This window comes from Mesoplodon mirus (assembly GCF_964341445.2).
Source record: "Mesoplodon mirus genome assembly, chromosome: 14".
In the NCBI taxonomy this organism is placed as follows: domain Eukaryota; kingdom Metazoa; phylum Chordata; class Mammalia; order Artiodactyla; family Ziphiidae; genus Mesoplodon; species Mesoplodon mirus.
In genome coordinates, this window is record NC_138990.1 from 4,402,842 (window position 1) to 4,474,930 (window position 72,089).

The window sequence follows — 72,089 nt, forward strand, 5'->3', positions numbered from 1 at the left end:
TACTGGAATATAGTTGATTTACAATGTTGTGTTAGTTTCAGGTGTACAGCAAAGTGAATCAATTATACATATACATATATCCACTCTTTTATAGATTATTTTCCCATATAGATCATTACAGAATATTGAGTAGAGTTTCCTGTGCTACACAGTAGGTTCTTATTAGTTATCTATTTTATATAGAGGAGTGTGTATATGTCAATCCCAATCTCCCAATTTATCCGTCCCCCTCCTTATCCCCTGTTAACCATATGTTTGTTTTCTACATCTGTGACTGTACTTCTGTTTTGTAAATAAGTTCATTTGTACCCTATTTTAGATTCCACATACAAGTGATATCATATGATATTTGTCTTTCTATGTCTGATTTACTTCACTCAGTATGACAATCTCTAGGCCCATCCGTGTTGCTGCAAATGACATTGTTTTGTTCTTTTTTATAGCTGAGTAATATTTCATTGTATATGTGTACTACATCTTCTTTATCTATTCATCTGTCAATGGACATTTAGGTTGTTTCCATGTCTTGGCTATTGTAAATAGTTCTGCAATGAACATTGGGGTGCATGTATCTTTTTGAATTATGTTTTTTTCTGGGTATATGCTTAGAAGTGGGATTGCTGGGTCATATAATAGTTCTATTTTTAGTTTTTAAAGCAAAAAATAACCTCCATATTGTTCTCCATAGTGGCTGTACCAATTTACATTATCACCAACAGTGTAGGAGGGTTCCTTTTTCTCCATGCCCTCTCCAGCATTTATTGTTTGTAGATTTTTTGATGATAGCCCTTCTGACACATGGGAGGTGATACCTCATTGTAGTTTTGATTTGCATTTCTCTAATAATTAGTGATGTTGTGTGTCTTTTTATATAATTCTTGTCATCTGTATGTCTTCTTTAGAGAAATGTCTATTTAGATATTTTGCCCATTTTTTGATTATTGTATCTTATTTTAAGAAATTGCCACAGCTACCCCAACTTTCAGCATCCACCATCCTGATCATTAAGACTCGCTGAAGGCTCAGATTATGGTTAGCAATTTTTAGCAATAAAGTATTTTTAAATTAATGTATGTACATTTTTTAAACATAATACTATTCACACTTAATAGACTACAGTATAGTAAAAGCATAACTTTTACATGCACTGGGATACCAAAAAATTCATGTGACTCACTTTATTTTGATATTCACTTTATTACAGTGGTATGGAACTGAACCCACAACATCTCTGAGGTATGCCTGTAACGAAATGCCAGGATCTGCTTAACTTTCTCTGAATAGTGAATAGAGACAGGTTAAGAATTTAAAATGCCTTTGGGGAAGAGGAGGGGGGAAGGGATAAATTAGGTAGTTGCAATTAACATATACATACTATTATATATAAAATAGATAATCAACAAGGACCTACTGTATAGCACAGGGAACTCTACTCATTATTCTGTAATAACCTATATGGAAAAAGAATCTGAAAAAGAATAGATATACATATATGTATAACTGAATCACTTTGCTGTATACCTGAAATGAGCACAACATTGTAAATGAACTCTAATATAGAATTCTATAATCCAATATAGAATAAAAATTAAAAAAAGAAAAGAATTTAAAATGTCCTTAAGAAATCACCTACAAGGTGACTGAACTTACTCAAAGATATTGGTGAGTAGAAAACCTGGGGGTGGGGGTAGGGAAACAAAAAGCATCAAAAAAAATCAGTCATGTTAAAGGGAATAAGGGATTTGAATTTAATCAAAATAATTAATGGCCCTGGGCCTCTGGGAAGGTGATAGGCTCTGGCCTGTACATGCACAGTTCACTCCCCAATTATGGTGGTCTTGCCCGTGCACAGCCTTTGGGCCAGAGCTTGGTGTTTCACACCTGGCAGGCCCCTGGAGTGAGGCATCATCACACTGTGACTCTGAGTTAGGAGGTGATGTTGAGGAGTGTTAGACTGTGCCTGATAGGTGGCATGAGCCAGACTCCTTAGGACAGAGTCTGGGATGTGGAGCCTCTGGCACCCACAGCACCTAAGAGTTTCTTATCTCAGGACTCTCCTGCACCTGGAACTCCTAAGGGGGAAACAAAGGTAAGTGGCAAAATATATAAGTAAAAGCTATAATGATGAAATGTTGACATTTAACACATAAAGAAAAACAAAAACTTAGAGGAAATGAGCCTTTAAGGAAAAAAAGATACAATCAAATTAAGTCCATTAGAGGTTTGTTAAACTTGAACCTGACTTCTAATGAAGTTATAATCTCATCCTTTCATGGTTCAAGTTGTCATCTACATGTTGACACAGAATAATATTTTGATGCATGAAGCAGTGTGTTTTTGTTTTTGTTTTCTGTTTTCCTTTCCTCCTCATGCCCTTCCAGGAAGAGAGTGGCTCTGAGTGTGCTTCCTCCAGAGAGAGATGTTGTAGGCAGGCAGCAGAAATGCCTGCAAGTCTTTGTTTTTTCTGTTTCAAGAGCTTCAGGGAAGCTTAGAGAGTATTTTCAGTATATACAGAAACATCTGGGAGAACAAGTGGGAAGAAATGAGTGCTTATCTCCAACTTGGAAAAAAAAATGTCTCCTCAGCTAGATGGAGAAAAATAAAGGTAAGGGATGTCTGCAGTGAGAGAGCAGAAGACCCTACTTAAGGCAAAAGGGAATGGTACAATCCAAAAAGATAAAAATGTCTGCCTGATCTCTCCAGTCAAATGGTCCATGGACAATCTGGCAAAGATTCCTGGGTACCAGAATACTGCAGTAGCAGGCAAGTGTGTCTCATGCCACTGAAAAGTGACACTAGAAGGAGCTTCTGAATCTTAAGTTGCCATGTGAATAGAAGACAGCACGTGAATGTGGATTCTACAAGAACAGGAACTTTATCTTTCCTCTATTTCTACAGCTCCAGAAAATGTCATGTGCTCTAGAACATGTCAAGCACATAGTAGATGCTCAGATAATATTTACTGCATTATAAATGAATGAATAAGTATGGGTGAGAACTAGCCATGCCTCATGAAAACCCAGTGGAACATAGGCCAGCAGAAAGATAGACCTGGCAGCACATTGCTTCTGGCACATTTTCTTGAGGACTAGTTTCTCCCATCATCTTGTACTAACATTTGCTTTGATGTGCTAATACTATACACTCACAAAGGAACTTAGGTATATCTTCAAATAAACTGAAGGGAGGTGTGATGGAGATTAAGATCTTGCCACCCTTCCAGAATAGGATTTCATACTAGAAAGTAGCTCATTTACTCTTCGACAATTATTTATTAGCCCTTCTTATGTGCCAGACACTGTTCTAGGCACTAGGTATATGGCAGTAAACGCAGGTAGAGATATAGAAACAGAAAGCTACATTTCTCGTACAGAACTAATGTTTTAAGTAATTATTATAGGTCAGGTTCTATTATGTGTATTATAAGTAATAACTCAAGAGAATCATCAAGTAGATATTACGATAATAAATATTTTACAGATGAGAAAACTAAAACACAGAAAAATTAAGTATTTTGTGCAAGATCACAAAAACAGAAAGGGTAGACTTTTGATTTGAACCAAAGCATTCAGGCCCCAATTTCATGTTCATAACTGTGAGTCTGTGAGCTGAGATATATATTCTTTACATCCTGATGTAGAGAAAACAACCCTCAAAACCAGATCTCTACCCAAGACCTCTTGCTTGGGCTCCACATCCCTACATCCAGATGCTTACTGGATATCACCAAGTGGATTCCACAGAGGTACCTCAGACTCAATTTACATAAACAAACTGAATTCCTGGGTTTCCTGCTTCAAGAAAAGGCATCCCTCTCAATATTGTTGGCCAAAAAATCTGCTTTTCTTCCTTCCTTCCTTCACTCTCCCTAACCCACAGTGAAGCTTTCATCTAGTCAAACACCAGATCCTGTTGCTTCTCTCTTTCTAATATCTGCTCAGGCTCTTGCAGATTGGGCTGCTATAATTTCTTATTTGTATTATTTTAATAATACAATTATTAATGCCTTGTTCCTCCAACCCAAACTTCTGCAATATAGTCACAATCCAGTCAAACTGAGATTTATGAGACAAAAATCTGACTGTTTCACATTCATGTCACCATAGCTTAAGGATGAAACCCAATATTATTTTTGACTTACCACATAAAACCAGTCATGATATGAGTCCACTTTTTTGCTGTAGCTTCACTTTTCAGCCTTTTCCCCTTCAGTCCTACTGAACTTATTGGAATCCATCAGATGTACATTCTGCACCTTTGCAAATAATTTATCTTTTTTAAATTATCTTTTTAAAAAAAATCCTTCATAATTCCTTATTCATCAGCATAATCCAATTCCTTGTTATGATCTCAGTGTATATGCCATTTCCTCTGAGAAACCTTTTTTAAACTTTTCAAGTGCCCATTCTGTCCTTATTATTGTTTACTTCTCTGTCTTCTCCTCCAGATCACATTTTCCTTGTGGGTTAAGACTGTATCTTGGGAACTATGTGTACATCCTTATTTCCCTAGGAGAAGTGCAATTTAAAAAAAAAAGGTGTTGAGTGATTGAAAAATAATTACATTAATTAATTCCTACTAGGGAGTGAGTAAGCAATAAACAAATCCAAATATGGGAGAGAAAACATTTTTTAAAGTAATATCTGGTATAAGGGTACTGTGAAATTAAAACAAGGATATGATCATAAATCTTACTCTAACTGGATCAGATCAACAGCAATCTCACTTTCTATCAGCCAAAATACATAGCAGTAGCCACAGGTGCCTTTTCTTTGAAATCCAAAAGTAAGATCAGTTTTCATTGCACTAGTTCACTGCACTAACATTTATCAAAAATTGGGAAAATCAGCTTCTAAAGGAGCAAGCTAAGTGATCAGATTAAAAGAATTATAAACAAGCCTTGAAACAAAAGAACAGTTTATTTCAAAATATTCCTTAGTAGAGTGAGTCTGTCTAACTGAGATCCCTGGCTAAGATAATTTGATCTAAGTAGCTTATGCTGAAGGGGAAGTACTGCATAAGGAAACAGTACAAGACCTAATATCCTTTCAGGATAATAGAGATCTTTATGAGGACTCTGAAACTCTCTAGTCACATGACCTTAGCTAAGTCATTTTACCTTCCTCATCTTTAAGTTGGGAATAACAACATCTCCTTCTTTCAATTGCCTGGGATGTTGCGAAGCTCAATGGAGAGCAAGACAAATCCAAGCTGTGCCCATACATGTGATGACATGGTTTCTGCTGTTTAAAGACCTCACTGCCAAGCGGTCTCCAGAGAAGTGAAGGTTAAAGAAGTGGTTCTCAGTAGGAGTGTTACCACCCTGTAGAATTGAATGTTTTAGAGATCTGTGTATAAATTTTAATTGGCAATGATGAGAGGGGCTACTGAAGTTTAGATACCCATTGTGGACAGTGGACAGTGATGCGAGTCACCCTGCAATGAGCAGAAAATTCCAGCATAATGAAGAATTTTCTATTCTATGGTAAATTATAAATAATGAAAAACTCTCCAAACTATGGCAAGATTTAAAAATGTCTTGATATAAGTGAAAAATCTGTTTACAGTAGTACAATATCCTCTGCAAGTGTTTGTCCACTGCACAAGGATTCCTGACTATGAGGTCATGTAAGGTCATAATCCAGCCAAGCAATGTGCCCTGGGTCAGGGCTGTATCCAGAAGGAAGAGGTGTCTTAAAAATTCTCTAAAAGGTGCACACATTTGAATACATTGAATTTTCAGAAAGGCAACTACCATAGAAACCTAAGTAATATTGTACTTTGGTTTTTGAAACATTTAGCAAGATTTTTCACTATTTTAAAAAAAATCATGTTCCAATGATAATTATGATCATAGTATTTGAGACACCAAAACCTGAGTCACTTTATCTATCATCTGTTTATCTTGTGTATATGTATATACACACTCAACTGAACAAAATTTCTGATACTCAGTGATTGCCCAATAAGTTTTATTTTCTTATTTTTTCTTTTACAACCTCAAATATTTATTCAAAATAATAAAAAGACAAATGCTTTCCCACCTGATTGCCATAACTTAGAAGTAAATTTTTTTCTGCCAAATAAATGGAATATATTTCAGATAATACTGGGGTTGTGAGTGGATTTGAGGAAAATCAATATGATAACACATGCTATGCCATAGCCTTGGTAAAGAACATAACATATGTCCAGAGCTAAACATTCCATATTTATTATTCCAAAGGTGTTGCAAGTCTAGAGAAAGTAACTCGGCTTTTGTATTTTGAGAGAAACTATATTTATTATAAAAGATCACTAAAAAGAATTTCATGAGGCATCTTTAAAGTAACTACAACCCACTAATTTTGGGACAGTTCAAAACATTGGGAAGAGAAGATTCACACATCAATGAATTGTGACATAAAAGTTTTTGTTTCCTGTATATAATATACAGGGAAAAATTCCAATTAAATGAAGATTTAAATAAAATTACTAATGGATTAAAAGAAAAACTGTTTACATTATATTGTTAGAGACTACCTTTCTAGATTTATTGCAGAAAGACCACACACTTCTACCAGGAGGCACTCACAACCTAGTGGAGGAATCATTTGTTTACATAGAACATTGTGATATATTACCATGTAGGACATACAAATATAGTCATGCAGAACAATGGTTATCTAAATTCACCTGGGCAAGTCAGAGTGGAAACTCCAACTGGGTTTTAATGATGCTATAAGAGTTTTCTGGGGAGAGAGAGAGATAAAGAGGACTTCCTCAGCATAGCAAAGAGTTCAGGAAAATACTTGGAATCATGGCAAAGGTAACACCAAGATTAAAAATATCAGTTAATAATACATTCTGATAATATTAACAATTAAAAAAACAAACAAAAAACCCCCCAAAAAACAGCAATTACTTTCCACATTCATCAGGCACTCCCTAAGTTCTCTACATGTTGTGTGCTGGGGACTGAAGGCAAAATCCTACCTCACAGAAAGAAAGGATGAAAGAGAAATGGACTTTATTGAAGAAGCTCAAAAGCAGAGGTTTAGCAAAGTAGAACATTTAGCTCCCAGAGCTGGCATCCTGCTGAGGCCAGTGTTGCTGGATGTATTTTGGTGTATGCTCCAGAAGGGAGTCCTGGAAGCATACAAGAAGCCAAGTGTGTCTGGAATGGGGTGGGGTGTGGCCCACCTGTGCTGATATGGCACCTGATGACCCTGCATAAAAAGAACATTATGAGCTATGCTCACTGCTGGGGAAAGAGTGAGCTGTGAATCCCAGCTAACTTGGTGCCAGGCACTCTTGACTGAGCTGCTGACACCATACATCCTTTATTTCACTTAATGATTATAATAACCAATTCATAATTAAGAAAAAGTTTTGAGCTTCAGCTCTGCCGTTTGCCACCTTGAACAATTTATTAAGTTTAGGTCTCAGTTTTCTTATCTATGAAATAGGAATATTATTACACATAGCATTAGTTTGATTATATCAGATTAATATTAGATTGATTAGTATTGAAATAAGTATTATTTTTTTTTAAATTGAGATACTCTCTGTTACTTATGTTCCCTTCCTTCTCCCAAGGATATAGTGTACCTATGCATTTATCTTTTAATAGTGAGGATTGTCAGGTAAGATTTATGAGGAAATATGGCAAACAGAATTTAATCATAATACATAAATTTGGGGAGGATAAGGAAGGGGACATTTCTGTGTTTTGTTTGTCTTCAAAGGAGAACCTTGGAAAGAATTTATAAAGAATGAAATGACTGTGAATATTTTTCTAACCTCCAAGAGGTACAAATCTAATGGATATGTGTAGAACATTAGATAACTTTGAACTATTATGTGTGCAGCACAGTGAGATAATAAAGCTATGGTTTTAGAAGAAATGTAATGCTCAACAGAAAACCTGGCAGATGCTGAAGAGTATAATGTATGGATCTCCTAAAGCTGTTGATGGAAAATAAAGCAATAGTCTTGGAAAATGAGATAAAAGACCCATGCCTGTATGATGGTGCTAAGCAATGTGGCTATATATTTTTAAGGATTTGGATTCATTAGGGTTTTCATTGCAAAAAAAACAGACTTAAGATTTCTTAGAATTTTGTATTTGTTTTTGTTTTCCCAGTTAGTTAAACCTCTCTCTAAACTTAAGTAGGGTTATTCCAAGTAGCAAAACTGGCCTGGAAAATTTTTCCATCCAATAGGGAGAAAAAGTTTATGTCATGTAATGTGGAACAGCTTGAAATGTTGTCAAGGTTTCCTCTTGGAGTTTAATTATTTGTCTAAGTCCAACCCATATGACATTCTGCTACAAAGTAGGAAACAAGAGTTTCTCTGGAAATCCTGTTAAAGTCTCCTGGGTAGGCTTGAGCTATCATTAGATAAAATAGGTCAATGTTCACAAAATGGAGAAATAAAGCTCAGCTTCATGAGTTCACTTTATTATTCCCAAAAGAACTGCATACATTTTACACTGCTTTAAATTTATTTTTCTCCTATGAAAATGCAGCAGCATTAAAGTGTTGAAAAATGCAGGCTCAGAGGCTGCATTGTGAGTGTGATTAAGGTTTAATCTATTCATGGCTGCAAGTATAAAGAAAAATTCTTGAGGTAAAGCCAGTCTATATGTAATTGTTTTTTCTTCTCCATTTTTGTAAAATGAAGATTTTGTAATTATATGATAGTGTTTACTAGGCATTTCTAATTTGGTCATTCCCTTTGCCTTTGCTCCCTCTTTCTGCATTTTGCCTCTGCTCTCAGAAACTAACCGTGGTAGATATCATCTGAACAAAGAACCCACTATGAATAAATGCACCTTGACCACTTAGTCAAGCAGCCAACAGGTATTCTTGAACAAAGTTGCTGCAATATTCATTTATGGTAATAATGGGAATTTTAAAAAATGTATAACTTAAATTTATAACTTTACTCATATAAACTCAAACGTATACATATATATTTTAAAATATTGCTTGTATTAAATTTTGAATAAGCTTTGTGTTGTTTTAAAGTATTTTGAAAGCTGTAAAGGCTGAGCATTTTTCCATGACGCTCAATGTTTTATCAAAATAATAGAGCTTTCATTAATTTATTGTTTTTACTTTTTGTGGTATGCGGCCTCTCACTGTTGTGGCCTCTCCCATTGTGGAGCACAGGCTCTGGACGTGCAGGCTCAGTGGCCATGGCTCACGGGCTTAGCCGCTCCATGTCATGTGGGATCTTCCCGGACCGGGCACGAACCCGTGTCCCCTGCATCGGCAGGCGGACTCTCAACCACTGCACCACCAGGGAGGCCCTAATTTATTTTTAAATGTATTCATCTTAAAGGAGAACCATTGCAAACTAATGGTGTAAAGTAAAAGCCCACACAGCACCTCAGTCTCACCACACAGAAATAAAAACAGGTACACGCCTGGTTTGTATATATTCAGCCATTTATATGCACAGTTATATAGCTATATGGTTATAGAGATATACACACGTTTTACATTTCAAAAACGAGATCATGCAGTAAGATTCATGATATTTTCATTAAACAATATACAATGGTTAATATCCTATGGTTAAAACGTTCCTTCTAACTCTTGATTTGAATGACATCTCTGTATATCACATAGTTACTTTTATTAAACCATACATCTATTGTTAGATACTTTCCATTTCTTGTTACTTTAAATGAAACAATAATGAATATCCATACATTTGTATGTACAATACATGTATATATTTGTCTATATCTCTGATTATTTTCCAGTATATTTCTAAAGTAATTACTTAGATCAATAGCACAGTCTTTATTAAATTACTTTTACAAGATTTCTGATATCTGAGAGGGCACGTGTCCCTAACTCATTTTTCTCTCCAGAGAAAAGCTTATTCTACCGCTTGGTGCTTACAATACAGTGTAGAATTAGCTTATCAGCTTCCATGAAAACTTTTGATAGGTTGTGATTGAAATCACATTAAACTTGGAGAGAATAAATATCTATGACATACTGAGACTTCCCAAACTTTGGCAAAGTAAATATCTCCATGAGCTTAATGTTTTAAAATCTTTTAATAAGGTTTAATAACTTTCCATGTAAGTCTTGCACATATATTATAATATTTATTCCAAGGTGCCTTATAATTTTTAGAAGTATTAAATTTTTGTTGTATGTTGATAAACAAGTTTGCTGAATTTTATTTTTCATTCTAAAAATTCATACACATACTTTTAAGCTATTTGTACAGCAAATCATCATTTGCTATTAAATGAGTTTTTTTCTTCCATTTCATTTTACCTTTACTTTATCCTTTATTTTACTTTACTCTAAATCCTGTAGTATATTTTAAAATAAAATCACTTTTAGCAGGCGTCCTGTCTCATTCCTGATTTTAGCGGGAATTCTTGAACCTTTCACTTATAAGTATGGTGCTTTCTGCAGAACTTGATATTTATGCTTCCCTTCTCCAATGATTTATAATGTCAGTCCTGTCATATATAATTTCCATACATGTATGGGTCTGTTTCTCCTTTCAGAATTCTGTTCCACTGAACTATTTGTCTATCACTGTGACATACCAAACTGTTTGGTATTATAAGTCTATCATTAGTATTGCTATTGATAAGGTATACATTCTCAATGTATTCATCATCAAAATTATCTTAGCTCATCTGAGAACTCCCCTATTTCATATGGATTTTAAGATCACTATGCATTTTTCATGAAATTCCTTGTTTTGATAGTTTCTAAAATGGCAATGAAGTTTTTAGAAAAAATAGGAATAACTGACATAATTAAAACAGCAGTATTTCCTAAGATTACATTCCATTTATTTGAGTATATTTTGTGGGTTTCAGTAATATTTTGAAAATTGCACCTCATATACCTCATTTCTTTTTCTCTTCTAACTGCATTATTAAAACTTTGAGTTGAGAGCAGACATCTAATTTTGTTGCTGATCCTCTATAATAAGGTTTTCATCCTAAGTGGGATATTTGTTATTAGTTTGATGTTAGATTCATTTTCCTGCATTAAGAATATTGTTGCCAATTCTTAGAAGGAAAAAGAAGAGAAATTTAGAGAGAAAAATAATTTAGAGAGAAAAAGAAGAAGGAGATTAACTTAAATAATGCATTTTATCAATTCCTAAATAATGCGTTTTATCAATTCTAAGTTGTACACTTTCTGTTTGTTTCACTTTGTACCACCTTTAGAATTAGGATGCATGACATAATAGTTGTGATAAGCAAGCACTGTGTCCGCCTTTAAATCTTGAATTAGTGTTACATTTTACTGAATAAATTGATTTAATCAATTTAAATTTCCTGTGTTTTGATATCTTTTTTTTTTTTTTTTTTTTTTTTTTTTTGCGGTATGCGGGCCTCTCACTGTTGTGGCCTCCCCCGTTGCGGAGCACAGGCTCCGGATGCGCAGGCCCAGCGGCCATGGCTCACGGGCCCAGCCGCTCCGCGGCATATGGGATCCTCCCAGACCGGGGCACGAACCCGTATCCCCTGCATCGGCAGGCGGACTCTCAACCACTGCGCCACCAGGGAGGCCCTCTTGATATCTTTTAATGGTGGAGAATTATATTGATAATTTTTACCTATCCTTGTATTTCCAGAACAAATTTTACTTGTCATGATATACACAAACATAACACACTCACATTTGTGAATATACATAGGAGAATAATATTTATTATATATATTTTTATGTAGTTCTATAATTAACATTATATTTGTTATTTTGCACCTATATTCATACAGTTCAAGTCAGTTCTTTCTTATTCTAACCTTTTCCAGTTTGAGTGTTGTGATAGGCAAAATGATTGCTGTCCCTGAAGATGGCCATGTTTTAATCCCTGGAACATGTATGTATATTATGTTACACAGCATGAGAGAATTAAGGTTGCAGGTAGGATTAAATCAGTTGAATTTAAGATAGAGAAATTATCCTGAATTATCCAGGTAGGCCCAATGTAATCACAGTGTAGTTAAACCATGGAAGAGGGAACAGGAAAGGGAGACAGGAGTCAAGAAATGTGGGCAGTGTCTAGAAGATAAAAGAGGCAAGAAATGGATATTCCCCTAGCACCTCTAATAAAAGAATGTAGCCTTGCTAACATCTTGATTTTAGTCCAGTGAGACCCATTCCAAAAGTCTGACTTCCATAACTGTAATAGAGTAAATCTGTCTTGCTAGATACCACTAATTTCATAATAATTTGAAACTAATTATAAGAACAGTGTTAGGAAACTAATTCAGGTATAATCATTATATTAGTTTTTACAAAACTATGATATTGCATTGAACCTAAGATGTCATTCAGTTTAAGATGCACCATTATTTTGTTAGTATTAAAATTAAAACTATGTCAATTAAACTCTGACAGAAGACTCTCTTATCACATTAACCTTGAGATGCATCATAATTTCAAAAATGTTAACATACAAATAAAAGTGAATCTTAGAATATTTGCAATATATGCAATTATTGTGAAGCTTTCTTTCTTTTTTCTATTCCCTAAAGCATTTTGCATAAAAAGAGGTTATCGACTTCTTGAAGATTTGATAAACTAGGTTCTGAAACAAGTGGTGTCATTTGGAGGAGAGCATACATTTCTTTATGAATTAATCCTATCAAAGTTTTGATTTTTTTTTCATCAAGATCCTGGATATCCTTGTGTGTATGTAGCTATGAGAGTATTTTTACATATGTAGTAATGTTAATATTCATTTCATAATTTGTCATCTATATTCAAAAGAGAGGTTAATCTGTCTGAAGTTCCATATTTCTTAAACACAGCCTGTAAGACCTAGCATCTGATAGATCCAGATAGACTTTATCCAACTCTGCTTGGATTTTTCCAATGATAAATTATGGAAGTATATATGCAATTAGAGAGCTTAAGTTCAATTGGAGATTGCATAGGGAAGGAGAAAGATTGTGGTAGCTAAACTATTTATTTTCATTGATGTCATCAACTGTCTCATTTCACCTTGCCCAAAATTTAGCCCAATTTGGCAAACAACTAGAACAATATTTAATCTAGCTAATTCAATCTCTTCATTTGTTTAGTTGTATTATTTAACTAACACTTTCTTGCAAGAGAGGAACTAAAACATTTCTGAGCACTATCAAGGGCAAAAGATAAATTTAAATCTTATGACTTTAGAGTGAAATAGAAAGTTCATGGCCATAAGCACTGCTGCTTGGCCTTGAAATGAGAAGTGAGCTTAACATTCTAGAAGTGCTAGACCTGAAGATTGTCAAGGCAGGCATTGTGAAAATCTACCATCTAATGTAGTCTGAGCACCTAGGTTGGCATACATGAAATAAGAGGCCAAGACATTGCTGAAGCGTACGGATTTTTGTGGTTATATTTTAATTGATGGATTTTAAAAATGAAACAGTTCAATGAGGTTGAAACTCATTTCAGTAAATTTATGGGATAAGAGAAAGGAAAAGAGGCTATTTTATAAGAAATAGTCATACTGTGTAGATCCACATTTTGCTGAAGTGAAGCAGAAATGACATGGATATGGGAAAGAACAATGAGGCCAAGATGTTACTGAATTTTCAACCTGAGTAACGATAAGGTCAAGATGTGAATGAGTTACCAATGTGTTGCTGAGGAAATTATTAATAGAATGGAGAGGAAAACAGGAAGTTTATTATGGTTATTGACTAAATTTGTTGAGATCACCAGTTAGAATAAATAAAAGTTGGTCTAGGTTTGAAAAGAGGACAGAATGGTCAACGATAGTTATAGCTTAGTGTTCTGAATTGGCACTTCACACAAAAAGCAAGTTCTATCTTGGTCCTAGGGTATGAAGGACAGGAAATGAAAGAATCATCTCTATCTATTAGATAGTTCTGAGAAAAATATGTTATGAATTTTCGGATGTTTAGGTTCAGTTAATGCAGAGAGGTATTTCTCATAGATTCTAAAACAGTTTTTGAATGTAAGAGTTTCTCAACAATCTTTGTTAAATTAGTGAATGGTCAATGTATTCTGTAGACATTAGTTAGACATTATCCATATTAAATACCTCTAATTTCAGTTTCCCTCTTCACTGTATACATATTTCCATCAACAGGAAATACTGATTAATATAAAAGTTAGAATTTAGACTTTATAAATTTTAGAATAACTACACTCATTTTCATAATTTTACTGGTAGGTGATTATATCTTCACAGAGATCCTGATGGTACTGAGGTCCGTCATCTGTAAACATTATCAGGTTACCCTTTTTAGCCTTCTCATGAAGCTGAAAGTCTCATAGGATTATACTACCCTATATATTGTCTAATAAGCATTATTGTTCTTAGTCGAGAGACCAGGTCATTGTACTTATATTATCTTTCCCAATTTTCCTCTCTAGTAAAACCTAGAGAATTAATCATTCCAACCATTTGATAAAATATTTTCTTTGTATCTTTCATTCTTTGGCAAATAATAATTAGAAAACATCAAAAATTCAATGATTCTTTATTGTAAGCCCTTTAGACTAAGTTATTTTGAACAAACCACTTGAGTATTTGAATGGTCCATAAATTAATCTTAATAAATAGTATCCATTTTTAAGATAACTTAATGAAATTAAGCTATTGTTCAAAAATAATGCTTAAAGAATACCAGAAACATTTAGGGTTCAGATAGATGATCAAAATCTTATGAGAAAATAACTTTAGAATTTTAAAATGATCTTTAAAAGAGGCATTGCCTAGATAAAAACTGTGGGAATGAGTAGGTGAAAAGAATAGGGAATTTTTTTAACGCTCTGTAAAATATATTGTATGTGGTAAGGTATGACTCAAACTGAAGGATTCAGCTAATTACATTCATCATTTGCCAGCACAAATGTATTATTTTTTGTAATTTTCTTTACTATAAAGACTTTCAACTTTTCAAATAATTCTTATAAGTGCATTGAAACAAAGATTTGAAAATTGTAAAACTGGAAAAAAGATTAGTGTAATTAGTATCAAAGACACCTTATAATTTAGATAGTATAACGTAGCAATAGAGTTGGAATGTGAGTATAGGTATGAATAGTGATTCAAACCTTCATTGAGTAGATAACAATGGGTGAATCACATAATCTTGTTAGGGAGAGGTAAATTTCCTTCTCTACCCCTCTTGAATTCTTGTAGCTGGACAAAGAAAAAATATTGACATACAGGAATGTAACAGGAAAAGAAAGAAACAAGTTTAATTTGTATGCATGGAGGTCTCATAGAAATAGAAAGTAAGTGACCAAACCAGGCAGTTTTTATTCCTTTTAGACAAAGAAACAATAAATGTGTGAAGAATTGACAAAACAAAGAAATGTAGACTTTGGGTGCTTAACTAGTAAGAAATTTAATCAAAGTTTGGGCTTAGATAGTAAACTAGTAAAGAAGTGTCAAGGTTTGTAGATATAGGGTTCTTGGCCTTGAATATCCTATCTCTGGAAATTAGGATACCTTTCTACCTCCCAGTACAAGGAGGGCACATTTCACATGGGAGATTTAGTTTCTGTTTATGGGAGACAGAGAAGAGGGTGAAAGTGTCCCTCCTGCACAGACCATTTCTTAAGCAACATTAATTTAAAATAATTAATACACCATTGAGCCCTATTTTGGGACAGCCTGCTCAGGACCCCAACAGTTCCATATTCTGAAACTTCCCTGGAAGTTTCACATATTAAGAATTGAGCAGCCATATAAAGGAACAAAATTGGGTCATTTGTAGAGATGTGGATGGACCTGGAGTCTGTCATACAGAGTGACGTAAGTCACAAAGAGAAAAACAAATATATTAACACATATATGTGGAATCTAGAAAAATGGTACAGATGAACCTATTTGCAGGGCAGGAATAGAGATGCAGACGTAGAGAACAGACACGTGGACACAGAAAGGGAAGGGGAGGTTGGGACAAATTGGGAGATTAGGATCGACATATGTACACTACCATGTGTAAAATGGATAGCTAGTGGGAACCTGCTGCATAGTACAGGGAGCTCAGCTCGGTGCTCTGTGATGACCTAGAGGGGTGGGATGGCGGGGGTGGGAGGGAGGTCCAAGAGGGAGGGGATATATGTATACATATAGCTGATTCACTTCATTGTACAGCAGAAACTAACACAACATTGTAAAGCAACTATACTCCAATTAATAAAAAGAAAAAAGAGTTCAGCAGGCAGATTGCTTCATCTCGTTGAATCTGTCTCTTTCTCTTGACAATAGGTCAGTTCAGTTAAACTTGTTTTAGGAGGTGGTGATGCAGGTAGGCTCCCAAAGACAGGCCTACATTGCATAAGCAATCAGAGATTTACTAAGAGTCATGTCTATGGAAACAAAAGAAAAATAAATGTTAATAATTGGAGCAGATTATCAACCAGTTTCTGAGCCCAGGAGGCTGTCAAGTCAAGATTGCTAGATGTCAGGGTTGAAGCATCTTTGGCAGTTTGCAATGTCTCTGATGTTTGTCATCAGTGTTCAGGTAAACTTTCTGAGTGGCTCACATAGCAACAGGCATGGAGATTGTTTAAACATGAGCTATTGTGGTGATTTCTCTGAAGTTTATATTAAGATGTCTAGCTTTAGTTTGTAGTTTGTAGGACTTCAGGGAAAAGGGCAGTTTTATTTCTTAATGATTTGAAATCGAAAGGATGGGATAAAACTGAAAATGTTAGTTTGGACAGTTGTATCCAGATATTGAAGGAAAATAGAAAAGTTCAGGGTCCAGTCCAGTTTATAGGTAAATAACCAAAACCTCAAAGAAAATTAACAGAACTAGAATCTGGTATCCATAAGTGTGTTATTATAGTTCTGCTGAAACATAATTTTTCTTTCTACAATTACCCCTCAGTTTTACGAAAGATAGCCAAATTAAGACTAATTTGCACAAAATAAATCTAGATTTGATAAACTTGGCCTGATTATTTACACAAGTCCAGCAATAAAAGTAATTGAGCATATAGGCTCTTTTAAATATGCTTTGCTAAAACTTTATATAAGGACTCTCCAGGCTGGACTTTTAATAACCTTTTGAGGCTAAGAAGCCAAGCCAAAGATGTTTCATTGACTTTGCTTGCAATATCTATAGATTTGGATGAATTTCACTTTTCTTGAGGTCCTCAAAATATCCTGAGGTTCCAGGGCCTACCTAGAAGTGACTTTCCTCACTCATCTGGTAAGGCTGTTGGAAACCCGGTTAATAAGGTAGCAGGCTGCTTTTCCTTGAGGCTTTATTGGCTCCATAAAGTCAACCTTAGTTCCTTAAAGCAGTCTGGTCATGTCTGATTTTATGTATGTCTTTCTCAAATATGACATTCCAGTCAAAACTTTGGTAATATAGTCAATGTTTCCAGTTTTGTCCTGTTATAAGAAGAGATTCTTATTAAACTTATGCAAATAACTATACTGCCAAGAAAATATTAATGCTCACTGAAAATTTCTGAATTCAGAAGGGATCTGGTAGGGAGAAAAATAAATTTTTCAATTCTTCTTATAGCAGTAAAGTTTACCAAATTACTTTAATCACAGTTAGCATAGGAGAAACTAGAAAAGGTTCCTTCAAATCTGGAGAAACAAAACATTAAAAAAAAGCAATGTTTCAAATAAAAAATTATAATCATCTTCCACAGTTTATTCAGTCTCATGGAATTAAATATTTTTAAATTGAAGTGTAGTTGACTTACAATGTTATATTAATTTAACGTATACAACATAGTGATTCAGTATTTTTATAGGTTATACTCTCTTTAAAGTTATTACAAAACAGTGACTATATTTTCATGTTCTGTACAATATCTTTATTGCTTATCTATTTTAGGCATAGTAGTTTGTATATATTGATCCCATACCTCTATCTTGCTTCTCCCTCCTTCTCTTCCTTCACTGGTAACCAGTAGTTTGTTCTCTATATCTGTGAGTCTATTTCTGTTTCATTACTTAATTCATTTGTTTTATTGCTTAGTGCACCATATAAGTGATAACATAGAGTGTTTGTCTTTCTCTGTCTTACTTATTTCACTAAGCATTATACTCTCTAGGGCCATGCATGTTTTTACAAAAGGCAGAATTTCATTCTTCTTTATGGATGAGTATTAGTCCATTGTATATATTTATATATGTACAGCTTCTTTATCATTTTATCTGTTGATAAACACTTAGGTTGCTTCCATACCCTGGCTATTATAAATAATGCTGATATGAACATTGGGGTGCATATATCTTTTTGAATTTGTGTTTTTGTTTTCTTCCATAAGGAGGGGAAGTGTTGGATCATATGGTAGCTCTACTTTTAGTTTTTTGAGGTACATCCATACTGTTTTCCATAGAGGATGCACCAATTTATGTTCCCACCAAAACTGTACAAGTGTTTCCTTTTCTCCATATCCTCACCAACATATGTTACTTGTAGACTTCTTTTTTTTTTTTTTTTTTGCTGTATGCGGGCCTCTTACTGTTGTGGCCTCTCCCGTTGCGGAGCACAGGCTCCGGACGCACAGGCTCAGCAGCCATGGCTCACGGGCTCAGCCGCTCCGCAGCATATGGGATCCTCCCAGACCGGGGCACGAACCCATATCCCCTGCATCGGCAGGCGGACTCTCAACCACTGCGCCACCAGGGAGGCCCTAGACTTCTTGATAATAGCCATTCTGACATGTGTAAGGTGATATCTCATTGCAGTTTTTATTTGCATTTCTCTAATGATTAGCAATGTTGATCATATTTTCATATGCCTATTAGCCATCAGTACGCCTTCTTCAGAAAAATGTCCATTCAGGTCTTCAACCCATTTTTTATTTTTATTTTTATTTTTTTAATTTTATTTTTATTTATTTATTTATTTTTTTGCTGTACGCGGGCCTCTCACTGTTGTGGCCTCTCCCATTGCAGAGCACAGGCTCCAGATGCACAGGCTCAGTGGCCATGGCTCACGGGCCCAGCCGCTTTGTGGCATGTGGGATCTTCCCGGACTGGGGCACAAACCTGTGTCCCCTGCATCGGCAGGCAGACTCTCAACCACTGCGCCACCAGGGAAGCCCTCAACCCATTTTTTAATCAGGTGGCTTCTTTTTTGATATTAAGTTGTATCAACTGTTTATATATTTTGGATATTAACAACTTATTTGTAAAATCTTTTGAAAATATTTTCTTCTATTTAGTAGGTTGACTTTTTGTTTTGTTGATGGTTTACTTTGCTGTGCAAAAGTTTTCACAGCACCACTTACTGAAGAGTCTGTCTTTTCTCCATTGATTATTCTTTCCTACTTTGTCATTGATAAATAGAGCATAAGTTCATGGGTTTATTTCTGGTCTCTATATTCTATTCTATTGATCTATGTGTCTGGGTCTGTGCTAGTGCCATGTTGTTTTGATTACAGTAGCTTTGTAACATAGTCCGATGTCAGGTAGCAAGATTCCTCCAGTTTTGTTCTTCTTTATCAAAATGTTTTCACTATTCAGAGTTGTCTTTGTTTCCATACTAATTTTAGGATTATTTATTCTAGTTGTGTGCAAAAATGCCATGTGTATTTTGATAGGGATTGCATTAAATCTGTAGATTACTTTGGGTAGTAAGGCCTTTTTAATGATATTTCTTCTAATCCAAGAGCAATGGGTGTCTTCCCATTACTTTACATCATTTTTAAATTCCTTCATTGATGTTTTATAGTCTTTACAGTATAGATCTTTTACTTCCTTGGTTATTCTTTTTTATATTATTTTAAACATGATTGTTTTCTTGCTTACTCTTTCTGATAGTTCATTAGTAGTGTATAGAAAAAGCAACAGAAATCTCTCTATTGTTTCCTACAAATTTATTGAATTCATGTACTAGTTCTAATAGTTTTGGGGTGGAACCTTAGGTTTTTCTATGTGTAGTATCATGTTATCTGCAAATAGTGATGATTTTAATTATTTCTTTTTCTTGTCTGATCACTGTGGTAGGACTTCCAACAGTAAGTTAAATAGAAGTGTCAAGAGTGGGCATCCTTGTCTTGTTCCTGATTTTAGAGGAAAGGCTTTCAGCTTTTCACCTTTGAGTATGATTTTAACTGGATTTGTCATAAATGGCCTTTATTATGTTAAGATATGTTCTCTCTATACCAACTTTTAATTTTTATCATGAATGGATGTTGATTGTTGTCAAATGCATTTTCTGTATCTCTTGAATAATCATGAGATTTTTGTCCTTCCTTTTTAAAATTCAGAGTATTACATCAATTGATTTGTGAATATTGAACTATCCTTGCATCCTTGGAATAAATCCCAACTGATCATGAGGTATGATCTTTATATATATTGTTGGATGATTAGGTTTGTAAATATTTTGTTGTGGATGTTTGCATCTATATTCACCAGAGATAATTTATTGTTTTTTGGAGTGTCTTTTTCTGGTTTGGTATCAAGGTAACTGAGACTTGTAAAATGAATTTGGGAGAGTTCTGTCCTCTTCAAATTTTTGAAATGGTTTGAGAAGAATAGGTATTACCTCTTCTGTAAATGTTTGTGAGAATTTCCCTGTGAAGCCATCAGTCCTGAACTTCTGTTTGTTTGGAGTTTTATTATTATTATTATTATTATTATTATTATTATTATTATTATTATTATTATTACATATTCAATTCCACTGCTAGTGATTGTCTGTTCAGATTGACCATTTCTTCCTGATTCAGTCTTGTCAGGTTGTGTCTTTCCAGATTTTTTTCTGTTTCTTCTAGGTTGCCAATTTGTTGGCAAATAACTGTTCATAGTATTATCTTATGAGTTTTTGTATCTCTGTGGTATTGATTGTTATTGCTCCTATTTCATTTCTTATTTTGTTTATTTGAGTCATCTCTCTTTCTAATTCCTTTAAGTGGTAGGTTAGGATGTTTATTTGAGATTTTTCTTGTTTCTTGAGGAAGACTTGACTCCTGTATACTTTCCTCTTAGAATTGTTTTTGCAGCATCCCATAGATTTTGAAGTGTTTCCATTTTCATTTATCCCTAAGTATTTTCTAATTTCCTCTTTGATTTCTTCATTGGCCCACTTGTTTTTAAGCAGTGTGTTGTTTAGTCTCCATGTATTTGTTCTTTTCCCACTTTTCTTCCTGTAACTGATTTCTAGTTTGAGGCCATTTGGTCGGAAAAAAAATGCCTGATATAATTTCTATCATCTTAAATCTGTTGAGACTTGTTTTGTGGCCTAGAATGTGATCTAACCTGGAGGGCATTATGTGTGCACTTGAATTGGATGTGTATTCTGCTGGTTTTGGACGTAAAGTCCTGTAGATATCTATTATGTCCAACTGATCTATTGTATCCTTTAAGAACAACTGTTGTCTTATTAATTTTCTGTTTGGATGATCTGTTCATTGATGTATGTGGGGTGTTAAAGTCTCCTACTATTATTATATTGTAAATTTCTCCCTTTATGTCTGTTAGTATTTGCTTTATATATTTAGGTGCTCCTATATTGGGTTCATATTGCTAATAAGTAGAGTATCCTCTTCTTGTAGTGATCCTTTTATGATTATACAATGCTCTTCTTTGTCTATTGTTATAGCTTTTGTTTTAAAGTATATTTTATCTGATATATATATATATATATATATATTAGTACCCCCTTTTCTTGTCATTTTCATTTGCATGAAATATATTTTTACATCCTCTCACTTTTAGTCTGTGTGTGTCTTTAGCCCTGAATTGAGTCTCTTGTAAGAAGCATATTGAAAGGTCTTGTTTTTTTATTGAATCAGCCAACCTTTGTCTTTTTCTTTGTTTTTAAACAAGCATTTATTTATTTGGCTGCAAATGGTCTTCACTGCTGTGTGCAAGCTTTCTCTAGTTGTGGTGAGCAGGGGCTACACTTTGTTGTGGTGCATGGGTTTCTCATTGTGGTGGCTTCTCTTTTTGCAAAGCACAGGCTCTAAGCATATGGGCTTCAGTAATTGTGGCTTGCAGGTTCTAGAGTGCAGGCTCAGTAGCTGTGGTGCACAGGCTTAGTTCCTCCATGGCATGTGGGATCTTCCTGCGCCAGGGCTTGAACCCATGTCCCCTGCATTGGCAGGCAGACTCTTAACCACTCTTCCACCGGGGAAGTCCCTAACTTTGTCTTTTGGTTGGGAGCATTTTGTCTATTGACATTTAAAGTCGTTATTGATAGGTATATACTTACTGCCATTTTGTTACTCGTTTTTCAGTAGTTTTTGTAGTTCTTCTCTGTTCATTTCTTTTTTTTTGTATCTACCCTTGTGGTTTGGTGAATTTTCTCTAGTAGTATGCTTGTGTTCCTTTATTTTTAGTGTTTGTGTATCTATTGTAGTTTACATTTTATGGTTACCATGTGGTGCATATATGTTGACCTATAACTATATCTATTTGTTTTAATCTGTTAGTCATTTAAGCTCAATCACATTTTTAAAAATCTACATTTTTTACTCTTTTCCTCCACATTTTGTGGTTTTGATGTCAAATTTTACATTTTAATGTTTATTCCTTCAGTATTTATTGTAGTTATATTTGCTTTATAAGTTTTTGGCTTTTAATCTTCATGCTAGCTTACTTTACTGGTTGATTCTCAGCCTTTGCTATATATTTGCCATAACTACTGGGATTTTCCTATAGACACTTACTTCTTGTGATAGCCATTTCACTTAAAGAAGACCCTTTAACATTACTTTGAGGATGGTTTAGTATAGATGGACTCTTAGTTTTTGCTTGTTTGAGAAGTTCTTTATCTGTCCTTCAATTTTAAATAATAGTCTTGCTGGGTTTACCATCCTAGTTTGAAGGGTTTACCCTTTCAGCACTTTGAATATATCATGATGCTCCCTGCTGGCCTGCAATGTTTCTGCAGAAAAATCAGCTTATAGTCATAGGAGGATTCCTTTGTATATGACTCTTTGGTTTTCTCTTGCTGCCTTTATAATTTTCTCTTTATCTTTAACTTTTGTCATTTAATTATGATATATCTTGTTGTGGATCTGTTTGAGTTTATCTTGTTAGGGACTCTCTGTGCTTCCTCTATCCAGATATATCCAAATAATGAAAAGTATTTATTTCATTAAATATATTTTTAACTTCTTTCTCTTTCTTTTCTCCTTCAATCACCACTATAATACAAATGTTGGTACACATGATGTTATCTCAGAGATCACTTAAACTGTTCTCATTTTTTAATTTATTTTTCTCTATGCTGTTCTGATTGTGTGATTTTCATTATCCTATCCAGATCACTTACAGGTTCTTGTGTATCGCTTAGTCATCTATTAATTCCATCTAGTTTTTCTTTTCTTTTCTTTTCTTTTTTTTTGAGGTACTATATTCTTCAGTTCTGACTGGTTCTTTTTTTGTATTTTCTGGTTCTTTTAAATAAGTTGTACTTTGTTCATCTATTATTTTCCCTAATTTTATTATCATTCATATTATTAATGCTTTGAATTCTTCATCTGATAAATTGTTTATTTCAGTTTCATTATTTTTTCAGTGATTTTTTTCATACTTTTTCAATTGAAACCAGTACCTCTGTATTCTTATTTTGCCAAATTTTCTCTCTATGAATTAAGTGAATCAGTTACATATTGCAGTCTTAAAGTGGTGTCCTTATATGGGAGCACCTCTATACAGTCTCTGTGTGCCCAGTGCCTTTTTTTGGGAAAGCTGGATTTGACATAATCACAAGTCACATCTTTCCTCAGGATATGCTGGCATCTATCACCTTGGTAGGAGGGTGGACTGCACATGGAGGGGCTAGGACTGGAGCCAGGTTTGAGCCAGGGCTTCCCCTCTCCTCAGTGTCCATCATTACCCAGGTGTATCATTGGATCCAAAATTTCCAGAGCGGAATCCCTGAGGATTGGTTCCAATTTGCCTCTGTTCACTTTAAGTGTGTGTTCTCCTCTTTCCCAGCACTGGCACCTTTGCTCAAAAGGGGAGCAATGTTGGCACAAGAGAGGCCCGTGCACATTGCAGTGGGGTGGCCATAGACAGATGCTTCTGATTTGCCACCTGTGTAATCACCAGCAATGTCTTTCCCCAACTTCTTCAGATACAGCTTCAGGTCTGAGTCTCTTTTGTCCATCACAGGTGATCACTACCCCCAGCCTCCACTGCCCTCACCCTCTCATGGCATACAGGGCTCATGTGGGCTTTGGACATGTATTGAGATGTGGGCTGTGGTGGTCCAGCCTTGATCAGACATCAGGTCCACCCTTGAGCCCCTGATGCCCTGCCTGTCTAAGCTTCAGCCATGGCCACCTCCACCTCTCTCAGATACCACCTAAAGTCCAAGTCACCTCTATATCCAACAGCCAGGCTTTCTCCTTGGTCATGGCACCCCCCAGTCCAGTGTGGAGAAGTAACTTGAAGTAAGCAAGGCTGGAGTGTTCACTCATCTCAGGATGGAACACACACCACTGCAGTTGTGGGAAACTATGCAGCCACTAGAGCAGTCCTCAGTCCCATTCTGCTCTGCCTTGGGAGCAAGCTAGCACATGTCTGTTCCTCACAGGTGGAGTCCATACTTGCCACAACCATCCTACTAGTCCCAGAAGCCCTTCAAACCAACAAACAGAGCTTGTTTTCCTTACATTGGACCCCAGGACTGGGGCACCCAATATGTAGCTTAAAACCCTCAACCCCAGGGTGGATCTCCTCCTGTGTATTTTCCCTTTTCCTCTGAGCCCCTCCTGGGGGTACAGGTCTTGACCGATTGCTTCTTTTCCCTTCCTTTCTTTCTTAAAACATTTCTGTTAGTTTCTAATTCATTTTTAGTGGAGATTGTTCCACAAGTAGATTTAATTTTTATGTGTTTGTGGGGAGAGGTACGTTCTGTGTCCTTCTAATTCACTATCTTTTTTTTTTTTTTGCAGTATGTAGGCTTCTCACTGTTGTGGCCTATCCCATTGCAGAGCACAGACTCCAGACACACACGCTCAGCAGCCATGGCTCATGGGCTTAGCCGCTCCATGGCATGTGAGATCTTCCCGGACCGGGGCATGAATCCGTGTCCCCTGCATTGGCAGGTGGACTCTCAACCACTGTGCCACCAGGGAAGCCCCTAATTCACTATCTTGATTGATCTCCACCCTTGCTGTGATTTGAGTTGGGCAAGAGTGTCTTTTAGCAGTTTGTGTTTAAGAAAGCTTCTTTCCTTCTTTTTTTTTTTTTGTTTAGTTTCAATAGAGCTAATCCAAAGACACAAAGATGGCCAAAAGACATATGAAGAGATGTTCAACATCACTAATCATCAGGAAAATGCAAATCAAAACCACAATGAGATATCACCTAAACCTGTCAGAATTGTTATTATCAAAAAAATAAATAGTAAGCATTGCCAAGGATGCAGAGAATAGAAAACACTTGTGCATTGTTAATGGAGATGTAAATTGGTAGAGCCACTATGAAAAACAGTATGGATATTCCTCAACAAATTAAAAATAGAACCACTATACTATCCAGGAATTCCACTCCTGAGTATTTATCCAAAGAAAACAAAAACACTAATTTGAAAAGATATATATATACGTACCCCTTTGTTCATTGCAACATTATTTGCAATAGCCAAGATAAGGAAGCAATCTAAGTGTCCATCGATAGATTAATTGATAAAGAATCTGTCGCAATATATGCAATGAAATATTACTCATCTATAAAATAAGAATGAAATCTTGTCATTTGGGACAACATAGATGGACCTAGGGAGTATTATGTTAAGTGAAATAAGTCATATAAAGAAAGAAGAATACTATATAATTTCACTTATATGTGGAATTGCAAAAACAAAACAAATGAACAAATATAGCAAAACAGAGCTATAGATACAAAGAACAAACATGCGATTACCAGAAGGCAGAGGGGTTGGGGGGGTTGATTAAGAGGTACAAACTTCCAGTTGAAAAATAAATGTGTCTCAGGTATGAAATGTAGTGTGGGGAATATAGTCAATAGTTATGTAATATATTTGTATGTTCACAGATGGTAACTAGACTTATCATGGTGATCATTTTGAATGTATAGAAATATCAAATCACTATGTTATATAACAGGAATGAACATGCTGTTATAGGTTAATTATATTTCAGAAACAAACTCATAGAAATAAAGATCAGATTTGTAGTTACCAGAAGGTGAGTACTGGGGACCGGGGGAATTGGATGAAGGCAGTGAAAAGGCACAAAGTTCCAGTTATAAAATAAATAAGTACTAAAGATGTGATGTACAACATGATAGATATAATTAACACTGCTGTATGTTATAAATGAAAGCAGTTAAAAGATTAAATCTTAAGATATCATATCAGAAGAAAAAAATTTCTATTTCTTTAATTTTGTTTTTATGTGGATGTTCACTAAACATATTGTGATAATCATTTCCTTCTTTATGTAAGTCAAATCACTTTGCAGTACTCCTTATACAGTGCTATCTGTCATTTATATCTCAATAAAACTGGAAGGGGGAAAATGTCTTTTTCTCTCTTTTTTTATTTTTAGTTTCACTAACTGAGTTAATACAGGCTCAGTCTCAGGTGATGTGGTTTGTGTTTACATTTCAAAGACATGATAAGATTTATAACTTAATGTACACTGAATGAAAATATAAGTTTCCTCCTAAGAGTTTTGGAGTATATTTCTCTATTATCATAAGTCTTAGGGTAATTATTATTCAATTTTTTTTTGTCTTCTTAAGTACAGAACAATTTTGCTGCTATACCCTGATCTTTTACAATATCTATAAGCATTTGGATAAAAATAGGTAAGAACTTGAGGCTGATAAATTTAAGTGGGTTTTGATTTGCTTTTAGAGCTATAGTTCCAGTTCCATAGAGATTTGTAAGGTAAAGACACTTGTTATTATTGTCCTTGAATATTGGCCTCCAGCTGAGTTATTTTCTAATTATTTGTAGGAAGACCTAGGGAATTGTTCAGGAGATGGGGTAGTTTAGAAATAGAATTTATGTTGGACTTTTTAAGTCTAATGGCTAGCCATTATCCTTTTTTTGTCCCCTTCAATTTGATTCCTCCATCAGTACCAATTTGACAGCTGTTTATGATGAGTCATCTCAAAATTTCAAATTTTTTTCCTATTAAATATAGATAACTTAAAGGATCCATTATCTGGTCATTGACAAGTAAGATCTTATATAATTTCAAATAACAACTCAGACCAGTAAGCCGTTTTTATGACTTAACCAAAGACGGAAAACTTGTCTCACAAGAGAGGATGTAGCCCTCCTAAGATCGAGAACGTTTACTTCCAGAGTTAGTCTAAGAATGTCAAAGCCCTTCATTGCTACAGGAGGTAAGAATGGTGTAGTGAAAATGGTGTCTCCAGTTTCCCAGGAAAAGGTGTTATGTCTCCACTCACAGACTTCCTAATCTGAGACACCAGGCAGGCACTACTGGAATGGGATTTTTCCAGCAATAATGAGGCAACAAAGGTTAAGATGACAAAGAACCTTTATGGACTGGGACCTCTTATGACAAATTCCCCTGAGATCTGGCATGGCAGAAAAAAGAGTGCTGCTTGTGATTTTGTCTTGACCCACACCTATTGGACTGTCCACCAGATGCACTGTGGTGAACGCATCTTCCAGATATAGGAGACCAGAGACAATAATCTCACTGGACACAAAGCTAACTTTCAAGACATAGAACAAGGTGGAAGGAAAAATTTCATCTGGTTTTTACATAGAGGACCCACAGCAAAGTTTGTTTAAACAAATGCTGATCTTGTGAGAGACTTTAACCCACTAGTATGTGAGGGTGGCTCAAACAGCAGGCTTCTAAAGGGCCTTTGCCTGCTGTTCTGCCCTATGATTCTTCTACATTATGACAAACAATACAACAGAGACAAAGAAAAACAGTGACCATATGTGTGAGAAAAGGATCAATACAAACCAACAGTACTCATTTACCAAATATCAGATTTGTGCTGTCACAATATTTTATCCTTCTTATCTAAGTGGAGAGAGAGAGAGAGAGAGAGAGAGGACTTTCACTACTTTTCCTTCAACCAGATCTTGCAGGCAGACATCCAGGAGGCTGCTGTGGTAAGACATTTTACTATCTGCCAGCACATGTCAGATGTCACAGGGTTTCTCAGCAGTGGCAACCTTGGGGCAGGGGTCGAACCAGCCTCCTGATTGGCTTGCCAACTGTCATGGGGGGTGAAATTTCCCCCTCTACACCTCTTTTGAGTTCATGCGACTGGACTAATAATAAAATTGACACAACACAGATTAGCAGAAGAAAACGAAACAAGTTTAATTTGTGCCTACAGTGGTCTCATAGAAATGACACCTAAGAAGTGGCCAAAGCAGACATCTTTTATACTTTTTAGACAAAAAATTGACAAGACAAAGAAACTTAGGCTTTGGATGCTTAATAAGCAAGGAATTTAAGCAAAGTTTGGGCTTGGGTAGTAAATAAGTAACAAGGTTTGTTTACATAGCCTTCTCAGTCCTGAATTCCCTATGTCTGGTGATAAGGATGTCTTTGAACTCCTGGTATAAGGAGGGCACCTTTCACATGAGAGACATATTTCCTGCTGTCAGGGAGACAGAGAGAAAGGTCAAAATTTCCCTCCTGCACTGGCCATTTCTAAAGTAATTTTAATTTGAAATAATCAATATGCCATTGAGGTATATTTAGGGGTGCCCTGCCCTGGGCCCCAAACAACCTCAATTCCTCAATTCCCTTTTAAGTAATATGGGAATAAACACATTACCCTCACAGTAGGAAGATTAATTAGAAAATATATGTACAAGAACACACTGCTTCTCCAAATCAATAGTTGAATTATCATTAGGTAAATATCAATCTGAATCTGAAGAGGATACATGCAAATGACCATAGAGAAAAATGCTATTTGTATGTTTGATATTCTTCCATAAGAAATAGAACAGACCGAATCTTAATAAAGCCCCTGTGCAATTGAAAAAAATGATAATATATATTGTACTCAAAATAGGAGAAAATATAGTTGGCTTTTAAAATAAGTTTGTATACTTTAATACATTTGTATAGTGTTAGATTGAATATTGCTATGATGAAATGTGGTCAAGAAAGTAAACTGGATCTTCTAATTATCTAAGTTGTTGACCATAAAAATAATAGATAAAGAGATAGCAGTCATCAAAGTTGCAATTATAAACAGACATTTTATGAATGCACTAACACTCCTGGGAAAAATACCTATACTTACTTCAGTTCACAGATATTTTTTTCTTCTTGGAAAATGTATTTTTGTCTGTGTAATTTGGACTACATTATTCGGTTATAATTTCTTACAGTTAAAGAAGGCCACATTCTTTCTTCACTTTTTTGCTGTTTATTTTTAGTGGAATTTTCCACTAGAATTAATGCTTCAGGTTTATTTAGGTCAGAGGATAGTCTCTTAGTCTTAACATCCATTATTCATACTTCAGAAATTGCTGGGACCCAGAAAACTGTGGTCTGTTTCAATCCATTAATGCTTGATTCTTGGACAGCTTAATGCATATGTCTTCTTAGTTGAAATCTTAAAATCTCAGGATAGTTGAACAGAAGAATGTCTTTAGTATTTGAAATGATGAGTAAAAGTGTATAAGAAAAAATGATAAGATATTCCATTATACATCTAATACCAGATTTATTTATATATTATATAATTTATTATATTTTAATGTGTAAATTTGTATTTATATGCAACATGCTATAATGCATAGAATAAACTGAACATCAGAGACTCTTTCAGCTTGAGAAATTTCTAAAATTTCCAAATGTCTGCACCTTTAAAAGGAAAACAAAGCACCAGTTAAATGATCTTTACTGTTAAAACCCTAAATATTTAAGAAAATACACCCTAGTATCATCATAAACATTATCATAGCTATCACATAATCTAACATTCCCTGAGTATTGTTTAACAGGCCTTGTGCTAGGTTTGTATAAACAAAGCAGCCTGAGCAGACAGAACTTAAACAAAAATGATAGGGATCCTATTTGTGAGCGGTCAACGGGAAGTACAGAGTTGGTGTTGCAGATTAGGGACAAAGATTGACAGCCTAGACTCTTTGTGTTGAAAGCTTGAAGTTCTGTTATTCATTAGCCAGCATCAGAAAACACTTAAAATGACTCTTTGGCAACAAGCAGAATAGAAATAATAACTTTGTTTCCTCTCTTAAACTCATTCACTTTATACATAAATTTATCAATATAACTCTGGATTAGATTTCATGAACACAACATGTGTGTATAAAAATCACCTTTTCATCTTTATGCTATTATGTTAAATGCTATATGCTATTATCTTTTAGCAAAATGATATACATGGCAGGCCTCCCAAATGGTGAAGTATCCATAAGTCTAATTGGCATAATTTAGGATCCTCTTTCTTTCCCAGACCTTGAAATCTCCTGAACATACTGACCCTTGGCGGTCATTGGTTTCTGTCTGAAAACTTTAATGTGGGATGGATCTTGGACCAAGTGACCCAAGAAGTCTTTCTGTGATTTAATTGCTTTTATTGGCCTAATTAATTTAAAAAGCTTAATTATGATACCACATGAGTGCTGTGCAAAGTCTGTAAAGTACCATTCAATGACAGTCAGATGAAAAATGCATCAGTAGCATTTTTTACCTAATTAACAAAATAAACTAGAGAGATTTATAGTACAAAGTATGTACCCTAAAAAAAATAACTCTACTCTTCCTAAATTTTCATGGAAATGGTAATAGGAATTGTATGTAATTTTAAAAAAGTTGTATCTCTATGTGAACATTAAGAAGTTACCATATGTTCCAGTTATCTATTAGTTAATAAAATGTCAACTCCAAACTTAGTGGTTCAAAATAACACCAACCATTTTATTTTTATCATGCATAGCTTTGGAGTGGACTGAACTCAGCTAGGTAGTTCCCACTCAGGGTTTCATGTGTTTGCAGTCAAATAGGGCAGGGCTGGGCTCATCTGAAGGCTCCCTCACACATGCGTCTGGCACTTGGGCTGGGAAGACTGATTAAACTGGAAAAGATGGGGCCCCTCAGAAACATCCTTCCACCTAGATGTTCTTTCACATGGTCCCTTCAGGACAGCAGCTTTGGGGCAGCTGGGATTTTTATGTGGTGGTTCAAGGCTTCAAAGGCTAATATCCGATAGAAAGAGAGCCTGGCATAAACTGTATAGACTTTTATAGCCAATCCTCATTTGTCAGACAGAGTTACTTCTGCTCCATTTTATTCATAGAACAATCACAAAAACCCATCCAGTTTCACTGGGAGGGAAATAAACTCCCCTTCTTTAGGGGGATAAGCAAGACTCTGGAAGTGCATGTGAACCAGAAAATAATGTGTGGCCGTTTTTGGTACATACAATCTACCATACCATCCTCATCTGGGAAACTTCATATCTGTATCTCAGGTAAGTACAGGCAAGACGGGATATAGGGGGGAACCTACCAACATGTGATTTACCACATAGAAAGAAAAAACATATCCAGGATGTCAGGGATGGACACCAGGTAACACCATTCCCCCCAACCAAAACCCCTAAATTCCATAGAAGATCAGGAAATGATGGGGTCTGTGGGGGTCAGTCTCATTCAGGGAGGAGATTGTGTAGGAGGAGACAAAGAAAGAGTAGAAGAAACAAAAGAAAGAAGATGGAGAAGAGACGGGAAAGGGAAACAAAACTATATGTTAAAAAATGAAACAGAAAAGTAAGTGGCCTTAAAAAGGTCTGACTTCTCTTCAAGACATTAGAGAAAAATCTTATTGATTAAAAAAAAAATTATCATCAAAGATATCTGGGCTCTGCAATTTTCTATCTGAATGAGAATGAGGAAGTCACTAAACCTCTCTCAGCTTTTCTCCTGAGCCATAAATTGTAAATAATATTCATACTTAAACCTTATCATCATTGTGAAGATAAAATTAGACAATATGTAGAAAATACCAGGGACTGAGCACAAGGGCCTAAATAATGCTCACTATTCCAGCAAGAGATGTCAGGTATAAAAAGTCCATTTTATCTTCATGGATGCAACATGCTCACTTCAACATACATTAAATTCATATATTCCTTGGGTTTGTTTCTTGGCTATTTATTATATTTTCTTAAATTTTTATCTATGTACCAGTGTCAAGCATATTGTTGAAAGGATTGTAACCGTTATAAAATATGTGTATACCTGTTAGTACAAGACCTTCCACATTTGTTTTCAAAGTAGTTTTCCTCTATTCTTAGATCACCAAATGTCCAGAATGTTGAAGGGTAGATTCTACTATTGAATAAGCCATTGAAGTAAAAGGAACTTTTAGGACATTTCCCCCCTGGCAGTTTATGATTCTAGGAAGAAGTAACGTACTTTGATGCAATTCTTCTCTGGACAGTGAGAGACCACGTGACAATATTTAAACTTCACAAGGTTAGAAGCAAACAGATTATACATCAAATTGACAAAGTGTTTGTAAAACTCAAAGTTAATAAAATGAAAAAAACAATATCAGCATATGATTTTTATGAATCAAGTTAAATGTCTGAAAAATTCCAAGCATGGAATCACAGATAGATACAGATGTATACCTTCAGTAATAGGTAATGATTAGCATCAATATCAGTGTGATTACTACTAATTTCTTTGGCAGTTCATGAAATTATCTGGCTGATGGAGTTATATGGATTTTTATTTATAAATAAATGACAGCAATCAGCTCTTAAACTCTATGAAACAAATCACCAAGGTATTTAAATTGTGCAATATAATACTTGTATAACTGTTCAGCATCTCTATAGGCAGCTGTAAGATCCTGGAGAGTGGCAAAGACTAAATCAAATTCAAGAGATGGGAGAGTATGGTGAGGGAAGAGGATCATAGTTGAGGAGAATGCCAGACAGTCATCATAACTATGTGCTTGTGAAGTGTTGTTATTCTCATTATACAGATGAGAGAAATATAATTCAGAAAGGGAACATTGTATGAGAGGAAACATACACATATACACACATTACAAATGCATACACACACACATCCTATGTGGGGAAAGTTGGCCTTTATTCAAGTCTTTCAGATTATAAAGCCTAATTTCAAGCCTCTCTACCTTATTGACTCTCACTTTCAGGAAATGGCATCATAGAGATATCTAATTTAAAATGGGAAAATCCAGGTTGTATTTATAATATTTCTTCTGTCTTTGTGTCCTCTGCTTAATGGTGCAGTAATATATGGTATAAAGTAAGGCAGATCATAAAAACAAGTGTAATACCAACTGCAGCATTATCTGTGTAACATGCTGTAATGGATTATGTAATTAACTCTTCCACTAGTAGCCACTAGCCACACGTGGCTAATGAGCATTTCAGATGTGGCTGATCTGCATCATGACATGCTGAAATGTAAAATATACATCAAATATCAAAGACCTAGTGTCATAAAATGAATATGAAAAATATCATCAATATATAATCAATATTTTATTTTGATTTTTTTTTTGCCGTTCAAAGTGTGACATTTTTAATGTTGATTATATGCTGAAATTATAATATTGAATTCAGCAGCTAATAAGAATTAATTTCACCTGTTTCTTTTTACTTTTTTAATGTAACCACTAGAAAATTTAAACTCATGTGTATGGCTCATGTTATATTTCTACTGGACAGCACTGATGTAGAAGCATTGGAAAAAATAGATTTATTTCTCATGTTCCATACAAGAAAACTGAAGCAAGATGTGTTAAGTTACTTGTCCACTTTCATGTAAAGCTGGAGGGATGAAAATTAGCCATCTCATCTCAACTATTGAAATGTAATCTTTTAAACAGGAAGTGAGCTTAGATATAGTCTATTATGATTCCTGAATTTTAGCATTTGAGGAAATTTAGACTGGAGGGTTTACAAAATCATCTTAGAGGGAAAAATCATTGAGAATTATAATTCTCAGCAAATGCTCTTTCTACTCTATAAATCAATCAGTACATGCCACAATCCCATTAACCTTCTTCTTTAAATCCAAAAAAACATTAGGTTGGATTTAGCTAATCCTTACCAGGTAGAACCATTTTTTAAGTTATTGAACTCAGTGCCAACTCAATAATAACATAGAGCTGTAGTTTGGGCACTTCAATAACTTTACCCTGAAATGGTACCATTCTCTTTTCCAGCTACACAGCAAAAGCTATCTAAAGACTAAATAACAAACCAACAAAACAGTAATAGAGAACATTTTGACTTTTTCCCAAAAGACCTAGATTTCATAAGGCCAATTCACTTGTCATATTAAAAAATAAAATACACAGAACACAGTTTGAGATTTTATTTTTCTTTTTAAACTTTAGATTATATAGCAATGAGTCTTCCCAAAGAAGAGACCTAAAACCTTTGCTTTTTTTAGCATGTGTTGGGCAGATGATCACTATGTAGTCCATTAAATAGTGCTGAATATGACCTCAGGATAACAAAAATATGAAAATTAGCATTTTATCACTTTGGAAAACCCAGTACTGTTAAGATATACAGGGAGCCAACATAGCATAGTAAAGGGTGTTCAAGTTTGGAGCCTGGTTGTTGCATTCACATCCCTGTAGTCTTACTTGGGTAAGATGCTTAAATGTTTCTCTATCTTGGTTTCTTCTTTAGAAGAGTCAGGATTGAATATTATCTCCCTCATGTGTGTTGTGATAATAAAATGAGACAGTGTGTGAACTTATGTAGCATATTACCTGAAACAACATAGGTACTCTAAAATACTCCTTGAACGTGAACGTGTTTGCATGTATACTTACCAACTGCTTGTCCTAAGGCAAATCACTGAAATTTCGTGTTTATCTTAAATAATGAGGATAATAATGGTACCTTCACCATAGAGTTATTGTGAGGATTAAATAATTTAATATACATAGTATACTAACAACAACGTTTATTTATTTATTTATTTATTTTTATTTTATTATTATTATTTTTTTTGCAGTACACGGGCTTCTCACTGTTGTGGCCTCTCCCGCTGCAGAGCACAGGCTCCGGACATGCAGGCCCAGCGGCCATGGCTCACGGGCCCAGCCGCTCCGCGGCACGTGGGATCCTCCCAGACCGGGACACGAACCCGTGTCCCCTGCATTGCCAGGCGGACTCTCAACCACTGCGCCACCAGGGAAGCCCCAAAACAACAACGTTTAACAACCATATGTGTTTAATTAATGTTAACTTACTATTATTATCCTCCTGATATCACTGTTATCTTTCATATGTTAATTAGGGTTTACTTAAAGAAATAATACCATATACAAATGGAAATGCAATATGAAATCTAACATACTCACATCCATAAGAATTTTTATATATGTGTCTCACAAAATGCACAATTTAATTATCTTTACCTTTATTAGTGAAACAAAAGTCAGAGGAGAAAACAAATTTAAGTTTAAACTTTAAAAGTGTACATTTTCCCAAATTTAAGAAGAAAACTACTCTGCTTTCTAAAAGAGCATGTAATGGAGTTGAGGATGTCTTAAGTTCAGAGTGAATGATTTACTAGTATATGGTTCTGGGAAACTCATTGATTTTTTTCCTCCTAATTTACCTGTTGTTGTACTTTATTATTATACTATTTGGGGCTTCTGTTGCTCTTTCTCCCTAATATTTAAGGAATAAAGTAAATTATCTTCTGGGTCTTTAATTTATTCTTGTCAAAAATTGTCATCACTTTTTAATTCTCATTCTAAGAGGACATCACTGACTTCATTATGATAATCCTTCCCAAGGCCATTTTTAAAACCAAGGAAAGGACCAATTCATTATCTAATGGCATTTCTTGAAACTGAAGCTGTTGAAAGTCTCTATCATTAACTGAAGCAACATCAATTTACAAGACATTATTTATGCCAAACTAATCAATTTGGAGAAGGTGAAACCAGTGTTAACAACTTGATCAAATTAAAACAAAAATGGCTTTTAACTGAAAATGAGTAAAGTGAGAGAGTAGACATTTTTTGCTTAATACATAAATATATATCTACTAACATTGAACCTTCTTCATTAAATCTTATAAAGCTTAATATTAGATAGAATAAAAATCTTGGATGTGTTTCTTTTAAATAAATTATTTTGAAAATAGCTTGATTATAAATAAATTAGAGAAGTAATGAAATTGCCTAAGTATTTTAAGTAATTAAGTCACTGAGTCATGTATTTTCATTTTCTTAAAACTAAATAACTGTTCAACCATTGAAGTGGCATATATTTCTAGTTTTCCATGTTCATAATACTTTTATTTTTACTATAGGAAATTGTCTTTTTGTACTGTTTAAAGTCTATACAGAAAATTAATGAATCCAGAACTCTTTATTATACCAGGATCTACTGATTTGTTGAAACAATAATAAAATGTCATGATAAAGAACAGTAGATTTATACCCTAATAGTTGAAATTCACAACAATGGAAAAGATAGACATTTGACTGGAGTAAGAGTAGAGGGTATTTTCCAGAAAGTAGAAAGATACTGCTGGTATGTCTGATTCCTAGAAGTGAGAAAGTGATGGCTATCTTTCAAACCAATGGAATTTTATTTCTTCATTCTATAATTCATATGGCATGTCTGTCTTCAAGATGCTTTTATTTGTACTGAGAATATATCCAGGAAGATAACATTTTTCCCACTCTTATGTAGCTCATAGTCCAAATTGAGAAACAGACACTAAACAAGTACATTACATTACATTTAACTAAAATTTTGATAATTTATCAAAGCCACAGAATATGCTTATTGAAGGGGATAATGAGAAGACCTCATTTAGTCAGGATGGTCAGAAAAATGCTGTATGAATAGGTGAGAGTTAACACAATTTGACAAGTGCATTGACTTTAACTTGGTGAATGGGAGAGGCAAAGCGGTTTGATTTTGCTGTGTGTTAAGTGCAGCTGGTTTAAGAGAACTGTAAGCAAAAAGAAGAGTCTATGTGAAGATCTCTAGAGAGGAAAGAATGTGTTGTAATTGCTGTAATTCCAGAGGCAAATTAATGGTTCAAGTCAGCCAATATTTGTGGGCCTGTTAAGGGATTATGTTTTTACTCAAAAAGGAAAACCCAAACATGATATGACATAGTTTCCATTTTTGGAACATCTCTCTAGCTGCAATAAGGAGGATGAACTTTACAGAGACATTGTGTCTGAAAGGAATCAAATTAGGAGGCTATTGCAATGTTCCAGGTGAAAAACTATGCAGACTTAAACTAGGGCTTTGATAGTATATATGTATAAAAAGTCTGGAGTAATTCCAGAGTTAGAATCAAGAGGACTTTGTTATATATTGGATAGGCAGAGTATGGCCACTAACACATTGAGTATAATAAACTGAATAAATGATGAAAACATTAATGACTAACATAGAGAAAAATGTGGTTTAGAGAGGAAGGTTATTAAATTAGTTTTACTTATGTAGCAATTAAGATACCTGGTCTCATAAAACTAGAGACATCAGTAGAGAGTAGATACGGGATTCTCAAGTTAGGAAGAGATGAATGGGCTTAAAACACAATTTTGAGTTATAAGCATGGCCAAAATAATTGCCAACTTTGGGATTAATGCAGTGACCTAGGAAAATATGTAAAATTCGAAGAGAAGACCTAAGACAAAGCCATGATGAACTGTATTATTTAAGGACTAGATAGAGGATATTAAAAATATAACTTAGGATATTAAAAAAAAAACAACTTAGAAAAAGGAACAACGGTTTAAATTGTTGCTGTTGAATTTAAAACATTGAAGTTGCTCGTGACACTGAAAATGGCAGTTTCAAGTCAATCAGTGAAGGCAGAAGCCAGATTACTCTTGCTTAATGATGAGTAGAAAATTGTAAAACATATGCAATGAATGCAGAAATTTCTTTCAAGAAATTTGACTTTAAAAGAAGTAGATTGTAACTAGAAGAGGATGTCAGGGTTGAATGATAATGTTAAGGGAAGAATGTGATTGATGTAATGAATGCTTCTGTTTTATTTTAAATGTGGAAATTAATAGAACATGCTTCAAGGATAATGCAAAAGATTTTGGAGAAAGAGAATGTGGTTTACTATATAGGTAAGAGCAAAGACGCATAAGCATAATACTTAAGATGATAGGGAGGTACAATAGTGAGAGAATGGAGAGCTCCTTAGAAGGCTCATCACCCCCATTGCAATAGAAATGTGAGTAGTTTTGTTTCCCAATGGAAAGAAGAGATAGTCCACATCTCATAGCTTCTGTATGACAGCTAGAGTGAGAAAGTAAAGATTTTTTTAAAAACACTTTATTTTTTATAAAATTTTATATAAAGTGTACCTGATATTTGATATACATATACAAAGTGAAATGATTACTATAGTCAAGCTAATTAATATATCTATCTCCTCTCATAGTTACATTATGTATGTGTGTGTTAAGAGCACCTGAAATCGACTCCCAGTAAATTTCTAGTATACAATATAGTATTATTAACATAGACATCATTCTATACATTAGATCTCTATAACTTATTCATTCTACATAACTGCAACTTTGTACCCTTTGACCAACATCTTCCCATTTTCCCCACCTCCCTACACTTAGTAACCATTATTTTACTCTCTGTTTCTATGATTCAACTTTTTTAGATTCCACATGTAAGATCATGCAGTATTTTTCTTTGTGTCTGGCTTATTTCACATAGCATAATATCTTGCAAGTTTATCCACTTTGTCCCAACATTCAGTGGGTTCTCAAAGCTAAAATGCTTTGTCGTGGTTATCTTTAACTCTACTTAATACTTAGGATATTAAGAGAAAAAAAATATTTGTACACATCTTATGAAAGCAGTTATTTAGCCACATTTTAGATGAGGAAATGGAATTTCAGAAATGGATTTAAGAATCAGGTTTTCCAACTCTTGAATACAAAGCTAGTTTTTCTTCAATATAAAATGTAGAAGTTGCCCTCTACTTTTAATGTTTTGTGTTATCTGGTTAATAAAAACTATATTTAAGGGGAGAAAAGCTGTATTCCTCTTTATTTTGGGAATGCTGATTATTGCACTGGGTCACTTGGAGAGATAGGGGTATGAGATATTGACTTGAAGAATATGTGAACAGATAACTAACCTCTTCATATCTATGACTTACAACTGGGTTACAGGTAAAATGTTAGTTTAAGGAGTAAAAAAAAATAAAAACAAAAACATTTATGAAGAATCTAAAACAGATCTACCTCATGCTGTTTTCTGCCTTTTAATAAAATTGTTCTGCTTCCAGCATGAAGAAGTCTTGTTAGATAACAGAATGAGAATCTCTTCCTGTGGGAAAAAAACTATTTTCTTTCCTTCACTGAGCAAGACACTTCCCAGCAGCATTTAAAATACACTACGGTTACTGTAGTCAATTCTTAGGTACATTTTGAAGTTGATTAATTTTATTTGGGGAAATAATCACTCCCTTTGTTCATTCTCCTTATTCTTATCCCTCCAAACCCCTGAACATTTTACCCCTTCCTCATTTTTCTCAAGTTGATACTTCCAAACTACATTTATGAAAATTATGGACTTTCCAGGACTACATGCATTTTATGAAGAATTAAGATGTTAGTAATATGCAAAAATAAAATTTTAAGGGAAGAATTGGAGGAGGGTTAGGGAGGTTCTGTTTTACTAGACAACTTTGTATGGACAATGGATACCACAATGAGAACTTGTGATCAAAATTCAAGAAGCTTCCAGCACTTTCATTTACTCCTGGTCCCAAAAGGTGGGCGTAGAACTCTTTTTAGAGTATACTTCATAGATGTTTTCAAACATTTGTGAAGATATCAATCCCTTTGGGGATGAACTGTGGGAACTACATATTTTTGATCATATAATTTTCCATATTGGCTCATTTCTTTACTTTGTCCTGGTCTCAGTTCAAATATTATCTCATCTGAAAGCCCTTTCTTGACCAACTTATCCGAAGAGCCGTGTTTGGCCACCATAGCTGGTTCAATGTTGTCTCTCCTGCCAAAAAAAGATATATCAATGGCCTAATCAACAGAAACTGTAAATGTGATCTTATTTGGGAAAATAAAAGGCTTTGAAAATGTAATTAGGTTAAGAATATTGAGATTATATCATCCTGGATGACCCAGGTGAGCCCAATGACAGTGTACTTATAAGAGACAGAAGAAAATGGAAGTAGAGACTGAGATTATGCAATGACAAGCATGGGATATATGGAACCACCAGACATGGGAAGAGACAAGGAAAGATCCTCCCCTAGAGCCCTTTGAGGGAGCACAACCTTGCCCACACCCTGATTTAGGATTTCTGGCCTTCAGAAATATTATAACATACGTTTATATTGTTGTAAGCCACCAAGTTTGTGATAATTTGTTACAACAGTCTTAAGAAACCAATACAGCCACACTACCTAAAAAAATGCTTTCTGTTTTCTTACCTCGTTTATTTTTCTCCTTAGTGTATATATTATATGATATTTTATACCTTGTTTACCTATTTGTCGTGTGCTTTATTTCCCCTCATTATCTTCAGGTTGGCAGGCACTTTGTTTATTTTTATTCACTGCTGTATCCCTGGTGCTTCAACATTGTCTAATACATAACAGTGATTCATAATTTGAATGTAGAAAGATTAAAAGAAGGAAGAAAAAAGGAGAAGAAAGAAGGAAGAAAAGAAGGAATGAGAGAGAGGGGAGAAAGGAAAGTAGGAGGGAAGAAAGTAAGCAAGGTAAGGAGAGAGAAGAAGGAAGAAGGAGACATATGATTAAAAGCTTCTTACAGGGCCTCCCTGGTGGCACAGTGGTTGAGAGTCCGCCTGCCGATGCAGGGGATACGGGTTCGTGCCCCGGTCTGGGAGGATCCCATATGCCGCGGAGCGGCTGGGCCCGTGAGCCATGGCCGCTGAGCCTGTGCGTCCGGAGCCTGTGCTCCGCAACGGGAGAGGCCACAACAGTGAGAGGCCCGCGTACAGCAAAAAAAAAAAAAAAAAAAAAAAAAAGCTTCTTACATAATCTTGACAAATCTATATTTGAAGTTCTGTAAGAAAGAGGAAACAGAACTTCAAGTGGCTGCCCACTGAACCCCTTAAAGCAGAACTAACTGGGAAGTGAGCTGCTTCGTTTTGTTCTGCCACAATTATTACAGCAAAAAGAGACTCAGCCAATGATTCTTGGGCACAAACAACAAGATCAACCCCAGATATTCAGTGGACACTGCTATTCAGTTGTTTTCCTCCCTGCTTCCAAGTCACACAGCAAGGATATTGTAACAACATCTGCCTTCTCAGTGTCTCTCTGTTATGCTTGTCATTCATACTACCATGATGACAGAGCCACTGCTCAAAAGCAGATCTCAGGGCTCCTGTTTAAAAGGGCTGGTGAAAATTTCCACACCAACTTTCAAACCTGGTCCTCTATCCTACAGTGTGAAGTGCGAAAAAGAGCATGGGAGTTCTCACGGCACATGGAGCAGACATATTTAGCAAACACTCTCCCAACACTCAACATTCCTGACCCCAAATACTCTATTCCAGAATGTGTCATAGCTCAGTTACAGACTGCAGGTTTTTAATTAACTTAATAGGCCAAAATAATTTCTTTCGTTCTGAATCTAAGAGGTATATTTAAAATTGAAGGGGCACTGACTGAAAAATTGGTAATTATTTAAAGCCTAGAGGTGATAAAACCAAGAATGCATCCTTGGTATCCCTGGTGACTTATTTCAATTGATGAGCTCTAAAATGTAATCACTATAGGTTAAGTGATATTATAGCTACCATATACTCTGTAAGTTTGGAGATTTTCTTTTTATTGGCTTATCTTTCATTAGCACTCACTTAAAAATACTTTAAAACATGTATCATACTTGAAATTAAGAAAATTCATTTTCCTTTTTAAGGCTGAAAAATATTCCACTGTATATATTCACCATTTGCAACAACATAGATGAAACTGGAAGACAATATGCTAAGTGAAATAAGCCAGATAGAAAGGACAAAATTGCATGATGTCACATACATAGAATCTAAAAAAGTTGAACATATAGTGACAGAGAGTAGGTGGTTACCAGGGTGGAGAGGTGGAAGAAATGGGGAAATATTGGTCAAAGGGCAGAAAGTTGCAGTTCTATAGGATGAATAGGTCTTTAAAGTACAGCATGAGGACTATAGTTAATGATACTATAGGTGATATGGAAATTTTCTAAGAAAGTAGATTTCAGGTGATCTCATTGAAAAATAGGAAACTACCTGAGATGGATATGTGAGCTTGACAGTAGGAATCATTTCACTATGTGCATATATATACATACATATATATATATATATATGTTATACAATTTTTATTAAAATTAAAAATATTTTATTTAAAATATTATTTTATTAAAAATAAAAATTTGAAAATTCATTTTCAAAATACTTAATAATTTGCTATATTTTCTAATAGAGTTTTATACAGGTCTAGTGGTTAAGATTTCCTCTATAATCCATTTTACTTTGATGTGAAGAATCATACTGGAAAATTACTTTTTATTGCATATAGACTAGTGCATAACATGCCTACCAAGTGCTTACTGGCTGATTGATATCTTAGATACCAAAAGAAATATCAATATTTTTCCCTTCTTATTACTATGTGAAAAAGAATAAGATCTACAGAAGTTCTTCAAAAGTTGTCAATTGGTAAAAATGCCCATGTGCACATGATTTATAGGTAAAATCCATGCTAATGGAACACATATTGGGATATATAACCTGTATATGACTAAGTATACCTCCTCTGGGTTCATATTACATATCTGTCAAAATAATGTTCCAGTCATAATTTTATACAAATATGTACCCACAAAATACAACTGCATTATGTTGGTTTGAAAATGTTCAAAGGTTTTGTTGTTTTTCTTAAAAACTTTATCAATTAACTATAATACAGTTTTATTTTCCCCATCTTATGTAATATATGCAAGAGAAGTGCTAAACGATGGCACCTGGAGTTTTATTGATTGCTTATATGCATAATTGGCTCAATAAAGGGGATGTAGAGAGTGAAAAATGACAAAAAGAGTGATAAACAAACAGCCAGAAACCATTATCAGTCCAATCTTTTCCTTTTGACTAAAGATCTTACTTAAGTTAATGAGGATACAGATTAATGATACACAAACAGCTCACCCTTTGTCATTTTTCCAACTAAGCTTTGAGGGGAAAAAAAAGCCAGCCTAATTATGAAAACTGATGGAAATACATATGTACTTGATCAATTAGTCTAACTATCTTAAAAAAAAAAACCTCAGTTGTCTGGAACCCAGATGAAATGGGAGTGGGAGCAAAATAACATATCTCAAAGTGCCCTAAGCCACCTCTATTTTAATGATGACTTGAAAAGCCTGGGCATCTCTGATCAACATGACACATGATGTGCAGAACTAAAAACTAGGATCTGAATTGATATTAGGCTTACTAACCTCTTACGAGTGTTCTAGGTACCTCAAGATCAATAGAGCTGCAATTCTTTGCATTTTTGTATGACTATGAACTTGCTTATCCTGGTTAGCTATATATTTTTCCTATTAAAATATTTTCTTGGTAGTTACAGTAATTCCTTCTAATAAGAAATATTAAAAGTCTTCTTAAAAATTAATTTTCTATAATCACCTTAACCTCTGAAAAATCTTGCTTTATGCAAATCAGAAAGCAAAATGCACACACACACACATACATACAGATGCATACACACACACATATACAGTCTTCCACTGAAATTTCTTATGTAAGGGGAAACATCAAAGGAAGAAACCAAATTTTCTTCACTCTGCCCGTGTCTTACCTCTACTAAATGATGTGAGATGAGAGTCCAAAGTCCTTCTCAACCTGGCTTCAGCTGCCCATGCCCAACCAGCAGAACCCTCTCCATGCATGTTGGTATGCAATGGATGTACCATTCTTTCCCTTTATTTCCTTCCCTGTTTGCCAAGAGGCTGATTTCTATAGAACAAATCACCGTGCCCTGTTTTCTGGTTGGAAATAGCCAATGAGAGGTAGTAACACAAAATTAAATGTAGGAAGTGGGGAAGGTCTGATTATTTATTCTGCACATTGCTCACTGCCCCTTCCTGGACCACAGTTTGGACAGTGTTGCATTCCTTTTGTTCTTCTACCCAAGGCCTCAGATGTTGTGGGAAATCCCTTTCCTATGTCACCAATGCTTGCGAGTTCTAGTAACATTCTCCTCCTGCATCTTCAAGCCCCATGGCTTCCATTGTTGCTAGTCCCTTGATGCCCCATGATTCTATTCTGTTTCTCCAAATGCAGCCAACATCTCTGTAAAGAGTCACTTAGCTAAGTTCTTTTCAGTTAGTTATTTGAATGTGCCTAGTTTCTTGCTGGAAATTTGACTCAGATTATGTTTAGAAGTTTACTGCATCTGTCCAACATTTTGTTCATTCTTTTAATGACACTTTTTAGAACCCCCTTTAGCCATCTATTCACACATTTTTCTTCCCCATTAGACTCTGAGTTCCTTGATGGCAGAGATCAAGGAGCTTTAATTATCAACATACCTTTAGGAATTTACACAACGCCTACTAAACAAATCTGTGGTGAATGAATGAAAGGATGCACAAATTTGTAATTCCATTCCATGGTGGCCCATTTAGTTAAAACTTTAAGCCACGTCAAAAGCCTTTTTGCTTGGTTTAAAATATAGTATAATTCATACAAGTGACAATAAGTCCAGAGGAAAGAAGCTTGATACCTGCATCTGCTAACATTAAAATGGAAATCTGTTCCCCAGGCATCCAGGCCAGTACCTGGGAAAAATTTATAAAAGAAAGAGATTAATGCCAGCATATTACAACACTCCACAGGCTATGTGTTGGGTTTATCCTGAGCTATGTTCCAGGAAACACCAAAATAATTAACATGTATCTTCTACTTGTCATCTTCATGGTAAACAACTTAGAAGCTATCTTCTGTATTATTCATGGGCTTCTGAGGAGAGGGGCACCCCCTCACACCTAAATGAGGGGAACAGGAAAAGATTGGGAATGACTGCAAGATAGATCCTTCTACTGGGTATTACATAACACGCATGAACAAAAAGACAGGTTAGTTCAAGGGCCACCAAGTGATCCAATTTGTTCAAAAGGTATAATGTCAATCCCTATGGTCCACAACTCACCCCCAAATTTTCTTAAAATCCTAAAACTGCTGACAAATCTCAGATGCTAACAGTGGTATGTTAATGTAGATAACTGAGAACAGCTTAATTTGTCCAGTTAGTAGGAATTGTAGGCTGTAGTCCCACTGAGAAGTCATGGTCAGTGTCAGAAATGAGATCTTTCATAAGGAGAGCGGCTTCCTTCTCTATCAGGCCTTCCTTCTTTCTATCCAGATCTTGTTCATTATAGACATACCCTTTCCACTGTCAGTCAGACAATGGAAAGCAACCTAACTGGACAGTGTCAAGCATATCCTGATTGATTATCAGCAATATTGACATGGGACTTGACTTAAACATGAAGTTTTCACTGTGGATTACCCACATGTCACCATTCTATTCTATTTCATTCATGCTTTGGATAGAGTACCTACCTCTCTCTTACATAACTCAGTGCCACAATGCAAGTTCAGCTCACATTTAGCTCCAGAGTAAGCTTCATTAGTCTAAAGCTATAGTTCTCAACAAGGGACAGTTTTGTCCTTAAGGATATTTGGAAATGTCTAGAAATATTTTGGGTTGTCACATTGGGTAGGGGGTATGATATTTACTGGGTAGCATCCAGGGATGCTGCTAAACCTTCTAGCATGTGTAGGCAACACTTCATAAAATATTATTATTTGGCCCCAAATGTCAACAGTGTCAAGGTTGAGAAATTCTGGTTTAAAGATAGTCCCCTATTTCTTGCCAGGTGTTTGTTTAAGAAGGAGCATATGACCAAATTCTGGCTAATGACCTAAGAGGAGAAGTTGAGGGTAATTTTCAGGGACAGTTCTTCCACACTCAGAAGCAAGAACCACAAGGAGCAGAAGAGCAGAGTGGAGAGAAACACCAAAGACCAGAATCCTTCCACATGTGTTTCAGTCCATGAAAGCATGGACTTAACCCAGTTCTAAAATCTGCCTTATGTCTCATCATATGTTTATGTGAGCTTAGGACACTCTGTTTTGTGTTTAAGTTTATGTTGCATTCATCCACAAACATTCTAACTGGAGCACATCTGCTCTGTGTGATGGTTCAGTAAGCTTTATGTTGGCTCTTGGGATCTGAGTGTTAATGCTGAGAAGGCAAGAGATGGGTATTAAGTCCAAAAGCAAGTAAGATATGAAGTTCAAATGTTCCTTGGAATAAAGGTAGGTGGTAAGAGAGGTGAGAAGATAGAGAGGAATGAATAAGAATAAGCCCCAGTTTGTCATTCTGTCAATGGGGATCTTTAGACAAACCCCATTTTATTGGAGGTGCGGTAGATAAAAAAGGCAAGAAGTGGCACCACCACAAGCTCAGGATGGAGTATAGTTAATGCTTCCTTTAAAAGAGAGACTACTTATTTCTAGGTTTTCGCTGCAGTTATATTTCTATTGTAAATTCCCAAGGAATCTTTGGAACTAGCAGCATGAACATTACAGCAGCCCTGAACTATGACAAGGCTCAGGCCTCTTATCATGGGGTCCTGTCTTATTTCTGTCTTTGGAAGCTAGGGCCTGCTTCTCACTGGCCTATTCTTTCCCAACTTATTTACAAAACGAGGAATTATTTCTGGTTGTCTCAATGATTTCTAAGATTGCTGTATTGGAATTGTGGGCTTATATATCATTTTTCAAACTGCTTCAGTCAATCTTGTTCAGCAAATTGTAGTAATATTAGACACCATCATTATTTCAATGTCAGATGTTTCTTAAAATTTGGGGGATAATTTAGTCAAAATGCTTTTGTAGCAAGCAGACATATCTAATAGTTTCTTTTCTTGTCTCCTATGGTTAGGCAATATTAAGCAGAACTATGATAAAAACCCATTTGCACTTAGGCTTTACAGTCCTGGAAAATAACACTAACCTTCATCTTATACACACTAGAACTTTTTTGTAGTACAATGAAAAACAGAGTTGAAGTGAAGAAGACCAGACTCCAGGTGAAAAAAAAAAAAAGGAGACTCAAAATATATGCATGAAGAAGAGCCATTTAAAGATTTTAATCCTCCCAAAATGAAGCTTTAGGGAAGAATTAATTTTTTTTTCAAAATTTAATTTAATTAAAAATAATTTTATTTTGTATTGGAGTATAATTGGTTAACAATGTTGACTAAATTTCAATAATACATTTTCTTAAATCTTGCTCCATGATTTTGTAGTTCATTTGGAAAAAATAAATATGTCATCCAGAACAACTAAACAGAATCTATTAATAATAATAATTTGGCTTTGCTCCACAAGACACTGAAATTATTTATAAATTAACAATAATGAAAACATCAATGTTGACATAGGAGTAGACAGACATATAAAAGAGAGTAAAAAGTATAAATATGAAACCAAAGAAATTCCAGCAGTCTGTAATTTAGTTAATAGGTTGTGCCAATATTAACTTTTAAATTTTGTCAAGTGTACTCATCATTATACAAGATATTAAAACTAGAGGAAACTCAATAAAGGATAGAATGAGAAATCTCCATACTACTTTACATTTTTTCTATAAATTTAAAATTATTACAAAATAAAATTTCTTTAAGACCTTATTATATGATAAAATTATACTTGAAATCAATTAAATTCCTAACTAATAACTTAGACACATTAGATATTTATTGATTAAAAAATGAAGCCCAGAAGTTCCATTAGCATGAACTAATGTCATAAAGAGAAACATAAATATCTTCACGTGAGCCTTAAAATATATTCAAATTTTTAGAAAACACTATAAAAAAGATAAAATATAAACAGAAACATATTTTCAACATACATATGAGAATAATTAGGGATAATCTTACGATACAAATAATTCTTTCAAATTCATAAGGAAAAGAAGAGCTCCTTTCTTTCTGGAGAAAGAAGACTAAAAATATAAACAGTAAATGTCATAGGGGAAAGATATAAATAGCTAATTTTACACTCAAAAGTTAATAATTCCTAATATATCAGGGAAATGCAAGCACAGCAGTTAAGAATAATTTTTAACTATAGTAATAGCAAAATTAGAAAGTATGATACTACTCAACATTTGGAAAAGTATGAGGAAAAGACCCTCTCCTATACTGCTAGAAAGAGTATAAATTAGAAGATAATCTGGCAATTTGCATAAAATGTATTTACTAGTTCATCAAACTCATTTCCACTCAGCAATTCCAATTATGGAAATATTTTCATCCAAAGTGAATGATTGAGAAAGTAACTGAATATATATATATATATATATATATATATATATATATATATATATATATATATATATATATATATATATATATATATACATTTATAGTATATTTATAATTATGTATGGAATATTATATCTATGATATTTGTAAGACATTTAGTAACATAGTTAAAGACATTAAGGAAGTCATCCTGTGACCCACAGCTTGTACATGACAGAGCTAGATTTGAATTTAGATAATCATTTATTATATAAAAGAACCATGTAGTTTAAAAGTGACAAGATTGAAAATAAGACATCAGGAACTTATATTTTCTTTCATTACTTTCAGTTTCTTAAAGAGTCCCATGTAACAGGAAAGCAAAGATGAATGTAAGTATATTCGATGGATGTAATTTTAATCAGACTCCATAGGGCCATGAGCCCCAAAATGTTAAGAGCACTGGTCTAAACTGATCATCTCTTCATCATTTCTTTAGCTGATGGTAGTGGACTGTCAGCTGACACTCTTGCCTCTGGCCCCTCTCCCGTTCTTTCCCTATCATTGCCATTTGAACTGTCCACCCTCAAACAGTTCCAAACTCTTCTCTTGGTCTGTCTAAGACCAGATCAAAGTAGTTATTTCTCTGAGTCCAGGTCAACAAATTAACTGTTGCCATTCAAAATATAAGAGGCCAGTGAAGGAAAATCTCTTCATCCCTTAGGTCAGGGAAAGCACTGAGTTGTCGTTTTCTCCTATTTACCAGCAGTCAAGAGTTCTATTCAGATATTTTGTTTCATACTGAAAAAAATTTCAAATTGATCCAGAGAGCTTGAAATTTTTTAAAAATCCTACTTTAACATATAAAGTCATTCTCTTATAACCCACACTATAATCTAATGCCTTTTTCTTTAGGTGTTATAAACAGTGAGAGTGGACTAAACTGGGCGTTCACACATTCACAAAGGTAAATATCCTGCTGAAATAATGCAGTAAATATGACAAAAAAGACCCAGTACAGATAATTGATTCAAACATTCTAATTTTTATTAAAGCAGAGTTTTTGCTTACTTTACTTAGTTTAAAATTACTATTTCCTTTTAGCTGGCATTCAACTTAAAATGAACTATAAAATAAGCTATGTTCCTCTCTATTGATCAAGGGAGAAATTAAATATGTAAGGAGGTGTAAGGGAAGAGTTGGGAAGAGAGGGAGATGTCATTGCAACAATTATGCAAATGTATTTCTGTAAAATAATACTGTTAAGGTCATTTTGTTAAGACCCTAAATACTGTTAATTCTAAATGCATATTACATTTTAATCAAACTACCTACTTCCCACTCTTTGCTGAGAAATTTACATTCTGACTACATTTTGAGGGCAGTTAGGATCCAGCTAAGCTCTCAAATATGATAAGTATCAGGAAATTGTCCTGAATTATTCATGTTAATTATGCTGAACTAAATATTGTAGATAGGAAAATGTATTTCCCACTGAAATATGTTTGCCTTACAGAGATTTCTAAATTGATAATAGTCTCCTTTTCTTATGAAAAGACCTAAAAGCCCCTAGGATGGGCAGAAGAACTGAATTCCAAATACCATAATGCTTTTTCAGCACAATTAGCATCATCTAAATCAATTCTGCATTTTTCCTCAGTTTCATAAATAATCATAGCTAAGCCCCAGTCCAAGCCAATTATCAATCATTGTAGCACACTTCTATTTGGATTACATAGGGAAAAATGTTTTTTTGGTTGCACTCTATTTTTGTACATACTTTCTATTCAATATACTAAACTTCATAGTGTGTAAATCATATCATTCATTCATTTTTGTTTGTTCACTCACAAATTCATTCATTCATTCAGTTGTTTGAAAAACAATTATTGAACAATAACTATGCATCAGATACAGTGTTGGGCAATTTTCCTTGCTTCAATTACCTTTTGTGGTTTGCTTTTTATTATAGTTTGCTTAAAGGATTCCAGGGACTGAGAATTGTGCTAATCCTCATCTTTATTTAATGACACATTGTCATGATTTTATCAATCATTCATCCTGCAGCTGTAATCCCATTTCTAATCTCACCAATTTCCTTACACAGATCTACTCTCTTTGTTTATACACATGTATTGTTAATCCACAAAAATGCTGTGCTTAGTATTATTTTGAGTACAATATGCTTTAAGGTAGTAATTGGTGTTGTGCTATATGTCTCATTGTATATCTTACTTTTTCACTCCACATAATGGTTAATGTGGATTTACTTAGTTCCTTCTGACTGCTGTATGGTATTCAAGGACAGGCACATTCCACTTAGTTTTTATTGATGTATGATTGACTGAATGGATAATGAATATATGGTATATACATACCATGAAATATTATTCAGACTTAGAAAAGAAGGAATCTTGTCCTTTGCTACAACATGTATGAACTTGGAAGACATTATGCTGAATGGAATGAGCCAGACACAGAATAACAGGTAATACATTGTCCCACTTATATCCGAATCTAAAACTGGTCAAAATTCATATTCGTTATTTTATGTGATTGACTAAATACTAAAGACTGCAACTTTGCTTAGAGCAGACAAGTCAGAAACAAACACCCCATGAACCCTTCTGTGTGTCAATGTTACAGTTTCTTTGGGCTATGCAGATATGACAGAATTGCAAATGTTGTATATCACTATCGAGTAAAAGCCAGATTTCTTTACAAATTGACCACACTCATTAACAATCCCACCAGCATTATAAGAGAATTTCTATTTCACTACTACTACCCTAGAAGTTGACCACTCATTTTTCCCCCAGTATGAAACTGCAACGTTCTTTCAGTGTTCATTTAATTTGTATTTCTCTGATAACCAATCAAGTAGACAGTCTCCTTAACTGATATCCCTACTGCTATTTCCTTTACGGAGAATAATTCACTTATATTGTGTGCAATTTCAATTCTACCAGATATTTTGTATTTTTATTGTTGGGTTTCCAAGTTTCTTGGTTATTTGTAGGTAATGCAAATATCTATCCCTATCTGTCACCCAGCTTGTTTTACGCTTTTTAGAGAATTAGGGATTGGGAGGAGATGTCCTGGCAGTGTGGACTTCAGGAGGGCACAGAGTATTTGTTCTGTAAACAGACTTTGAACCAGCCCTTCTGTTTGTAACCCCATTTTTATCACCACTTCCAAAGGTAACCGGTTTTTCCATACACTTTGGAGGGTAAAGCCCTATATAAATATTATATTGCTTACTAGATTTTCCTACTTCAAACTTTGGATTCTGCCTTCTCAGTTCTATTGAGTCATTGACACTAGGCAAATGTTTTCTAGCTTCTGAAATTTTGTTGGTAGACTGTCTTTGCTAGTCTTTTTCAGTCCTTGAAAATATATGTCCTGCCCTTTTTTTTTTTTTTTACTGCTCTATTGGAGTATAATTGCTTTACAATGTTGTGTTTGTTTCTGCTGTGTAACAAAGTGAATAAGCTATATGTATATATTTATCCCCATATCCCCTCTGACTTGTGCCTGCCTCCCTCCCTCCCTATCCCACCCCTCTAGGTGGACACAAAACACAGAGCTGATGTCCTTGTGCCATACAGTTACTTCCCACTAGCTATTTATTTTACATTTGGCAGTGTATATATGTCAATGCTACTCTCTCACTTTCTCCCAGCTTCCCCTCCCAACATGGTGTCCTCAAATCCTTTCTCTATCTCTGTGTCTTTATTCCTGTGCTGCCACTAGGTCCACCAGAACCATTTTTTTTTTTTTTAGATTCCATATATATGTGTTAGCATACAGTATTTGTTTTTCTCTTTCTGTCAAACTTTGCTCTGTATGACAGACTCTAGGTCCATTCACCTCACTACAGATAACTCAATTTCATTTCTTTTTATGGCTGAGAAATATTCCATTGTATATATGTGCCACATCTTCTTTATCCATTCATCTGTCAATGGACACTTAGGTTGCTTCTGTGACCTGGCTATTGTAAATAGAACTGTGATGAACATTTTGGTACATGAGTCTTTGAATTATGGTTTTCTCAGGGCATATGCCCAGTAATGGGATTGCTGGGTCATATGCTAGTTCTATTTTTAGTTTTTTTAAGGCACCTCCATACTGTTCTCCATAGTGGCTCTATCAATTTACATTCCCACCAACAGTGCAAGAGTATTCCCTTTTCTCCACAGCCTCTCCAGCACTTATTGTCTGTAGATTTTTTGGTGATGGCCATTCTGACTAGTGTGAGGTGATACCTCATTGTAGTTTTGATTTGCATTTCTCTAATGATTAGTGATGTTAAGCATTCTTTCATGTGTTTGTTGGCAATCTGTATATCTTCTGTGGAGAAATGTCTATTTAGGTCTTTGGCCCATTTGTGGATTGATTGTTTGTTTTGTTGGTATTGAGCTGCATGAGCTGCTTGTATATTTAAGAGATTAATCCTTTGTCAGTTGCTTCATTAGCAAATATTTTCACCCATTCTGAGCATTGCCTTTTTATCTTGCTTATGGTTTCCTTTGCTGTTCAAAATCTTTTTAGTTTCATTAGGTCCCATTTGTTTATTTTTGTTTTTATTTCCATTACTCTAGGAGGTGTTTCAAAAAGGATCTTACTGTGATTTATGTCAAAGAGTGTTCTGCCTATATTGTCCTCTCAGAGTTTTACATTGTCTGGCCTTACATTTAGGTCTTTAATCCACTTTAATCAAATTTTTGTGTATTGTGTTAGGAAGTGTTCTAATTTTATTTTTCTACATGTAGCTGTCCAGTTTTCCCAGCACCACTTATTGAGAAGGCTGTCTTTTCTCCATTGTATAATATTGCCTCCTTTATCAAAGATAAGGTGGCCATTTGTGTGTGTGTTTATCTCTGGGCTTTCTATCCTGTTCCATTCATCTATATTTGTTTTTGTGCCAATACCATACTGTCTTGATTACCGTAGGTTTGTAGTATAGTCCGAAGCCAGGAAGCCTGATTCCTCCAGCTCTGTTTTTCTTTCTCAATATTGCTTTAGCTATTCGGGGTCTTTTGTGTTTCCATACAAATTGTGAAATTTTTTTGTTCTAGTTCTGTGAACAATGTCAGTGGTTGTTTGATAAGGATTGCATTGAATCTATAGATTGCTTTGGATAGTATAGTCATTTTCACAATGTTGATTCTTCTAATCCAAGAACATGGTATATATCTCGATCTGTTTGTATCCTGTTTAATTTCTTTCATCAGTGTCATAGTTTTCTGTACACAGGCCTTTTGTCTCCTTAGGTGGTTTATTCCTAGGTATTTTATTATTTTTGTTTCAATGGTAAATGGGAGTGTTTCCTTAATTTCTCTTTCAGATTTTTCATTGTATTGTATAGGAATGCAAAAGATTTCTGTGCATTAATTTTGCATCCTGTGACTTTACCAAATTCATTGATTAGCTCTAGTAGTTTTCTGGTGGCATCTTTAGGATTCTCTATGTATAGTATTATGTCCTCTGTAAACAGTGACAGTTTTACTCCTTCTTTTCTGATTTGGATTCATTTTATTTCTTTTTCATCTCTGATTGCCATGGCTAAAACTTCCAAAACATTGTTGAATAATAGTGGTGAGAGTGAGCACCCTTGTCTTCTCCTGATCTTGGAGGAAATGCTTTCATGTTTTCACCATTGAGAATGGTGTCTGCTGTGATTTTGTCATATATGTCCTTTATTATGTTAAGGTAGGTTCCCTCTATGCCCACTTTCTGGAGAGTTTTTATCATAAATAGGTGATGAGTTTTGTCCAAAGCTTTCTCTGTATCTATTGAGGTATGAGTTTTATCTTTCAATTTGTTAATACAGTGTATCACATTAATTGATTTGCATATATTGAAGAATCCTTGCATTCCTTGGATGAAACTCACTTGATCATGGTGTATGATCCTTTTAATGTGCTCTTTGCTAGTGTTTGTTGAGGATTTTTGCATCTATATTCATCAGTTATATTGGCCTGTAGTTTTCTTTTTTGTGACATCTTTGTCACAAAAATCTTTGTCACACATCTGTTTTTGGTACCAGGGTGATGGTGACCTCATCAAATGAGTTTTATAGTGTTCCTCCCTCTCCATATTTTCGAAGAGTTTGAGCAGGATAGACGTTAGCTATTCTGTAAAGGTTTGATAGAATTCAACTGTGAAGCCATCTGGTTCTGGGCTTTTGTTTGTTGGAAGATTTTAAACCACAGTTTCAAGTTCAGTGCTTTTGATTGGTCTGTTCATATTTTCTATTTCTTCCTGGTTCAATATTGTAAGGTTGTACTTTTCTAAGAATTTGTCCATTTCTTCTATGTCATCCATTTTATTGGCATACAGTTGCTTGTTTTAATCTAGTGATCCTTTATATTATTGCTGTGTCAGGTGTTACTTCTTTTTCATTTCTAATTCTGTTGATTTGATTATTCTCCCTTTTTTGCTTGATGAGTCTGGAAAATGGTTTATCAATTTTGTTTATCTTCTCAGAGAACCAGCTTTTAATTTTATTGATCCTTGCTATTGTCTCTTTCATTTCTTTTTCATTTATTTCTTCATTTTTGACTTTTATTATCGTTTTTTATACAGCATGTTCTTCTTAGTTATCTATTTTAAACATATTAGTGTATATATATCTTCATTTATCTCTTATTTTATCTTCGTGCTTTCCTTCTGCTACTACTTTGCTTTGTTTTGTTCTGTTCATCTTTCTCTAATTGCTTTAGGTGTAGGGTTAGCATGTTTATTTGAGATTTTTCTTGCTTTTCGAAGTAGGATTGTATTGCTATAAACTTCCCTCTTAGAACTCTTTTTGCTGTGTCCCATAGGATTTGGGTCATTGTGTTTTCATTGTTATATGTTTCTATCTAGTTTTTTATTTCTTTTTTGATTTCTTCAGTGATCTCTTGGTTATCTAGTAGCATACTGTTTAGCCTCCATATGTTTGTATCTTTTGTAGTTTTTTTCTTGTAATTGATTTCTAGTCTCATAGTGTTGTGGTCATAAAAGATACTTGATATGATTTCAATTTTCTTAAATTTATTGAGGCTTGATTTGTGACCCCAGATATGATCTATCCTAGAGAATGTTCCATGTGCACTTCAGAACAAAGTGTATTCTGTTGTTTTTGGATGGAATGTCTTATAAATGTCTATTAAGTACATCTGGTTAAAAGTGTCATTTAAAGTTGGTGTTTCCTTTTTTATTTTCATTTTGGATGATCTGCCCATTGGTGAAAGTGGTTTGTTAAAGTCCCCTACTATGATTGTGTTACTGTTCATTTTCCCTTTTTATGGTTGTATTTGCCTTATGTATTGAGGTACTCCTGTATTGGGTGCATAAATATTTACAATTGTTATATCTTCTTCTTGGATTGATCCCTTGATCATTAGGTAGTGTCCTTCTTTGTCTCTTGTAATAGTCTTTATTTTAGTCTATTTTGTCTGATATGAGTATTGCTACTCCAGCTTTCTTTTGATTTCCATTTGCATGGGATATATTTTTCCATCCCCTCACTTTCTGTCTATATGTGTCCCTAGGTCTGAAGTGGGTCCCTTGTAGACAGCATACATACGGGTCTTTTTTCTTTGTATCCATTCAACCAGTCTATGTCTTTTGGTTGGATAATTTAATCCATTTACATTTAAGGTAATTATTGATATGTATGTTCCTATTACCATTTTCTGAATTGTTTTGGGTTTGTTTTTGTAGGTCTTTTTATATTCTTGTGTTTGCCTTCTAGAGAAGTTCCTTTAACATTTCTTGTAAAGCTGGTTTGGTGGTGCTGATTTCTCTTAGCTTTTGCTTGTCTGTAAAGCTTTTAATGTCTCTGTTGAATCTGAATGAGATCCTTGTCATGTAGAGTAATCTTGATTGTAGATTTTTTCCTTTCATCACATTAAATGTATCCTGCCCCTCCCTTCTGGCTTGCAAAGTTTCTGCTGAAAGATCAGCTTTTATCCTTATGGGGATTCCCTTTTATGTTATTTATTGCTTTTCTCTTGCTGCTTTTAATATTTTTTTCTTTGTATTTAATTTTTGATAGTTTGATTAATGCATGTCTTGGTGTATTTCTCCTTTGATTTATCTTATACCAGACTTTCTGCACTTCCTGCCCTTGATTGACTATTTCGTTTCCCACATTAGCAAAGTTTTTGACTATAATCTCTTCAAATATTTTCTCAGACTCTTTCTTTTTCTCTTCTTCTTCTGAGACCCACATAATTCAAATGTTGGTTCATTTAATATTGTCACAGAGGTCTCTGAGACTGTCCTCAATTCTTTTCATTCTTTTTTTCTTTATTCTGCTCTGTGGCTGTTATTTCCACTATTCTATCTTCCAGGCCACTTATCCATTCTTCTGCCTCAGTTATTTTGCTATTTATTCCTTCTAGAGTATTTTTAATTTCGTTTATTGTGTTGTTCATCATTGCTTCTTTGTGCTTTAGTTCTTCTAGGTCCCTGTTAAACATTTCTTGTAGTTTCTCCATTCTATTTCTGAGATTTTGGATCATCTTTACTATCACTTCTCTGAATTCTTTTTCATATAGACTTCCTATTTCCTCTTCATTTGTTTGGTCTGGTGGATTTTTACCTTGCTCATTCATCTGCTGCATATTTCTCTCTCTTCTTCATTTGTTTACCTTACTGTGTTTGGGGTCTCCTTTTTTCAGGATTCAGGTTTGTAGTTCCCCTTATTTCTTCTCTTTGCCCCCAGTGAGTGAGGTTGGTTCAGTGGCTTGTGTAGGCTTCCTGGTGGGGAGGACTGCTGCCTGAGTTCTGGTGGGTCTGGCTGGATCTTGTCTTTCAGGTGGGCAAGGCCATGTCCAGTGGTGTGTTGTGTGGTGCTGTTTACTTAGAATGACTTTTGGCAGACTCTCTGCTAATGGGTGGGATTGTGTTCCTGTCTTGCTAACTGTTTGTCATGAGGCATCCAGCACTGGATCTTGCTGGCCTTTGGGTGGAGCTGGGTCTTATTGTTGAGATGGAGGTCTCTGGGAGAGATCTTACCAATTAATATTATGTGGGTTTGGGAGGTCTCTGGTGGTCCAATGTCCTGAGCTCAGCTCTCCCACCTCGGAGGCTCAGGCCTGACACCCAACTGGAGGCACCAAGACCCTTGCAGTTCCATGGCTTAGAAGAAAAGGAAGAAGAAGAGAGAGAGAGAGAGAGAGAGAAAAAGACAGAACTCCAAGACAAATGGTAAAAGCAAAACTAAAGACAAAATCCCACAAAGAAATATACACCCACATACTCACAAAATGAGAAAGAAACAAAGAGACCAACCAAAACAATAAACAAACCCAACAATGAAAACAAGCTCTAAAAACTAAACTAAGATAACCTAAAACCAAAAATAAATCAAATGCAGAAAGCAAATCCCAACTCTACAGTTGCTCCCAATGTCCACCACCTCAATTTGGGGAGCATTTGTTTTCTATTCAGATATTCCCCAGATGCAGGGTTTATCAACCCAATTTAGGGGGTTTAATCCTCTGCTCCTGAGGCTGCACAGAGAAATTTCTCTTTCTCTTTGCACAGATCCTGGGGTTCAGCTTTTGCTTTGGCCCCACCTCTGTGTGTAGCCCACCCTCAGGTGTCTGTTTCCTGTCCAGACAGGAAGGGGTTAAAGTAGTTGCTGATTAGGACTCTCTGGATCACTGAGGCGAGGGAGAGGGAGGTTTATGGTAGTCTTAATTGGAATGCGGAGCGTGCCCGCAACATCAGAGGCTGGCATGACATTGCAACAGCCTGAGGCACAACGTGTGTCCTCCTGGGGATGTTAGCCCTGGATAATGGGACCCTGGCAGTAGTGTGCTGCACAGGATCCTGGTGGGTTGTGCATAGTGACCTGCACTTGCACACAAGATTCTTGGTGGCAGCGGTGGCAGCAGGAGCAGTCTGTGCCTTTCTCTGGGGTCCAAAAGATAGCCACAGCTTGTGCCTATCTCTGGAGCTCACTTAGGCATTGCTATGCTGTCTGTGGGTACACAGAGCATGAAGCCCCTCTCCTCATGCACTCCAAAACAATGATCTCTTGCATCTCCAGAAGGTCTAGACTTTTCCCCGGACTACCTCTCAGCTAGCTGTGGTGCACTAGCCCCTTTCAGGCTGTCTTCACATGCCAAGCCCAGTCCTCTCCCTGGGATCTGACCTCTGAAACCCAAGCCTCAGCTCCCAGCCCCCACCCGCCCCAGTGGGTGAGCAGATAAGCATCTCAGTCTGGTGAGTGCTGGTCAGCACTGATCCTCTGTGAGGAATCTCTTCACTTCTCCCTCTGCACCCCTGTTGCTGCACTCTTCTCTGTGGCTTCACATCTTCCCCCTCACCATCCCCAACAGTGAAGGGGATTCCTACTGTGTGGAAATTTTTCCTCCTTCACAGCTCCCTCCCAGAGATGCAGGTCCCATCCCTATTTTTTTGTCTCTGTTTTTTCTTTTTTCTTTTGCCCTATCCAGGTACGTCGGGATTTTCTTGCCTTTTGAGAAGTCTGAGGTCTTCTGTTAGCATTCAATAGGTTGTTCTGAAGGAGTTGTTCCACATATAGACATATTTTTGATGTATTTGTGGGGAGGAGGGTGATCTCCACATCTTACTCCTCTGCCATCTTGAAGGTCTCGAAAAATATATGCCTTTTTAAAAATTCCTTGTTATTTAGTCAGTGTCAGAATGGAGAAGAGTTCAACATACTTGCTCAATCTGCCATCTTTAACTAGAGCTCCCATTTCATTTCAAGAATTTTTAGTAATATGTTTCTCTCTTTGTGAACTCTCTTTCTAGTTTATTATCTGTTGATAGGTTTACTCTCACATTTATATTCTGCAGAAACTAGCTTCATAACAAAATCTTGCCTTAAAAATATAAGGAATTATTTATTAATCTTACTATATTGCATTTTACTATATTACAGAGAGTTTTTTAGGAATAATGATGGGTGTAAATAATATCATTAAACAATTATTTTATGTAACTCTATAATGATAAATAAAATATACACAAATAACTACAGTACAAAGTAGAACACTATACAAACCCTGAGAGATTTGGTAAGTTATTCACTCCCCTCTCTATCCTTCACCTAAAGTTACTGGAAGGGATATACGCCAAAAAAAAAGAAAAAAAAAAGAGAAAAGTACAGTATTTTCATAATCCCAAGATCCTTTATTGTGTGAGACACATAGTAGATTCAAAAGTATTTTTGTCTATTGAATATATTTGTATAAATATATATGTAAAATTAAAAACATCTAAAAATTGTATGTAATTCTTTGAAGAAGATCCAGCTAATTTTACTTTTTTTCTGATTGAGTCTGAACTTTGACAATACTAGTGTATCTGAAAAAAAATTCTGATTTTTTCTTTACTGGAAATTTTAAACTCACAAAAAGAACATCTCCCAAACATAGTTTCAGCAATTAATAAACAGAAGAAATCTTTCCTGGTGCCCAAAGTTTGCTAATACGCTTTAAGTTCACTTATCTGTAGGACTAAATCTAATTAATCATTAGAAACCAACAGTCCTTCAAGACATTGTCAAAGATATAGTAAAGGAGTAAGCCTGGTGGAAGAACACCTATTTGGTTCCAAAACCTAGCTGTGCCCTTCTTCTTGTCAATCTATTAACATTTGATCAAATAAGAATGATCCTTCAGCATAGAAAATATCAGCTATTTCATGTCCCATTTTTTCCTACAGAATCCCAACAGCACACTAGAACCACATTATGACCAAATCCTTGAGATTCTCTGACATAAAAGCAAATTACTACCACTGTAGGAAGGAACCTGCATATAGCTACTGCCAGGTTTATAGTTCTACTGCAAACCTTTCATTTTGATCTAGTTGAATTTTCTGTCACTAAAACAGATTGATGTCTTGAGAAATCTCAACCCAATGACTACAAGTAATACCAATTAAAATGTCAACTTCTTATTTCTAATCTCCAAAGGTACAGTTTCTTCATAGGATCTGATAAATATTTTAGATAGATCAGGTCCCTTGTATTCCCACTTCTCAAAACAAAATTATTTTCTTTGATATCATGGGAATCCTAACTGCTAAAACAAAACTAAGTTCCCAGAGGTATTATTTATAAATAAGTATTTTTAAACATCTCTGAGCATCTGATTCCTCAGTGAAAGAAAATTAAGAGACAGCTTCAATATAAAAAAGAAAACTCCAATATTTGAGTTCAGAATAAGACCAGAAGGGGCAGGGGTATTGCTGGGATATTTGAATATGGAGGATGTAAACATAAGCAAGAGTTTCTCTCCACTGACATTCACCTTGCTGATCTTTCATCTTTGTCTCCAAAATGAAAAATGTCTAATTTAATAAACTCCTTTGAGCTTTTAAGCCAGACAATGAAGTTTAGATATTCCTTAAGTGGTAGAGGAGTTATAAACGTGAATTTTAAGAGACATTTTCTGATGTTATCACGTAGATATAGGGAGACACTGCAGTGATAAAATTTCAAGCAGGATTATTGGCCTGGTGTAGGTAGGGAATACTGGGCCAAGGAATTTTTAAAAAGACATATATTTTCAGAGACCTTCAAGATGGCAGAGGAGTAAGACATGGAGATCACCTTCCTCCCCACAAATACATCAAAAATACAACTACATGTGGAACAACTCCAACAGGAAAGATACTAAATGCTGGCTGAAGACCTCAGACTTCCCAAAAGGCAAGAAAATCCCCACGTACTTGAGTAGGGCAAAAGAAAAAGAAAAAACAGAGACAATCAAGGTAGATGGAATTCAATCAGGGTAGATGGAATCCCTTGGAAGCCAGAAATCACAATGTGATAGGTGCTGCCCACTTCTCTTAAATGTCAGGACATTTCTGATGTCCTGACCACAGCAACTCGGTGTAAACGTTTGCCTGAGGTCTGTTTCTTGCTATCCCATCACTGAAGGACTGTAGAGTTTAGTAGATTCACTAGGTGGAAGGATGGATCTCCCAACAATGCTTGATTACTGGAAAGCTTCAGACCAGATAGTTTCAGGTTCATTGGTTAATAAGATATCATTATTATCCACATGGAAAATAGTGACATGATTCTAAATCTTTGAGCCAGAGGAACAAAGTAATGTTCTCAAAGGGACAGTCGGAAACCTAGGGCAGAATGATTTGAAGTGGGAGAATAATGTGTTGCCATGAAGCCAGGCTTTACCCATTTGTCATCACAGAGGGGAAGAGCTTCTCTAAGACCATGCCAGGCCCCTTAAGCACCAGTTTCTTTCTCTTGTGTTGAAGCTGAAAGATTATACAGACTGATAACAGTATAATATGTTATTAATGAATCAATTAACTTATTCAATGACCATAAAAAATTTGTTTTAAATAACCAAAATTCATCAAGCTCTAGGTGATAGGTATGCGAATAAGACAAATAAATTCTTCACTCTGAAATAACACCATTTTTGTTGGGATATTGATATGTTATATAAAACAATACTTTCCCTTATTATGTATGCACAAATTAAAAGAATATAAATTTTGAGATTATTAATATTAAATATAAAATTTAGAGAAATCCCTATATGAATAGTAAAAAATTAAATATTAGGAAAGATGTTTAATGCATCTGGTGGTGCTGGTGCTAGCTAGATTATAAATTAATCCAGCAGGGAACACATGAGGTCAATGTTACATGCAAATCTGGTACATAGTTGAGCTTGTTTCTTTTCTTCTTTTTCAATGAGGTCAAAGTGTACATGTCCACACTGCAGCTAATGTAAATATTTTGTGTGAATAGTAATAATAGCAACCCATTTCAATACTTGTTATTATATTGCACCCATTTTATTCCATTATTTTCTATTCTATCATATTCTATTTCATTTTTTAAAACTCTGGTCATGGCACACTAAGTAAATTTAATAACCCAGTAGCATGGCACAACTTGTACAGCTTTAGAATGTATTATCTGTATCTTCTATTTGATAACACATTATTCTTCTGTCACAGGTTCATTTACACAAGAAATCTCTGGAAAATGTGGTTGATTTTACAGGAAATGTAACAGATTGGAGAGGATCAGATGCTGACATCCCCTTTAAGAGCTTCTTCTCTTAGAGTGCCAGCCATAAACTAAAATCCCCTAAGGGTCGTGAGCAGAGGATATAGTGGAGATAGTGAAGGGAGGTGGCAACCTAGAAACGAAAGCTGAGTTTTATCAACTAGCAAGCAAAACACACTACTGTAAATAATGTCATGTCATTATGAGGATTTATCTAATAATCATTCAGCTCTGAGCAGGTGTTCTGCATTTTTATTATATAATATATTTTTATTGAACACCTACACACCTAAAGGGTAGCATGGCTCTGCTTCAGATGATCTATTGGAACCTAACTTACCTACTACTAGTAGGCTACAGGAGACCTCCCTATAACTCCAAACCACTACAAAAGCATTACATTATAATATTTACTGAATTGTGCTTTATTATTTCTTTCTTAACATTTCATGTCCTTACCTATGCTATCCTAATTACATGTTAATTTCTTTAAGGGTAAGAATTTTACCTATAACTCCTCTCCTACTACACTGCTGTTCACACAGTAGATGCTCCAACCATATTTAATGGCTTATCGAGCAACATCAAACCATGCTCTTCCACCAAACTGTTAACATATCTAAGTAACAAGCTGCAATTAATAAGATGCAGGATTCTCTATTTTATTCATATTTTATTTTATTTTATTTTTATTATTATTATTTATTTATTTAATTTTGCAGTACGCAGGTCTCTCACTGCTGTGGCCTCTCCCGTTGCAGAACACAGGCTCCGGATGCACAGGCTCAGCAGCCATGGCTCATGGGCCCAGCTGCTCCACGGCATGTGGGATCTTCCCAGACCGGGGCACGAACCTGTGTCCCCTGCATCAGCAGGTGGACTCTCAACGACTGCGCTACCAGGGAAGCCCCTTATTCATATTATTCTCACTTTTCCAGAAAGATATAATCAATTAGTCACTTATCATCCCCTTTAGGATATATTAAATTTATACTAAATTCATTATTTATGAAATGAAATGTATCATCTTCCTCTCTGTCTCATCTCTATTCCTGTTCCCAATCTGAGAAAAAAAGTTTTATCATATATCCAGTTGTGTAAACCAAAAAAACCTGGGACTCATCCCTGTCGTTTCCCTTCCTTTCAAAGTCATCTGCTTCTCTTCATCTCTACAAATGCCACTCTATTCCAGGCTAATATTATTTTGCCTAGATCACTCTTTAAACATCCATCTTGTCCACTTGCCTCTACTTTAGTCCTCTTCTAAACTGTTTCTTACTCCGCAGTCAGTGCCATTATCAAAACACACAATATGGCCATGATTATCTCATGCTTAAAACCCTTTCCACTGTTCTTGGGATGAAAACCACAAGTCCTTAACATTATCTGTGTGGTGATTTTTCATCATGGTCCCTAATTCTTTGACTCTCCTCCCACCAAGATTTGGAGTAAATATTTCCTCCACTTGTATCTTGGAATCTTCACCCAGTAAAGTACATTAGAAGTGACATTATATGGCTTCCAAGACTAGATCATATAAGGTCATGCAGCATTCTCTCTGGTAGAACACTTACTTCTAGAGTACTAAGCTGACAAGTAGGAAGTTGGACAACCCTAAGACTGACATGCTGGAGAGGCCACATGTAGACACCATTTGCCAGTCCCAGACATGTCAGTCTTCAGGTATCCAAGTTCAGATGCTAGATATGGGAATAAAGAAACAATCTTCGAGGTGGATCTTTCAGACCCAACCATTTCAGCCTCCATCCATTCAGGTAACTCCAGAAACCAGGTAAGAGAAGAGGGCCATTCTCACTGTACTCTCTCCTTGTTACTGATAAACACTATCTTTGAGCATATTAATATGGTTATTGATTTATGCTACTAAGTTATGGAGTTGTTTGTTATACTGTAATAGGTAACTGAAACAAAGCTGAAAGTCCCTGCAAGGTCTCTCTTATCAAGCTATCCTCTCTCATCTAACACCATGTTCCTCTTCATTCTCTCCTCTCTAGACATAAACATAATCTCTCTGGCTCTTGAACTTGGAATGCTCCCTTTCACCATATGGCCGTTGGACAGGCTGCTGCCTCTGCTTTATTCTTTTCCCATTCACATTGATAAACCTTCACAATATTCAAATCTCAAGTGAAAAAGAGCACATCTTCATCAAAACGTTTCCTTACCTCTCTCACTAGGTCATATCCCAAAATTATGGTCTCTAATAAGCCTTGAACCTCTTTTTAGCACTTTTCAGAATTACAGTTTTATATTTGTGTGTATGATTTCTGGATTAACGTTTATTTCCCTCTTCAACACTTAGCTTCAAAAAGAAAGAAATTGTGTCTGTGCTAAACATTGGATACTCATTGTTCAAAATCATAACCCCTGCAACTATTACAGAGCCAGGCACATGTTAGGTACTCAGTAAAGATTTAATGCCTGGTATGAAAAGTGTTAAGCAATTTTCAGAGAAAAGTATATATTTGTCACTTCTAAGAGGGAAATCTGGAAAGGAAAAGAGAATAGTGCAGGTGTGAGTTCTTGCTCCTATTTATCAGATTTATTCTGCCAGGCAAACAGGGTGTTTGGAAAGCAAACATCCTAAGGTTGGAGAATAAAGGAACACTAAAGATTATTCTTTTCCAATTCTAATCACTTTCACTTTTTAAGACAATGAGCTGTTTCTGATGTTCAAGGAATCAAAAATGAAAATTATAGTCATTGGATTCTCACTTGCTGCTATCTCAAGCAATACTTTCATCAACCTCCCAAAGGAATTATACTTATCTTACAGATGAGTAAACAGACTCAAAAAAAAAAAAATAGATAGCCTGCCCATTGAAATCTGACCAAGTGGCAGAGCTAAAATCTCTTCAACAGCCAGTTTCTTTCTGTTACAGTATATTAGCTCCAAATCAATAGGCTGGCAAAGAAGAGGAGAGGAAGAGTATTTTCCTGAAATTGGCAGAAATGGGTATGAGACATTTGTCCCAGAACTAGTGAGTTATTCTCTTATCCCATAGCTCCGTAACAAAGTCAGAAAAATATTTTTGGGAAACAATGAAGCTAATAATGGTATTCACTGATTATAAAATGAACAAAATACTGAAAACTGATATTTACACAACACCGAATACTTCCTTAAGTAAATCTATGGATACCACTATTTTACAAACACAGTTGCAGAAAAGAAAAAAGTGGCCTTAAATTTGAGTGCTGTTTAATGAAAAATGGTGTCACTGATACATGTACATCACATAAGAAATTATCTACAAATAAGGTTAAAAGTTAATTCTAACTGCAATACAGTTGCAAATAATCAAAACTAAAACCAAATCTGATCAATAAGAGTTAATTAATTATTTTGGGGGGTATAAAGTGCCTTGTAGATACCAGTGAATAATTTCTCAACATTCAACTAAAATGTTTATAAACAGAGACAAAGAAGAATATTCAAATTTAAGATGAAAACTAGAAATAACAGTGAACGTGTTTTCAGAGCCCAAGAAGAACATCATTAACCAGAAGGTTAAAGGAATTGATTGGGCAACTCAGCATGTGGCCACCTCATCAGAGAGAAAGGAAAGCCAGCAATTAGATGGCATATAGCAAGAATTTTGATGATTTCCCATATGTATGAACCCTGGTTGAGAAACCCCAAATATCCAACAGTAATATTACTACACTATCCCACAGCATTGCTGTTGATTTTTGAGGCAAAAATTATGTTATTTACTCCATCAATATCTCCTTTTATAAACAAGTGGACAGAAAATAAAGGAGAAGACTGACAGTGGTAGAGTCCCAACAATTAAAAGTCTGCAGTCACTAAAGAACAGCAACAAGAAAAAAGAGTAAGAGTGAAACTAAGTTTTTGTTTTGTTTTGTTTTGGGGGAAGTGTTTGCTTTTATTAATGTACTTTAACTGCTAAGAGTGCCATATAAACGAGAAAGTGATAGAGACGATTTCATCTTGGGTCACTAAAACTACACTAGATAAAAGTCTGACAGACTCTGCTTTTTCCTGGAAACTGGGAACTGGCAGAGAGATGTGCCTACATCTAGCTTTTTCTGGCTTAGTTCTGAGAAAAGGATGAGAATGTCATCAAATGCACAGATAGAGAAGCTAAGGGCAAGCCACAAAATTTATTTTGTCCACTATAGCGTCTAGATAGATTTCTCATTCTCCCTCTCTCATCTCTATCTCTCTCCCTTGCAGAAAGACTACATTGCAAGGGAAAGAAGATTAATTCTGAAGGTTAAGAGAGGGAGTAGCTCTAAATATGATTATAAAGAATTTTAGAGAACACTTTAATATTGTCCACAGAATGCAAGAACATAGAGTCTCAACAATACAGGAACAAGAGTAAATTTTTAAAAATTGTCTTAAAATAAAATAAAACAAAAACAAGAAAGCTGGGTAAAGATTTTTCATATATTTTTTGACCATTTGTATTCCTCTTATGGTGAATTATCAAACCAAAACAACTTTCCACTTTCTTCTATAAAAGTATTTTAATCATTTTCTTTCCTTGTTATTAATAATATTTATTTATTTTTGTTACTAAACTCTTTTTATATTACTCTAATATAGAGTACAAAAATAAAAAAGGGAATCTATTATAAATCCACTTAGTAAAGAAAACCACTGTTAATTTTTGTGGCTGTATTTTCAGGGTTTGTATAATGATGATGTTTAGGGGAGTACTAGTGAGACAGATTTTAATTGTGCGACCTTTGGCAAGTCATTGATCTTTGAGGCATTGGTTTTTGTTTTATTACTTGAAAAATAAGGAAAACAATATAACCCAATTAGAAAATGTTGCATGTATTAAATGAAACAATGCATTTAACATTCTCTGATAGCTAGCAAGATCCAGTAGCAGTAGCTATTACATCAACCAAAGTGTTTCTTACATAAATACTTATATTTTTTCTAGCTTTACTGAGATACAATAGACATAATATTGCATAAGTTTAAGGTATACAGCATGATGACAACATACATATATATGCTAAAATGATTACTAGAGTAGGGTTAGTTAACACATTCATCACTTCACAAAATTACAGTTTTTTGTGTGTAGTGAAAACATTTAAGATCTACTCTGTTAGCAATTTTCATGTATTCAATATTGTATTAAGTATTAAAATAAGTATTTGAATATTTCAAGTATTGTAATAAATTTAAAGTATAGTATTGTTAACCATAGTCACTATTGCTGTACACTAGATCCCCAGAACTTATTTATTGTATAACTGGAAGTTTGTACCCTGTGATCAATTCCCCTTTTCCCCTAACCTCAGCCCCTTGTAACCACCATTCTAGCTAATGTTGCTATGGGGTTTTTTTCGTTTGTTTGTTTGTTTTTGTTTTTCTAGTTCTTACATATAGGCAAGATCCTATGGTATTATTTTTCTCTGTCTGACTTATTTCGCTTAGCATAATAACCTCAAGGTCCATCCATGTTGCCACAAATAGTAGGATTTCCATCTTTTTATGGCTGAATGATATTCCATTGTATAATGTATGACACCATTTTATCCAAGTGTCAGTGAACACTTAGGTTATTTCCATGTCTTGACTGTTGTGAATAATGCTGCAAAGAACATGGGGATACAGATATCTCTTGGAGATAGTGACTTCATCTCCTTTGGATATATACCCAGAAGTGGAATTACTGGATCATATGGCAGTTCTACTTTTACTTTTTTGAGGAAATTTCATACTGTTTTCCATGGTGGCTACACCAATCCACATTCCCACCAACAGTGCACTAGAGTTCCCTTTTCTGTACATCCTGGCCAACACTTGTTATCTTTGCCCTTTTGGCTATAGCCATTTTAACATGTAAGAGGTGATATATCATTGTGGTCTATATTTGAATTTCCTTGATGTTTATTGATGTTGAACATCTTTATGGGTACCTGTTGGACATTTTTATGTCTTCTTCAGAAAAAAAAGTCTATTCAGGACCTCTCTTCATTTTTAAAATAAGATTATTGAATATTTTTTTCTTTTCTTTTCTTTTTGTTATTGAGTTCAATGAATTATTTATATATTTTGAATATTAACCCTTTATCTGATTTACAGTTTGCAAATATTTTACCCTATTCTGTGGGTTTCCTCCTCATTCTGTTGATTGTTTCTTTTCCTGTGCAGAAGCTTTAGGTTGATGTAGTCTCACTCATTTATTTTTGCTTTTGTTGCCTGTTCTTATGATATCATATCCAAAATATCATTGCCAAGACCAAGGTCAAGAAGATTTTCCCTGTTTTCTTTAGGAGATTTATGTTTTAAATCTTGCACTTAAGCTTTTAATACATTTCAAATTAATTTTGTGAGTGGTGTATGACAGTGGATATACACGTACAAACATTTAAAATTTTTGTATGTGTATATCTATTTTCCCCACCATTTATAGGAAATGCTATCTTCTATCCATTTAGTATTTTTGTCTCCCTTGTCAAATATTAGTCAACTATTTAAACATGAGTTTATTTCTAGGCTTGCTATTTTATCCTATTGGTGTGTGTGTCTGATTTTATGCCAGTACCATACTCTTTTGATTACTCTAGCTTTATAGTATAGTTTGAAGTCAGAAGTGTGATGCCTCCAGCTTTGTTCTTCTTTCTCATGATTGCTTTGGCCATTTAGTTTTTTTTCAGTTCCATACAAACTTTAGAATTGTTTTTCCTATTACAGTGAAAAATGTCATTGGAATTTTGATAGGGATTACATGGAATGTATAGATGGTTTGGGTAATATGGATATTTTAACAATATTAATTCTTTTGATCCACAAACATGAGATATCGGTCCATTTATTTGTGACTTCAATTTATTTCATTAATATCTTCTAGTTTTCAATGTATAGAACTTCACTTCCTTGTTTAAATTTATTCTAAGTATGTTATTATTATTGATGCTATTGTAAGTGGGATTGTTTTCTTTATTTCTTTTTCAGATATTTCACTGTTAGTGTGTAGGTGTGCAACTGATTTTTGTATGGTGACTTTATATCCTGCAAGTGTACTGAATTCATTTATAATTCTTACAATTGTGTGGTAGAGCATTTATGATTTTCTATATATAAGATCTTGCTATCACAGAGGTAATTTTAGTTATTCTTTTCCAATTTGGATGATTTTTATTTATTTTCTTTGCCTAATTGCTCTGGCTAGAATTTCCAGTATTATGAAGGTGAGAAGTGGTGAGAGTGGGTGACCTTGTTTTGTTGCTGATATTAGAGGAAAATATTTCATCTTTCACTGTTGACTATAATTTTAGCAATAGTTGTCTTGCCACATATGGCATTTATTATGTTGAGATATGTTCCTTCTGTACCTAATAAATTGAGAGCTGTCATCATGAACAAATGTTGAATTTTGTCAAATACTTTTATTCATTAATTGAGAGGATTATAAGATTTGTATCTTTAATTCTATTATTGTGATGTACCACATTTATTGATTTGCTTATGTTAAACCATCCTTGTGTCCCTGGAATAAATCCCAGCTTATCATGGTGTATGATCCTTTTAATGTGCCCTTGAATTCAGTTTGTTAGAATTTTTCTGAGAATTTTTGCCTCTGTATTTATCAGGGATATTGCCTTGTCATTTTCCTTTTTTTTTTTTTTTTAAGTTTCTTTTCTGAATTTAGTACCAGGGTAATGCTGGCCTCAAAAAGTGAGTTTTGGAGTGTTTCCTCCTTTTAAATTTTTGGAAGAGTTTGGGAAGAATTGGTATTAAGTCTTTTTTAAAGGTATGATAGAATTCACCAGCTGCAGTTATCTGTTTCTTGACTTTCCTTTTTTGGGAGTTCTTCATTACACTTTCAATCTCCTTGCTTGTTATTGGTCTGTTCAGATTTTCTACTTTTTCATGATTCAGTCTTCATAAGTGGTATGTTTGTAGGTCATCCAATTTGTTGATGTATAAACATTTGTATTAGCCTCCCATAATCCTTTATATTTCTGTGATGTCAGAGGTAATGTCCCTTCCTTCATTCATAATTTTGTTTGAATCCTCTCTCCTTCTTTTTTTTTCTTAGTTAGTCTAGATAAAGGTTTGTCAATCTTGTTTGCCTTTTCAAAAACCAACTATTAGTTGCATTGATTTTTTCTATTTTCTTTCTAGTCTCTATTTTATTTATTTCTGCTCTAATATTTAATTTCCTTTCTTTTGTTAACTTTGGGCTCAGTTTATTTTTATTTTTCTAATTTCTTGGAGTGTAAAGTTAGGTTGTTTATTTTAGATCTTTCTTGTTTCTTAATGTAGACATTTATCAATATAAACTTTTCTCAGAACTTTTTGTGGTATCCCATGCATTTTGGTATGTTGTGTTTTCATTTTAATTTGTCTCAAGGTATTTTTAACTTTCCTTTTGATTTCTTCTTTGATCCATTGGTTATTCAGGTATGTGTAGTTTAATTTTCATGTAGTTGTAAATTACTCAGATATGCTTCTGTTATATGTTTTAATTTTCATACAATTGTGGTCAGAAAAGATATCAGATATGATTTCATTCTTCTTGAATTTTCTAAAGCTTACTTTGTGATCCAATATACAACCTCTTTTGGACAATGCTTCATTCATTTTGAGAAGTGTGTGTATTCTGGTGCTGTTTGGATAGAACTTTCTATATAAGTCTGCTAGGTACATTTGGTCTATACTATTGTTCAGATTGGCTGTTTCCTTATTAATTTTCTGTCTGGATGAAATATTCAATATTGAATGTGGGGTATTAAAATATCTCACTATTATTGTGTTGTTGTCTTTTCTTCCAATCACTTCTGTTAATATTTGCTTTGAATATTTAGGTGCTCCCAAGTTAGGTGCATATATTTTTACAACTGTTATATGCTCTTGAAGAAGTGACCCCTTTATCACTACATTTTGACCTTGGTCACTATTCTTGTGACCGATTCTGCCTAGATGTCTATTTTATTATATCTAAGTATAGCCACTCCTGCTCTTGTTTCATTACAATTTGCATAGAATATCTGTTTTTTTCCCTTCATTTTTAACCTATGTGTGTCCGAAAAGCTAAAGTGAATCTCCTATAGACAAAATATTGTTGGATCTTATCTTTTAATGAATTCAGCCACTGTGTATCTTTTGATTGGGGAATTTAGTCCATTTACATTTAATGTAATTATTGATTGACAAGGACTTAATATTGTCATTTTATTAATTGTTTTCTGACTTTCCTTTTTTTTTTAATTTTTCTATGATTGTCTTCTTTGGATTTTTTTTTTGTAGTGGTATGCTTTAATTCTCTTCTCTTTTTCCTTTGTATAACTGCAATAGTTCTTTTTTTATTTGAGATTGCTATGAGGGTTACATGAAGAAACTTGTAGACATAACAGTCTCTTTTAAGCTGATAACAACTTACCTTCAATCACATACAAAAACTCTACATTTTTACTTCTAGTCCACATTTTGTGTTATTGATGTCATACTTTACATGTTTTTATATTGTGCATCCATCAACAAATTGTTCTAGGTATTTATACTTTTTTAAACCAGGGACTGCAGGTTTTTTTTTTTTTTTAGTTTTGGAGGATTGTTTAAAAATGTTGAATAAAACATACATACATACATATATATATATATATATATATATATATATATATATATATATATATATATATATATATATTTTTAATTTAGATTATCTGTAGGGTATAGTACCAGGATGTGTTGACTTGCCATCTAAGTGGGAAACTACTCTTTATTGTATTTAAATTTTAGCACTACTACTCTTTAT